Source organism: Camelina sativa, chromosome 14, assembly GCF_030686135.1.
Source record: "Camelina sativa cultivar CO46 ecotype springtype chromosome 14, ASM3068613v1".
Lineage (NCBI taxonomy): Eukaryota > Viridiplantae > Streptophyta > Magnoliopsida > Brassicales > Brassicaceae > Camelina > Camelina sativa.
In genome coordinates, this window is record NC_141893.1 from 19858570 (window position 1) to 19930280 (window position 71711).

Below are 71711 nucleotides of genomic sequence, written 5' to 3' on the forward strand. Positions count from 1 at the left end.
TTACATAGCTGTTTAATGCGTCGAATCAATTTTTTCTCTCGGTTTTAGTCTGTTTTCTCGGTTTAAGCCTATTTTGGGATAAAACGTGTTTAAGTGTTTTCTAAACACTCCAAATTTATCCCGAACTCTTACAATTTGTCAAATGCATTAAATTGTCACACATTCTGACCCTAGAAACAGTAACAAAGCTGTTTACTGCTTCGAATCAATGTTTTCTCGGTTTGAGCCTGTTTCCAGACAAAATGGGTAAAAGTGGTGTCTAAACACTCCAAATTCAACCCGAACTCTTATAATTAGTCAAATGCATTGGATTGTTACATATTTTGACCCGAGAAAGAGTAACAAAGCTGTTTACTGCTTCGAATCAATGTTTTCTCGGTTTTAGCCTGTTTCGAGACAAAATGGGTAAAAGTGGTGTCTAAACACTCCAAATTCAACGCGAACTGTTATAATTAGTCAAACGCATTGGATTGTTACATATTTTGACCCTAGAAAGAGTTACATAGCTGTTTACTGCTTCGAATCAATGTTTTCTCTCGGTTTTAGCCTGTTTTCTCGGTTTAAGCCTGTTTTGGGATAAAACGGGTTTAAGTGTTGTCTAAACACTCCAAATTCATCCCGGACTCTTACAATTAGTCAAATGCATTGGATTGTCACATATTCTGATCCTAAAAACAGTAACAAAGCTGTTTACTGCTTCGAATCGATGTTTCTCGGTTTTAGCCTGTTTCGGGACAAAATGGGTAAAAGTGGTGTCTAAACACTCCAAATTCAACCTAAACTTTTATAGTTAGTCAAATGCATTGGATTGTTACATAATTTGACCCTAGAAAGAGTTACATAGCTGTTTACTGCTTCGAATCAATGTTTTCTCACGGTTTTAGCCTGTTTTCTCGGTTTAAGACTGTTTTGGGATAAAACGGGTTCAAGTGTTGTCTAAACACTCCAAATTCAACCCGAACTCTTATAATTAGTCAAATGCATTGGATTGTTACATATTTTGACCCGAGAAAGAGTTACATAGCTGTTTAATGCATCGAATCAATTTTTTCTCTCGGTTTTAGTCTGTTTTCTCGGTTTAAGCCTATTTTGGGATAAAACGTGTTTAAGTGTTTTCTAAACACTCCAAATTTATCCCGAACTCTTACAATTAGTCAAATGCATTAAATTGTCACACATTCTGACCCTAGAAACAGTAACAAAGCTGTTTACTGCTTCGAATCAATGTTTTCTCGGTTTGAGCCTGTTTCCGGACAAAATGGGTAAAAGTGGTGTCTAAGCACTCCAAATTCAACCCGAACTCTTATAATTAGTCAAATGCATTGGATTGTTACATATTTTGACCCGAGAAAGAGTTACATAGCTGTTTACTGCGTCGAATCAATTTTTTCTCTCGGTTTTAGCCTGTTTTCTCGGTTTAAGCTTGTTTAGGGATAAAACGGGTTTAAGTGTTGTCTAAACACTCCAAATTCATCCCGAACTCTTACAATTAGTCAAATGCATTGGATTGTCACATATTCGGATCCTAAAAACAGTAACAAAGTTGTTTACTGCTTCGAATCGATGTTTCTCGGTTTTAGCCTGTTTCGGGACAAAATGGGTAAAAGTGGTGTCTAAACACTCCAAATTCAACCTAAAATTTTATAGTTAGTCAAATGCATTGGATTGTTACATATTTTGACCCTAGAAAGAGTTACATAGCTGTTTACTGCTTCGAATCAATGTTTTCTCACGGTTTTAGCCTGTTTTCTCGGTTTAAGCCTGTTTTGGGATAAAACGGGTTTAAGTGTTGTCTAAACACTCCAAATTCATCCCGAACTCTTGCAATTAGTTAAATGCATTGGATTGTCACATATTCTGATCCTAAAAACAGTAACAAAGCTGTTTACTGCTTCGAATCGATGTTTTCTCGGTTTTAGCCTGTTTCGGGACAAAATGGGTAAAAGTGGTGGCTAAACACTCCAAATTCAACCCGAACTCTTACAATTAGTCAAACGCATTGGAATGTTACATATTTTGACCCTAGAAAGAGTAACATAGCTGTGTACTGCTTCGAATCAATGTTTTCTCTCGGTTTTAGCCTTTTGTCTTTGTTTAAGCCTGTTTTGGGATAAAACGGGTTCAAGTGTTGTCTAAACACTCCAAATTCATCTCGAACTCTTGCAATTAGTTAAATGCATTGGATTGTCACATATTATGATCCTAAAAACAGTAACAAAGCTGTTTACTGCTTCGAATCGATGTTTTCTCGGTTTTAGCCTGTTTCGGGACAAAATGGGTAAAAGTGGTGTCTAAACACTCCAAATTCAACCTAAACTTTTATAGTTAGTCAAATGCATTGGATTGTTACATATTTTGACACTAGAAAGAGTTACATAGCTGTTTACTGCTTCGAATCAATGTTTTCTCACGGTTTTAGCCTGTTTTCTCGGTTTAAGACTGTTTTGGGATAAAACGGGTTCAAGTGTTGTCTAAACACTCCAAATTCATCCCGAACTCTTGCATTTAGTTAAATGCATTGGATGTCCCACATTCTGACCCTAGAAACAGTAACAAAGCTGTTTACTGCTTCGAATCAATGTTTTCTCGGTTTTAGCCTGTTTCGAGACAAAATGGGTAAAACTGGTGTCTAAACACTCCAAATTCAACGCGAACTGTTATAATTAGTCAAACGCATTGGATTGTTACATATTTTGACCCTAGAAAGAGTTACATAGCTGTTTACTGCTTCGAATCAATGTTTTCTCTCGGTTTTAGCCTGTTTTCTCGGTTTAAGCCTGTTTTGGGATAAAACGGGTTTAAGTGTTGTCTAAACACTCCAAATTCATCCTGGACTCTTACAATTAGTCAAATGCATTGGATTGTCACATATTCTGATCCTAAAAACAGTAACAAAGCTGTTTACTGCTTCGAATCGATGTTTCTCGGTTTTAGCCTGTTTCGGGACAAAATAGGTAAAAGTGGTGTCTAAACACTCCAAATTCAACCTAAACTTTTATAGTTAGTCAAATGCATTAGATTGTTACATAATTTGACCCTAGAAAGAGTTACATAGCTGTTTACTGCTTCGAATCAATGTTTTCTCACGGTTTTAGCCTGTTTTCTCGGTTTAAGACTGTTTTGGGATAAAACGGGTTCAAGTGTTGTCTAAACACTCCAAATTCAACCCGAACTCTTATAATTAGTCAAATGCATTGGATTGTTACATATTTTGACCCGAGAAAGAGTTACATAGCTGTTTAATGCGTCGAATCAATTTTTTCTCTCGGTTTTAGTCTGTTTTCTCGGTTTAAGCCTATTTTGGGATAAAACGTGTTTAAGTGTTTTCTAAACACTCCAAATTTATCCCGAACTCCTACAATTAGTCAAATGCATTAAATTGTCACACATTCTGACCCTAGAAACAGTAACAAAGCTGTTTACTGCTTCGAATCAATGTTTTCTCGGTTTGAGCCTGTTTCCGGACAAAATGGGTAAAAGTGGTGTCTAAACACTCCAAATTCAACCCGAACTCTTATAATTAGTCAAATGCATTGGATTGTTACATATTTTGACCCGAGAAAGAGTAACAAAGCTGTTTACTGCTTCGAATCAATGTTTTCTCGGTTTTAGCCTGTTTCGAGACAAAATGGGTAAAAGTGGTGTCTAAACACTCCAAATTCAACGCGAACTGTTATAATTAGTCAAACGCATTGGATTGTTACATATTTTGACCCTAGAAAGAGTTACATAGCTGTTTACTGCTTCGAATCAATGTTTTCTCTCGGTTTTAGCCTGTTTTCTCGGTTTAAGCCTGTTTTGGGATAAAACGGGTTTAAGTGTTGTCTAAACACTCCAAATTCATCCCGGACTCTTACAATTAGTCAAATGCATTGGATTGTCACATATTCTGCTCCTAAAAACAGTAACAAAGCTGTTTACTGCTTCGAATCGATGTTTCTCGGTTTTAGCCTGTTTCGGGACAAAATGGGTAAAAGTGGTGTCTAAACACTCCAAATTCAACCTAAACTTTTATAGTTAGTCAAATGCATTGGATTGTTACATAATTTGACCCTAGAAAGAGTTACATAGCTGTTTACTGCTTCGAATCAATGTTTTCTCACGGTTTTAGCCTGTTTTCTCGGTTTAAGACTGTTTTGGGATAAAACGGGTTCAAGTGTTGTCTAAACACTCCAAATTCAACCCGAACTCTTATAATTAGTCAAATGCATTGGATTGTTACATATTTTGACCCGAGAAAGAGTTACATAGCTGTTTAATGCGTCGAATCAATTTTTTCTCTCGGTTTTAGTCTGTTTTCTCGGTTTAAGCCTATTTTGGGATAAAACGTGTTTAAGTGTTTTCTAAACACTCCAAATTTATCCCGAACTCTTACAATTAGTCAAATGCATTAAATTGTCACACATTCTGACCCTAGAAACAGTAACAAAGCTGTTTACTGCTTCGAATCAATGTTTTCTCGGTTTGAGCCTGTTTCCGGACAAAATGGGTAAAAGTGGTGTCTAAACACTCCAAATTCAACCCGAACTCTTATAATTAGTCAAATGCATTGGATTGTTACATATTTTGACCCGAGAAAGAGTTACATAGCTGTTTACTGCGTCGAATCAATTTTTTCTCTCGGTTTTAGCCTGTTTTCTCGGTTTAAGCTTGTTTAGGGATAAAACGGGTTTAAGTGTTGTCTAAACACTCCAAATTCATCCCGAACTCTTACAATTAGTCAAATGCATTGGATTGTCACATATTCGGATCCTAAAAACAGTAACAAAGTTCTTTACTGCTTCGAATCGATGTTTCTCGGTTTTAGCCTGTTTCGGGACAAAATGGGTAAAAGTGGTGTCTAAACACTCCAAATTCAACCTAAAATTTTATAGTTAGTCAAATGCATTGGATTGTTACATATTTTGACCCTAGAAAGAGTTACATAGCTGTTTACTGCTTCGAATCAATGTTTTCTCACGGTTTTAGCCTGTTTTCTCGGTTTAAGCCTGTTTTGGGATAAAACGGGTTTAAGTGTTGTCTAAACACTCCAAATTCATCCCGAACTCTTGCAATTAGTTAAATGCATTGGATTGTCACATATTCTGATCCTAAAAACAGTAACAAAGCTGTTTACTGCTTCGAATCGATGTTTTCTCGGTTTTAGCCTGTTTCGGGACAAAATGGGTAAAAGTGGTGGCTAAACACTCCAAATTCAACCCGAACTCTTACAATTAGTCAAACGCATTGGAATGTTACATATTTTGACCCTAGAAAGAGTAACATAGCTGTGTACTGCTTCGAATCAATGTTTTCTCTCGGTTTTAGCCTTTTGTCTTTGTTTAAGCCTGTTTTGGGATAAAACGGGTTCAAGTGTTGTCTAAACACTCCAAATTCATCCCGGACTCTGACAATTAGTCAAATGCATTGGATTGTCACATATTCTGATCCTAAAAACAGTAACAAAGCTGTTTACTGCTTCGAATCGATGTTTCTCGGTTTTAGCCTGTTTCGGGACAAAATGGGTAAAAGTGGTGTCTAAACACTCCAAATTCAACCTAAACTTTTATAGTTAGTCAAATGCATTGGATTGTTACATATTTTGACCCTAGAAAGAGTTACATAGCTGTTTACTGCTTCGAATCAATGTTTTCTCTCGGTTTTAGCCTGTTTTCTCGGTTTAAGCCTGTTTTGGGATAAAACGGGTTCAAGTGTTGTCTAAACACTCCAAATTCATCCCGAACTCTTGGATTTAGTTAAATGCATTGGATGTCCCACATTCTGACCCTAGAAACAGTAACAAAGCTGTTTACTGCTTCGAATCAATGTTTTCTCGGTTTGAGCCTGTTTCGAGACAAAATGGGTAAAAGTGGTGTCTAAACACTCCAAATTCAACGCGAACTGTTATAATTAGTCAAACGCATTGGATTGTTACATATTTTGACCCTAGAAAGAGTTACATAGCTGTTTACTGCTTCGAATCAATGTTTTCTCTCGGTTTTAGCCTGTTTTCTCGGTTTAAGGTTGTTTAGGGATAAAACGGGTTTAAGTGTTGTCTAAACACTCCAAATTCATCCCGAACTCTTACAATTAGTCAAATGCATTGGATTGTCACATATTCTGATCCTAAAAACAGTAACAAAGCTGTTTACTGCTTCGAATCGATGTTTCTCGGTTTTAGCCTGTTTCGGGACAAAATGGGTAAAAGTGGTGTCTAAACACTCCAAATTCAACCTAAAATTTTATAGTTAGTCAAATGCATTGAATTGTTACATATTTTGACCCTAGAAAGAGTTACATAGCTGTTTACTGCTTCGAATCAATGTTTTCTCATGGTTTTAGCCTGTTTTCTCGGTTTAAGCCTGTTTTGGGATAAAACGGGTTTAAGTGTTGTCTAAACACTCCAAATTCATCCCGAACTCTTGCAATTAGTTAAATGCATTGGATTGTCACATATTCTGATCCTAAAAACATTAACAAAGCTGTTTACTGCTTCGAATCGATGTTTTCTCGGTTTTAGCCTGTTTCGGGACAAAATGGGTAAAAGTGGTGGCTAAACACTCCAAATTCAACCCGAACTCTTACAATTAGTCAAACGCATTGGAATGTTACATATTTTGACCCTAGAAAGAGTAACATAGCTGTGTACTGCTTCGAATCAATGTTTTTTCTCGGTTTTAGCCTTTTGTCTTTGTTTAAGCCTGTTTTGGGATAAAACGGGTTCAAGTGTTGTCTAAACACTCCAAATTCATCCCGAACTCTTGCAATTAGTTAAATGCATTGGATTGTCACATATTCTGATCCTAAAAACAGTAACAAAGCTGTTTACTGCTTCGAATCGATGTTTTCTCGGTTTTAGCCTGTTTCGGGACAAAATGGGTAAAAGTGGTGTCTAAACACTCCAAATTCAACCTAAACTTTTATAGTTAGTCAAATGCATTGGATTGTTACATATTTTGACACTAGAAAGAGTTACATAGCTGTTTACTGCTTCGAATCAATGTTTTCTCTCGGTTTTAGCCTGTTTTCTCGGTTTAAGCCTGTTTTGGGATAAAACGGGTTCAAGTGTTGTCTAAACACTCCAAATTCATCCCGAACTCTTGCATTTAGTTAAATGCATTGGATGTCCCACATTCTGACCCTAGAAACAATAACAAAGCTGTTTACTGCTTCGAATCAATGTTTTCTCGGTTTTAGCCTGTTTCGAGACAAAATGGGTAAAAGTGGTGTCTAAACACTCCAAATTCAACGCGAACTGTTATAATTAGTCAAACGCATTGGATTGTTACATATTTTGACCCTAGAAAGAGTTACATAGCTGTTTACTGCTTCGAATCAATGTTTTCTCTCGGTTTTAGCCTGTTTTCTCGGTTTAAGCCTGTTTTGGGATAAAACGGGTTTAAGTGTTGTCTAAACACTCCAAATTCATCCCGGACTCTGACAATTAGTCAAATGCATTGGATTGTCACATATTCTGATCCTAAAAACAGTAACAAAGCTGTTTACTGCTTCGAATCGATGTTTCTCGGTTTTAGCCTGTTTCGGGACAAAATGGGTAAAAGTGGTGTCTAAACACTCCAAATTCAACCTAAACTTTTATAGTTAGTCAAATTCATTGGATTGTTACATAATTTGACCCTAGAAAGAGTTACATAGCTGTTTACTGCTTCGAATCAATGTTTTCTCACGGTTTTAGCCTGTTTTCTCGGTTTAAGCCTGTTTTGGGATAAAACGGGTTTAAGTGTTGTCTAAACACTCCAAATTCATCCCGAACTCTTGCAATTAGTTAAATGCATTGGATTGTCACATATTCTGATCCTAAAAACATTAACAAAGCTGTTTACTGCTTCGAATCGATGTTTTCTCGGTTTTAGCCTGTTTCGGGACAAAATGGGTAAAAGTGGTGGCTAAACACTCCAAATTCAACCCGAACTCTTACAATTAGTCAAACGCATTGGAATGTTACATATTTTGACCCTAGAAAGAGTAACATAGCTGTGTACTGCTTCGAATCAATGTTTTTTCTCGGTTTTAGCCTTTTGTCTTTGTTTAAGCCTGTTTTGGGATAAAACGGGTTCAAGTGTTGTCTAAACACTCCAAATTCATCCCGAACTCTTGCAATTAGTTAAATGCATTGGATTGTCACATATTATGATCCTAAAAACAGTAACAAAGCTGTTTACTGCTTCGAATCGATGTTTTCTCGGTTTTAGCCTGTTTCGGGACAAAATGGGTAAAAGTGGTGTCTAAACACTCCAAATTCAACCTAAACTTTTATAGTTAGTCAAATGCATTGGATTGTTACATATTTTGACACTAGAAAGAGTTACATAGCTGTTTACTGCTTCGAATCAATGTTTTCTCACGGTTTTAGCCTGTTTTCTCGGTTTAAGACTGTTTTGGGATAAAACGGGTTCAAGTGTTGTCTAAACACTCCAAATTCATCCCGAACTCTTGCATTTAGTTAAATGCATTGGATGTCCCACATTCTGACCCTAGAAACAATAACAAAGCTGTTTACTGCTTCGAATCAATGTTTTCTCGGTTTTAGCCTGTTTCGAGACAAAATGGGTAAAAGTGGTGTCTAAACACTCCAAATTCAACGCGAACTGTTATAATTAGTCAAACGCATTGGATTGTTACATATTTTGACCCTAGAAAGAGTTACATAGCTGTTTACTGCTTCGAATCAATGTTTTCTCTCGGTTTTAGCCTGTTTTCTCGGTTTAAGCCTGTTTTGGGATAAAACGGGTTTAAGTGTTGTCTAAACACTCCAAATTCATCCCGGACTCTGACAATTAGTCAAATGCATTGGATTGTCACATATTCTGATCCTAAAAACAGTAACAAAGCTGTTTACTGCTTCGAATCGATGTTTCTCGGTTTTAGCCTATTTCGGGACAAAATGGGTAAAAGTGGTGTCTAAACACTCCAAATTCAACCTAAACTTTTATAGTTAGTCAAATTCATTGGATTGTTACATAATTTGACCCTAGAAAGAGTTACATAGCTGTTTACTGCTTCGAATCAATGTTTTCTCACGGTTTTAGCCTGTTTTCTCGGTTTAAGACTGTTTTGGGATAAAACGGGTTCAAGTGTTGTCTAAACACTCCAAATTCAACCCGAACTCTTATAATTAGTCAAATGCATTGGATTGTTACATATTTTGACCCGAGAAAGAGTTACATAGCTGTTTAATGCGTCGAATCAATTTTTTCTCTCGGTTTTAGTCTGTTTTCTCGGTTTAAGCCTATTTTGGGATAAAACGTGTTTAAGTGTTTTCTAAACACTCCAAATTTATCCCGAACTCTTACAATTAGTCAAATGCATTAAATTGTCACACATTCTGACCCTAGAAACAGTAACAAAGCTGTTTACTGCTTCGAATCAATGTTTTCTCGGTTTGAGCCTGTTTCCGGACAAAATGGGTAAAAGTGGTGTCTAAACACTCCAAATTCATCGCGAACTCTTATAATTAGTCAAATGCATTGGATTGTTACATATTTTGACCCGAGAAAGAGTTACATAGCTGTTTACTGCATCGAATCAATTTTTTCTTTCGGTTTTAGCCTGTTTTCTCGGTTTAAGGTTGTTTAGGGATAAAACGGGTTTAAGTGTTGTCTAAACACTCCAAATTCATCCCGAACTCTTACAATTAGTCAAATGCATTGGATTGTCACATATTCTGATCCTAAAAACAGTAACAAAGCTGTTTACTGCTTCGAATCGATGTTTCTCGGTTTTAGCCTGTTTCGGGACAAAATGGGTAAAAGTCGTGTCTAAACACTCCAAATTCAACCTAAAATTTTATAGTTAGTCAAATGCATTGGATTGTTACATATTTTGACCCTAGAAAGAGTTACATAGCTGTTTACTGCTTCGAATCAATGTTTTCTCACGGTTTTAGCCTGTTTTCTCGGTTTAAGCCTGTTTTGGGATAAAACGGGTTTAAGTGTTGTCTAAACACTCCAAATTCATCCCGAACTCTTGCAATTAGTTAAATGCATTGGATTGTCACATATTATGATCCTAAAAACAGCAACAAAGCTGTTTACTGCTTCGAATCAATGTTTTATCGGTTTTAGCCTGTTTCGGGACAAAATGGGTAAAAGCGGTGTCTAAACACTCCAAATTTAACCCGAACTCGTATAATTAGTCAAATGCATTGGATTGTTACATATTTTGACCCTAGAAAGAGTAACATAGCTGTGTACTGCTTCGAATCAATGTTTTCTCGCGGTTTTAGCCTTTTTTCTTTGTTTAAGCCTGTTTTGGGATAAAACGGGTTCAAGTGTTGTCTAAACACTCCAAATTCATCCCGAACTCTTGCAATTAGTTAAATGCATTCGATTGTCACATATTATGATCCTAAAAACAGTAACAAATCTGTTTACTGCTTCGAATCGATGTTTTCTCGGTTTTAGCCTGTTTCGGGACAAAATGGGTAAAAGTGGTGTCTAAACACTCCAAATTCAACCTAAACTTTTATAGTTAGTCAAATGCATTGGATTGTTACATATTTTGACCCTAGAAAGAGTTACATAGCTGTTTACTGCTTCGAATCAATGTTTTCTCACGGTTTTTGCCTGTTTTCTCGGTTTAAGCCTGTTTTGGGATAAAACGGGTTTAAGTGTTGTCTAAACACTCCAAATTCATCCCGAACTCTTGCAATTAGTTAAATGCATTGGATTGTCACATATTATGATCCTAAAAACAGTAACAAAGCTGTTTACTGCTTCGAATCAATGTTTTATCGGTTTTAGCCTGTTTCGGGACAAAATGGGTAAAAGCGGTGTCTAAACACTCCAAATTCAACCCGAACTCGTATAATTAGTCAAATGCATTGGATTGTTACATATTTTGACCCTAGAAAGAGTAACATAGCTGTGTACTGCTTCGAATCAATGTTTTCTCGCGGTTTTAGCCTTTTTTCTTTGTTTAAGCCTGTTTTGGGATAAAACGGGTTCAAGTGTTGTCTAAACACTCCAAATTCATCCCGAACTCTTGCAATTAGTTAAATGCATTCGATTGTCACATATTATGATCCTAAAAACAGTAACAAATCTGTTTACTGCTTCGAATCGATGTTTTCTCGGTTTTAGCCTGTTTCGGGACAAAATGGGTAAAAGTGGTGTCTAAACACTCCAAATTCAACCTAAACTTTTATAGTTAGTCAAATGCATTGGATTGTTACATATTTTGACCCTAGAAAGAGTTACATAGCTGTTTACTGCTTCGAATCAATGTTTTCTCTCGGTTTTAGCCTGTTTTCTCGGTTTAAGCCTGTTTTGGGATAAAACGGGTTCAAGTGTTGTCTAAACACTCCAAATTCATCCCGAACTCTTGCATTTAGTTAAATGCATTGGATGTCCCACATTCTGACCCTAGAAACAGTAACAAAGCTGTTTACTGCTTCGAATCAATGTTTTCTCGGTTTTAGCCTGTTTCGAGACAAAATGGGTAAAAGTGGTGTCTAAACACTCCAAATTCAACGCGAACTGTTATAATTAGTCAAACGCATTGGATTGTTACATATTTTGACCATAGAAAGAGTTACATAGCTGTTTACTGCTTCGAATCAATGTTTTCTCTCGGTTTTAGCCTGTTTTCTCGGTTTAAGCCTGTTTTGGGATAAAACGGGTTTAAGTGTTGTCTAAACACTCCAAATTCATCCCGAACTCTTACAATTAGTCAAATGCATTGGATTGTCACATATTCTGATCCTAAAAACAGTAACAAAGCTGTTTACTGCTTCGAATCGATGTTTCTCGGTTTTAGCCTGTTTTGGGACAAAATGGGTAAAAGTGGTGTCTAAACATTCCAAATTCAACCTAAACTTTTATAGTTAGTCAAATGCATTGGATTGTTACATAATTTGACCCTAGAAAGAGTTACATAGCTGTTTACTGCTTCAAATCAATGTTTTCTCACGGTTTTAGCCTGTTTTCTCGGTTTAAGCCTGTTTTGGGATAAAACGGGTTTAAGTGTTTTCTAAACACTCCAAATTTATCCCGAACTCTTACAATTAGTCAAATGCATTAAATTGTCACACATTCTGACCCTAGAAACAGTAACAAAGCTGTTTACTGCTTCGAATCAATGTTTTATCGGTTTTAGCCTGTTTCGGGACAAAATGGATAAAAGCGGTGTCTAAACACTCCAAATTCAACCCGAACTCGTATAATTAGTCAAATGCATTGGATTGTTACATATTTTGACCCTAGAAAGAGTAACATAGCTGTGTACTGCTTCGAATCAATGTTTTCTCGCGGTTTTAGCCTTTTTTCTTTGTTTAAGCCTGTTTTGGGATAAAACGGGTTCAAGTGTTGTCTAAACACTCCAAATTCATCCCGAACTCTTGCAATTAGTTAAATGCATTCGATTGTCACATATTATGATCCTAAAAACAGTAACAAATCTGTTTACTGCTTCGAATCGATGTTTTCTCGGTTTTAGCCTGTTTCGGGACAAAATGGGTAAAAGTGGTGTCTAAACACTCCAAATTCAACCTAAACTTTTATAGTTAGTCAAATGCATTGGATTGTTACATATTTTGACCCTAGAAAGAGTTACATAGCTGTTTACTGCTTCGAATCAATGTTTTCTCACGGTTTTTGCCTGTTTTCTCGGTTTAAGCCTGTTTTGGGATAAAACGGGTTTAAGTGTTGTCTAAACACTCCAAATTCATCCCGAACTCTTGCAATTAGTTAAATGCATTGGATTGTCACATATTATGATCCTAAAAACAGTAACAAAGCTGTTTACTGCTTCGAATCAATGTTTTATCGGTTTTAGCCTGTTTCGGGACAAAATGGGTAAAAGCGGTGTCTAAACACTCCAAATTCAACCCGAACTCGTATAATTAGTCAAATGCATTGGATTGTTACATATTTTGACCCTAGAAAGAGTAACATAGCTGTGTACTGCTTCGAATCAATGTTTTCTCGCGGTTTTAGCCTTTTTTCTTTGTTTAAGCCTGTTTTGGGATAAAACGGGTTCAAGTGTTGTCTAAACACTCCAAATTCATCCCGAACTCTTGCAATTAGTTAAATGCATTCGATTGTCACATATTATGATCCTAAAAACAGTAACAAATCTGTTTACTGCTTCGAATCGATGTTTTCTCGGTTTTAGCCTGTTTCGGGACAAAATGGGTAAAAGTGGTGTCTAAACACTCCAAATTCAACCTAAACTTTTATAGTTAGTCAAATGCATTGGATTGTTACATATTTTGACCCTAGAAAGAGTTACATAGCTGTTTACTGCTTCGAATCAATGTTTTCTCTCGGTTTTAGCCTGTTTTCTCGGTTTAAGCCTGTTTTGGGATAAAACGGGTTCAAGTGTTGTCTAAACACTCCAAATTCATCCCGAACTCTTGCATTTAGTTAAATGCATTGGATGTCCCACATTCTGACCCTAGAAACAGTAACAAAGCTGTTTACTGCTTCGAATCAATGTTTTCTCGGTTTTAGCCTGTTTCGAGACAAAATGGGTAAAAGTGGTGTCTAAACACTCCAAATTCAACGCGAACTGTTATAATTAGTCAAACGCATTGGATTGTTACATATTTTGACCATAGAAAGAGTTACATAGCTGTTTACTGCTTCGAATCAATGTTTTCTCTCGGTTTTAGCCTGTTTTCTCGGTTTAAGCCTGTTTTGGGATAAAACGGGTTTAAGTGTTGTCTAAACACTCCAAATTCATCCCGAACTCTTACAATTAGTCAAATGCATTGGATTGTCACATATTCTGATCCTAAAAACAGTAACAAAGCTGTTTACTGCTTCGAATCGATGTTTCTCGGTTTTAGCCTGTTTTGGGACAAAATGGGTAAAAGTGGTGTCTAAACATTCCAAATTCAACCTAAACTTTTATAGTTAGTCAAATGCATTGGATTGTTACATAATTTGACCCTAGAAAGAGTTACATAGCTGTTTACTGCTTCAAATCAATGTTTTCTCACGGTTTTAGCCTGTTTTCTCGGTTTAAGCCTGTTTTGGGATAAAACGGGTTTAAGTGTTTTCTAAACACTCCAAATTTATCCCGAACTCTTACAATTAGTCAAATGCATTAAATTGTCACACATTCTGACCCTAGAAACAGTAACAAAGCTGTTTACTGCTTCGAATCAATGTTTTATCGGTTTTAGCCTGTTTCGGGACAAAATGGATAAAAGCGGTGTCTAAACACTCCAAATTCAACCCGAACTCGTATAATTAGTCAAATGCATTGGATTGTTACATATTTTGACCCTAGAAAGAGTAGCATAGCTGTGTACTGCTTCGAATCAATGTTTTCTCGCGGTTTTAGCCTTTTGTCTTTGTTTAAGCCTGTTTTGGGATAAAACGGGTTCAAGTGTTGTCTAAACACTCCAAATTCATCCCGAACTCTTGCAATTAGTTAAATGCATTGGATTGTCACATATTATGATCCTAAAAACAGTAACAAAGCTGTTTACTGCTTCGAATCGATGTTTTCTCGGTTTTAGCCTGTTTCGGGACAAACTGGGTAAAAGTGGTGTCTAAACACTCCAAATTCAACCTAAACTTTTATAGTTAGTCAAATGCATTGGATTGTTACATATTTTGACCCTAGAAAGAGTTACATAGCTGTTTACTGCTTCGAATCAATGTTTTCTCTCGTTTTTAGCCTGTTTTCTCGGTTTAAGCCTGTTTTGGGATAAAACGGGTTTAAGTGTTGTCTAAACACTCCAAATTCATCCCGAACTCTTGCATTTAGTTAAATTCATTGGATGTCCCACATTCTGACCCTAGAAACAGTAACAAAGCTGTTTACTGCTTTGAATCAATGTTTTCTCGGTTTTAGCCTGTTTCGAGACAAAATGGGTAAAAGTGGTGTCTAAACACTCCAAATTCAACGCGAACTGTTATAATTAGTCAAACGCATTGGATTGTTACATATTTTTACCCTAGAAAGAGTTACATAGCTGTTTACTGCTTCGAATCAATGTTTTCTCTCGGTTTTAGCCTATTTTCTCGGTTTAAGCCTGTTTTGGGATAAAACGGGTTTAAGTGTTGTCTAAACACTCCAAATTCATCCCGAACTCTTACAATTAGTCAAATGCATTTGATTGTCACATATTCTGATCCTAAAAACAGTAACAAAGCTGTTTACTGCTTCGAATCGATGTTTCTCGGTTTTAGCCTGTTTCGGGACAAAATGGGTAAAAGTGGTGTCTAAACACTCCAAATTCAACCTAAACTTTTATAGTTAGTCAAATGCATTGGATTGTTACATATTTTGACCCTAGAAAGAGTTACATAGCTGTTTACTGCTTCAAATCAATGTTTTCTCACGGTTTTAGCCTGTTTTCTCGGTTTAAGCCTGTTTTGGGATAAAACGGGTTTAAGTGTTTTCTAAACACTCCAAATTTATCCCGAACTCTTACAATTAGTCAAATGCATTAAATTGTCACACATTCTGACCCTAGAAACAGTAACAAAGCTGTTTACTGCTTCGAATCAATGTTTTATCGGTTTTAGCCTGTTTCGGGACAAAATGGGTAAAAGCGGTGTCTAAACACTCCAAATTCAACCCGAACTCGTATAATTAGTCAAATGCATTGGATTGTTACATATTTTGACCCTAGAAAGAGTAACATAGCTGTGTACTGCTTCGAATCAATGTTTTCTCGCGGTTTTAGCCTTTTTTCTTTGTTTAAGCCTGTTTTGGGATAAAACGGGTTCAAGTGTTGTCTAAACACTCCAAATTCATCCCGAACTCTTGCAATTAGTTAAATGCATTGGATTGTCACATATTATGATCCTAAAAACAGTAACAAAGCTGTTTACTGCTTCGAATCGATGTTTTCTCGGTTTTAGCCTGTTTCGGGACAAAATGGGTAAAAGTGGTGTCTAAACACTCCAAATTCAACGTAAACTTTTATAGTTAGTCAAATGCATTGGATTGTTACATATTTTGACCCTAAAAAGAGTTACATAGCTGTTTACTGCTTCGAATCAATGTTTTCTCTCGGTTTTAGCCTGTTTTCTCGGTTTAAGCCTGTTTTCTCGGTTTAAGCCTGTTTTGGGATAAAACGGGTTTAAGTGTTGTCTAAACACTCTAAATGGATCGTGAACTCTTACAATTAGTCAAATGTATTAAATTGTCACACATTCTGACCCTAGAAACAGTAACAAAGCTGTTTACTGCTTCGAATCAATGTTTTATCGGTTTTAGCCTGTTTTGGGACAAAATGGGTAAAAGCGGTGTCTAAACACTCCAAATACAACCCGAACTCGTATAATTAGTCAAATGCATTGGATTGTTACATATTTTGACCCTAGAAAGAGTAACATAGCTGTGTACTGCTTCGAATCAATGTTTTCTCGCGGTTTTAGCCTGCTTTCTTGGTTTAATCCTGTTTTGGGATAAAACGGGTTTAAGTGTTGTCTAAACACTCTAAATTGATCGTGAACTCTTACAATTAGTCAAATGTATTAAATTGTCACACATTCTGACGCTAGAAACAGTAACAAAGCTGTTTACTGCTTGGAATCAATGTTTTATCTGTTTTAGCCTGTTTCGGGACAAAATGGGTAAAAGTGGTGGCTAAACACTCCAAATTCAACCCGACCTCTTATAATTAGCAAACGCATTGGATTGTTACATATTTTGACCCTAGAAAGAGTAACATAGCTGTGTACTGCTTCGAATCAATGTTTTCTCTCGGTTTTAGCCTGCTTTCTTGGTTTAATCCTATTTTGGGATAAAACGGGTTTAAGTGTTGTCTAAACACTCTAAATTGATCGTGAACTCTTACAATTAGTCAAATGTATTAAATTGTCACACATTCTGACGCTAGAAACAGTAACAAAGCTGTTTACTGCTTCGAATCAATGTTTTATCGGTTTTAGCCTGTTTCGGGACAAAATGGGTAAAAGCGGTGTCTAAACACTCCAAATACAACCCGAACTCGTATAATTAGTCAAATGCATTGGATTGTTACAAATTTTGACCCTAGAAAAAGTAACATAGCTGTGTACTGCTTCGAATCAATGTTTTCTCGCGGTTTTACCCTTTTTTTTTTGTTTAAGCCTGTTTTGGGATAAAACGGGTTCAAGTGTTGTCTAAACACTCCAAATTCATCCCGAACTCTTGCATTTAGTTAAATGCATTAGATGTCCCACATTCTGACCCTAGAAACAGTAACAAAGCTGTTTACTGCTTCGAATCAATGTTTTCTCGGTTTTAGCCAGTTTCGAGACAAAATGGGTAAAAGTGGTGTCTAAACACTCCAAATTCAACGCGAACTGTTATAATTAGTCAAACGCATTGGATTGTTACATATTTTGACCCTAGAAAGAGTTACATAGCTGTTTACTGCTTCGAATCAATGTTCTCTCTCAGTTTTAGCCTGTTTTCTCGGTTTAAGCCTGTTTTGGGATAAAACGGGTTTAAGTGTTGTCTAAACACTCCAAATTCATCCCGAACTCTTACATTTAGTCAAATGCATTGGATTGTCACATATTCTGATCCTAAAAACAGTAACAAAGCTGTTTACTGCTTCGAATCGATGTTTTCTCGGTTTTAGCCTGTTTCGGGACAAAATGGGTAAAAGTGGTGGCTAAACACTCCAAATTCAACCCGAACTCTTATAATTAGTCAAATGCATTGGATTGTTACATATTTTGACCCTAGAAAGAGTTACATAGCTGTTTACTGCTTCGAATCAATGTTTTCTCACGGTTTTAGCCTGTTTTCTCGGTTTAAGCCTGTTTTGGGATAAAACGGGTTTAAGTGTTGTCTAAACACTCCAAATTCATCCCGAACTCTTACAATTAGTCAAATGCATTGGACTGTCACATATTCTGATCCTAAAACAGTAAAAAAGCTGTTTACTGCTTCGAATCGATGTTTTCTCGGTTTTAGCCTGTTTCAGGACAAAATGGGTAAAAGTGGTGGCTAAACACTCCAAATTCAACCCAAACTCGTATAATTAGTCAAATGCATTGGATTGTTACATATTTTGACCCTAGAAAGAGTAACATAGCTGTGTACTGCTTCGAATCAATGTTTTCTCGCGGTTTTAGCCTTTTTTCTTTGTTTAAGCCTGTTTTGGGATAAAACGGGTTCAAGTGTTGTCTAAACACTCCAAATTATTCCTGAACTCTTGCAATTAGTTAAATGCATTGGATTGTCACATATTCTGATCCTAAAAACAGTAACAAAGCTGTTTACTGCTTCGAATCAATGTTTTATCGGTTTTAGCCTGTTTCGGGACAAAATGGGTAAAAGCGGTGTCTAAACACTCCAAATTCAACCCGAACTCGTATAATTAGTCAAATGCATTGGATTGTTACATATTTTGACCCTAGAAAGAGTAACATATCTGTGTACTGCTTCGAATCAATGTTTTCTCGCGGTTTTAGCCTTTTGTCTTTGTTTAAGCCTGTTTTGGGATAAAACGGGTTCAAGTGTTGTCTAAACACTCCAAATTCATCCCGAACTCTTGCAATTAGTTAAATGCATTGGATTGTCACATATTATGATCCTAAAAACAGTAACAAAGCTGTTTACTGCTTCGAATCGATGTTTTCTTGGTTTTAGCCTGTTTCGGGACAAACTGGGTAAAAGTGGTGTCTAAACACTCCAAATTCAACCTAAACTTTTATAGTTAGTCAAATTCATTGGATTGTTACATATTTTGACCCTAGAAAGAGTTACATAGCTGTTTACAGCTTCGAATCAATGTTTTCTCTCAGTCTTAGCCTGTTTTCTCGGTTTAAGCCTGTTTTGGGATAAAACGGGTTTAAGTGTTGTCTAAACACTCCAAATTCATCCCGAACTCTTACAGTTAGTCAAATGCATTGGATTGTCAAATAATCTGATCCTAAAAACAGTAACAAAGCTGTTTACTGCTTCGAATCAATGTTTTCTCGGTTTTAGCCTGTTTCGGGACAAAATGGGTAAAAGTGGTGTCTAAACACTCCAAATTCAACCCGAACTCTTATAATTAGTCAAATGCATTGGATTGTTACATATTTTGACCTTAGAAATAGTTACATAGCTGTTTACGACATTGAATCATTGTTTTCTCTCGGTTTTAGTCTCTTTTCTCGGTTTAAGCCTGTTTTGGGATAAAACGTGTTTAAGTGTTTTCTAAACACTCCAAATTTATCCCGAACTCTTACAATTAGTCAAATGCATTAAATTGTCACACATTCTGACCCTAGAAACAGTAACAAAGCTGTTTACTGCTTCGAATCAATGTTTTATCGGTTTTAGCCTGTTTCGGGACAAAATGGATAAAAGCGGTGTCTAAACACTCCAAATTCAACCCGAACTCGTATAATTAGTCAAATGCATTGGATTGTTACACATTTTGACCCTAGAAAGAGTAACATAGCTGTGTACTGCTTTGAATCAATGTTTTCTCGCGGTTTTAGCCTTTTGTCTTTGTTTAAGCCTGTTTTGGGATAAAACGGGTTCAAGTGTTGTCTAAACACTCCAAATTCATCCCGAACTCTTGCAATTAGTTAAATGCATTGGATTGTCACATATTATGATCCTAAAAACAGTAACAAAGCTGTTTACTGCTTCGAATCGATGTTTTCTCGGTTTTAGCCTGTTTCGGGACAAACTGGGTAAAAGTGGTGTCTAAACAGTCCAGATTCAACCTAAACTTTTATAGTTAGTCAAATGCATTGGATTGTTACATATTTTGACCCTAGAAAGAGTTACATAGCTGTTTACTGCTTCGAATCAATGTTTTCTCTCGTTTTTAGCCTGTTTTCTCGGTTTAAGCCTGTTTTGGGATAAAACGGGTTTAAGTGTTGTCTAAACACTCCAAATTCATCCCGAACTCTTGCATTTAGTTAAATGCATTGGATTGTCACATATTATGATCCTAAAAACAGTAACAAAGCTGTTTACTGCTTCGAATCAATGTTTTCTCGGTTTTAGCCTGTTTCGAGACAAAATGGGTAAAAGTGGTGTCTAAACACTCCAAATTCAACGCGAACTGTTATAATTAGTCAAACGCATTGGATTGTTACATATTTTGACCCTAGAAAGAGTTACATAGCTGTTTACTGCTTCGAATCATTGTTTTCTCTCGGTTTTAGCCTATTTTCTCGGTTTAAGCCTGTTTTGGGATAAAACGGGTTTAAGTGTTGTCTAAACACTCCAAATTCATCCCGAACTCTTACAATTAGTCAAATGCATTGGATTGTCACATATTCTGATCCTAAAAACAGTAACAAAGCTGTTTACTGCTTCGAATCGATGTTTCTCGGTTTTAGCCTGTTTCGGGACAAAATGGGTAAAAGTGGTGTCTAAACACTCCAAATTCAACCTAAACTTTTATAGTTAGTCAAATGCATTGGATTGTTACATATTTTGACCCTAGAAAGAGTTACATAGCTGTTTACAGCTTCGAATCAATGTTTTCTCTCAGTCTTAGCCTGTTTTCTCGGTTTAAGCCTGTTTTGGGATAAAACGGGTTTAAGTGTTGTCTAAACACTCCAAATTCATCCCGAACTCTTACAGTTAGTCAAATGCATTGGATTGTCAAATAATCTGATCCTAAAAACAGTAACAAAGCTGTTTACTGCTTCGAATCAATTTTTTCTCGGTTTTAGTCTGTTTCGGGACAAAATGGGTAAAAGTGGTGTCTAAACACTCCAAATTCAACCCGAACTCTTATAATTAGTCAAATGCATTGGATTGTTACATATTTTGACCCTAGAAATAGTTACATAGCTGTTTACTGCTTCGAATCAATGTTTTCTCACGGTTTTAGCCTGTTTTCTCGGTTTAAGCCTGTTTTGGGATAAAACGGGTTTAAGTGTTGTCTAAACACTCCAAATTCATCCCGAACTCTTACAATTAGTCAAATGCATTAAATTGTCACACATTCTGACCCTAGAAACAGTAACAAAGTTTTTTACTGCTTCGAATCAATGTTTTATCGGTTTTAGCCTGTTTCGGGACAAAATGGGTAAAAGCGGTGTCTAAACACTCCAAATTCAACCCGAACTCGTATAATTAGTCAAATGCATTGGATTGTTACATATTTTGACCCTAGAAAGAGTAACATAGCTATGTACTGCTTCGAATCAATGTTTTCTCGCGGTTTTAGCCTTTTTTCTTTGTTTAAGCCTGTTTTGGGATAAAACGGGTTCAAGTGTTGTCTAAACACTCCAAATTCATCCTGAACTCTTGCAATTAGTTAAATGCATTGGATTGTCACATATTATGATCCTAAAAACAGTAACAAAGCTGTTTACTGCTTCGAATCGATGTTTTCTCGGTTTTAGCCTGTTTCGGGACAAAATGGGTAAAAGTGGTGTCTAAACACTCCAAATTCAACCTAAACTTTTATAGTTAGTCAAATGCATTGGATTGTTACATATTTTGACCCTAAAAAGAGTTACATAGCTGTTTACTGCTTCGAATCAATGTTTTCTCTAGGTTTTAGCCTGTTTTCTCGGTTTAAGCCTGTTTTCTCGGTTTAAGCCTGTTTTGGGATAAAACGGGTTTAAGTGTTGTCTAAACACTCTAAATTGATCGTGAACTCTTACAATTAGTCAAATGTATTAAATTGTCACACATTCTGACGCTAGAAACAGTAACAAAGCTGTTTACTGCTTCGAATCAATGTTTTATCGGTTTTAGCCTGTTTCGGGACAAAATGGGTAAAAGCGGTGTCTAAACACTCCAAATACAACCCGAACTCGTATAATTAGTCAAATGCATTGGATTGTTACATATTTTGACCCTAGAAAGAGTAACATAGCTGTGTACTGCTTCGAATCAATGTTTTCTCGCGGTTTTAGCCTGCTTTCTTGGTTTAATCCTGTTTTGGGATAAAACGGGTTTAAGTGTTGTCTAAACACTCTAAATTGATCGTGAACTCTTACAATTAGTCAAATGTATTAAATTGTCACACATTCTGACGCTAGAAACAGTAACAAAGCTGTTTACTGCTTCGAATCAATGTTTTATCGGTTTTAGCCTGTTTCGGGACAAAATGGGTAAAAGTGGTGGCTAAACACTCCAAATTCAACCCGACCTCTTATAATTAGCAAACGCATTGGATTGTTACATATTTTGACCCTAGAAAGAGTAACATAGCTGTGTACTGCTTCGAATCAATGTTTTCTCTCGGTTTTAGCCTGCTTTCTTGGTTTAATCCTATTTTGGGATAAAACGGGTTTAAGTGTTGTCTAAACACTCTAAATTGATCGTGAACTCTTACAATTAGTCAAATGTATTAAATTGTCACACATTCTGACGCTAGAAACAGTAACAAAGCTGTTTACTGCTTCGAATCAATGTTTTATCGGTTTTAGCCTGTTTCGGGACAAAATGGGTAAAAGCGGTGTCTAAACACTCCAAATACAACCCGAACTCGTATAATTAGTCAAATGCATTGGATTGTTACATATTTTGACCCTAGAAAGAGTAACATAGCTGTGTACTGCTTCGAATCAATGTTTTCTCGCGGTTTTACCCTTTTTTTTTTGTTTAAGCCTGTTTTGGGATAAAACGGGTTCAAGTGTTGTCTAAACACTCCAAATTCATCCCGAACTCTTGCATTTAGTTAAATGCATTAGATGTCCCACATTCTGACCCTAGAAACAGTAACAAAGCTGTTTACTGCTTCGAATCAATGTTTTCTCGGTTTTAGCCTGTTTCGAGACAAAATGGGTAAAAGTGGTGTCTAAACACTCCAAATTCAACGCGAACTGTTATAATTAGTCAAACGCATTGGATTGTTACATATTTTGACCCTAGAAAGAGTTACATAGCTGTTTACTGCTTCGAATCAATGTTCTCTCTCGGTTTTAGCCTGTTTTCTCGGTTTAAGCCTGTTTTGGGATAAAACGGGTTTAAGTGTTGTCTAAACACTCCAAATTCATCCCGAACTCTTACAATTAGTCAAATGCATTGGATTGTCACATATTCTGATCCTAAAAACAGTAACAAAGCTGTTTACTGCTTCGAATCGATGTTTTCTCGGTTTTAGCCTGTTTCGGGACAAAATGGGTAAAAGTGGTGGCTAAACACTCCAAATTCAACCCGAACTCTTATAATTAGTCAAACGCATTGGATTGTTACATATTTTGACCCTAGAAAGAGTTACATAGCTGTTTACTGCTTCGAATCAATGTTTTCTCACGGTTTTAGCCTGTTTTCTCGGTTTAAGCCTGTTTTGGGATAAAACGGGTTTAAGTGTTGTCTAAACACTCCAAATTCATCCCGAACTCTTACAATTAGTCAAATGCATTGGATTGTCACATATTCTGATCCTAAAACAGTAAAAAAGCTGTTTACTGCTTCGAATCGATGTTTTCTCGGTTTTAGCCTGTTTCGGGACAAAATGGGTAAAAGTGGTGGCTAAACACTCCAAATTCAACCCGAACTCTTATAATTAGTCAAACGCATTGGATTGTTACACATTCTGACCCTAGAAACAGTAACAAAACTGTTTACTGCTTCGAATCAATGTTTTATCGGTTTTAGCCTGTTTCGGGACAAAATGGATAAAAGCAGTGTCTAAACACTCCAAATTCAACCCAAACTCGTATAATTAGTCAAATGCATTGGATTGTTACATATTTTGACCCTAGAAAGAGTAACATAGCTGTATACTGCTTCGAATCAATGATTTCTCGCGGTTTTAGCCTTTTTTCTTTGTTTAAGCCTGTTTTGGGATAAAACGGGTTCAAGTGTTGTCTAAACACTCCAAATTATTCCTGAACTCTTGCAATTAGTTAAATGCATTGGATTGTCACATATTCTAATCCTAAAAACAGTAACAAAGCTGTTTACTGCTTCGAATCAATGTTTTATCGGTTTTAGCCTGTTTCGGGACAAAATGGGTAAAAGCGGTGTCTAAACACTCCAAATTCAACCCGAACTCGTATAATTAGTCAAATGCATTGGATTGTTACATATTTTGACCCTAGAAAGAGTAACATAGCTGTGTACTGCTTCGAATCAATGTTTTCTCGCGGTTTTAGCCTTTTGTCTTTGTTTAAGCCTGTTTTGGGATAAAACGGGTTCAAGTGTTGTCTAAACACTCCAAATTCATCCCGAACTCTTGCAATTAGTTAAATGCATTGGATTGTCAAATATTATGATCCAAAAAACAGTAACAAAGCTGTTTACTGCTTCGAATCGATGTTTTCTTGGTTTTAGCCTGTTTCGGGACAAACTGGGTAAAAGTGGTGTCTAAACACTCCAAATTCAACCTAAACTTTTATAGTTAGTCAAATTCATTGGATTGTTACATATTTTGACCTTAGAAAGAGTTACATAGCTGTTTACAGCTTCGAATCAATGTTTTCTCTCAGTCTTAGCCTGTTTTCTCGGTTTAAGCCTGTTTTGGGATAAAACGGGTTTAAGTGTTGTCTAAACACTCCAAATTCATCCCGAACTCTTACAGTTAGTCAAATGCATTGGATTGTCAAATAATCTGATCCTAAAAACAGTAACAAAGATGTTTACTGCTTCGAATCAATGTTTTCTCGGTTTTAGTCTGTTTCGGGACAAAATGGGTAAAAGTGGTGTCTAAACACTCCAAATTCAACCCGAACTCTTATAATTAGTCAAATGCATTGGATTGTTACATATTTTGACCTTAGAAATAGTTACATAGCTGTTTACGACATTGAATCATTGTTTTCTCTCGGTTTTAGTCTCTTTTCTCGGTTTAAGCCTGTTTTGGGATAAAACGTGTTTAAGTGTTTTCTAAACACTCCAAATTTATCCCGAACTCTTACAATTAGTCAAATGCATTAAATTGTCACACATTCTGACCCTAGAAACAGTAACAAAGCTGTTTACTGCTTCGAATCAATGTTTTATCGGTTTTAGCCTGTTTCGGGAAAAAATGGGTAAAAGCGGTGTCTAAACACTCCAAATTCAACCCGAACTCGTATAATTAGTCAAATGCATTGGATTGTTACATATTTTGACCCTAGAAAGAGTAACATAGCTGTGTACTGCTTCTGACCCTAGAAACAGTAACAAAGCTGTTTACTGCTTCGAATCAATGTTTTATCGGTTTTAGCCTGTTTTGGGACAAAATGGGTAAAAGCGGTGTCTAAACACTCCAAATACAACCCGAACTCGTATAATTAGTCAAATGCATTGGATTGTTACATATTTTGACCCTAGAAAGAGTAACATAGCTGTGTACTGCTTCGAATCAATGTTTTCTCGCGGTTTTAGCCTGCTTTCTTGGTTTAATCCTGTTTTGGGATAAAACGGGTTTAAGTGTTGTCTAAACACTCTAAATTGATCGTGAACTCTTACAATTAGTCAAATGTATTAAATTGTCACACATTCTGACGCTAGAAACAGTAACAAAGCTGTTTACTGCTTCGAATCAATGTTTTATCGGTTTTAGCCTGTTTCGGGACAAAATGGGTAAAAGTGGTGGCTAAACACTCCAAATTCAACCCGACCTCTTATAATTAGCAAACGCATTGGATTGTTACATATTTTGACCCTAGAAAGAGTAACATAGCTGTGTACTGCTTCGAATCAATGTTTTCTCTCGGTTTTAGCCTGCTTTCTTGGTTTAATCCTATTTTGGGATAAAACGGGTTTAAGTGTTGTCTAAACACTCTAAATTGATCGTGAACTCTTACAATTAGTCAAATGTATTAAATTGTCACACATTCTGACGCTAGAAACAGTAACAAAGCTGTTTACTGCTTCGAATCAATGTTTTATCGGTTTTAGCCTGTTTCGGGACAAAATGGGTAAAAGCGGTGTCTAAACACTCCAAATACAACCCGAACTCGTATAATTAGTCAAATGCATTGGATTGTTACATATTTTGACCCTAGAAAGAGTAACATAGCTGTGTACTGCTTCGAATCAATGTTTTCTCGCGGTTTTACCCTTTTTTTTTTGTTTAAGCCTGTTTTGGGATAAAACGGGTTCAAGTGTTGTCTAAACACTCCAAATTCATCCCGAACTCTTGCATTTAGTTAAATGCATTAGATGTCCCACATTCTGACCCTAGAAACAGTAACAAAGCTGTTTACTGCTTCGAATCAATGTTTTCTCGGTTTTAGCCTGTTTCGAGACAAAATGGGTAAAAGTGGTGTCTAAACACTCCAAATTCAACGCGAACTGTTATAATTAGTCAAACGCATTGGATTGTTACATATTTTGACCCTAGAAAGAGTTACATAGCTGTTTACTGCTTCGAATCAATGTTCTCTCTCGGTTTTAGCCTGTTTTCTCGGTTTAAGCCTGTTTTGGGATAAAACGGGTTTAAGTGTTGTCTAAACACTCCAAATTCATCCCGAACTCTTACAATTAGTCAAATGCATTGGATTGTCACATATTCTGATCCTAAAAACAGTAACAAAGCTGTTTACTGCTTCGAATCGATGTTTTCTCGGTTTTAGCCTGTTTCGGGACAAAATGGGTAAAAGTGGTGGCTAAACACTCCAAATTCAACCCGAACTCTTATAATTAGTCAAACGCATTGGATTGTTACATATTTTGACCCTAGAAAGAGTTACATAGCTGTTTACTGCTTCAAATCAATGTTTTCTCACGGTTTTAGCCTTTTGTCTTTGTTTAAGCCTGTTTTGGGATAGAACGGGTTTAAGTGTTGTCTAAACACTCCAAATTCATCCCGAACTCTTACAATTAGTCAAATGCATTGGATTGTCACATATTCTGATCCTAAAACAGTAAAAAAGCTGTTTACTGCTTCGAATCGATGTTTTCTCGGTTTTAGCCTGTTTCGGGACAAAATGGGTAAAAGTGGTGGCTAAACACTCCAAATTCAACCCGAACTCTTATAATTAGTCAAACGCATTGGATTGTTACACATTCTGACCCTAGAAACAGTAACAAAACTGTTTACTGCTTCGAATCAATGTTTTATCGGTTTTAGCCTGTTTCGGGACAAAATGGATAAAAGCAGTGTCTAAACACTCCAAATTCAACCCAAACTCGTATAATTAGTCAAATGCATTGGATTGTTACATATTTTGACCCTAGAAAGAGTAACATAGCTGTATACTGCTTCGAATCAATGTTTTCTCGCGGTTTTAGCCTTTTTTCTTTGTTTAAGCCTGTTTTGGGATAAAACGGGTTCAAGTGTTGTCTAAACACTCCAAATTATTCCTGAACTCTTGCAATTAGTTAAATGCATTGGATTGTCACATATTCTGATCCTAAAAACAGTAACAAAGCTGTTTACTGCTTCGAATCAATGTTTTATCGGTTTTAGCCTGTTTCGGGACAAAATGGGTAAAAGCGGTGTCTAAACACTCCAAATTCAACCCGAACTCGTATAATTAGTCAAATGCATTGGATTGTTACATATTTTGACCCTAGAAAGAGTAACATAGCTGTGTACTGCTTCGAATCAATGTTTTCTCGCGGTTTTAGCCTTTTGTCTTTGTTTAAGCCTGTTTTGGGATAAAACGGGTTCAAGTGTTGTCTAAACACTCCAAATTCATCCCGAACTCTTGCAATTAGTTAAATGCATTGGATTGTCAAATATTATGATCCTAAAAACAGTAACAAAGCTGTTTACTGCTTCGAATCAATGTTTTATCGGTTTTAGCCTGTTTCGGGACAAAATGGGTAAAAGCGGTGTCTAAACACTCCAAATTCAACCCGAACTCGTATAATTAGTCAAATGCATTGGATTGTTACATATTTTGACCCTAGAAAGAGTTACATAGCTGTTTACAGCTTCGAATCAATGTTTTCTCTCAGTCTTAGCCTGTTTTCTCGGTTTAAGCCTGTTTTGGGATAAAACGGGTTTAAGTGTTGTCTAAACACTCCAAATTCATCCCGAACTCTTACAGTTAGTCAAATGCATTGGATTGTCAAATAATCTGATCCTAAAAACAGTAACAAAGCTGTTTACTGCTTCGAATCAATGTTTTCTCGGTTTTAGTCTGTTTCGGGACAAAATGGGTAAAAGTGGTGTCTAAACACTCCAAATTCAACCCGAACTCTTATAATTAGTCAAATGCATTGGATTGTTACATATTTTTACCTTAGAAATAGTTACATAGCTGTTTACGACATTGAATCATTGTTTTCTCTCGGTTTTAGTCTCTTTTCTCGGTTTAAGCCTGTTTTGGGATAAAACGTGTTTAAGTGTTTTCTAAACACTCCAAATTTATCCCGAACTCTTACAATTAGTCAAATGCATTAAATTGTCACACATTCTGACCCTAGAAACAGTAACAAAGCTGTTTACTGCTTCGAATCAATGTTTTATCGGTTTTAGCCTGTTTCGGGAAAAAATGGGTAAAAGCGGTGTCTAAACACTCCAAATTCAACCCGAACTCGTATAATTAGTCAAATGCATTGGATTGTTACATATTTTGACCCTAGAAAGAGTAACATAGCTGTGTACTGCTTCTGACCCTAGAAACAGTAGCAAAGCTGTTTACTGCTTCGAATCAATGTTTTCTCGGTTTTAGCCTGTTTCGAGACAAAATGGGTAAAAGTGGTGTCCAAACACTCCAAATTCAACCTGAACTTTTATAGTTAGTCAAATGCATTGGATTGTTACACATTTTGACTCCAGAAAGAGTAACATAGCTGTTTACAGCTTCGAATCAATGTTTTCTCTCAGTTTTAGCCTGTTTTCTCGGTTTAAGCCTGTTTTGGGATCAAACATGTTTAAGTGTTGTATAAACACTCCAAATTCATCCCGAACTCTTACAATTAATCAAATGCATTTAATTCTCACACATTCTGACCCAAGAAACAGTAACAAAGCTGTTTACTGCTTCGAATCAATGTTTTATCTGTTTTAGCCTGTTTCGGGAGAAAATGGGTAAAAGTGGTATCTAAACACTCCAAATTCAACCCGAACTCTTATAATTAGTCAAATGCATTGGATTGTTACATATTTTGAACCTAGAAAGAGTTACATAGCTGTTTACTGCTTGGAATCAATTTTTTCTCTCGGTTTTAGTCTGTTTTCTCGGTTTAAGCCTGTTTTGGGATAAAACGTGTTTAAGTGTTTTCTAAACACTCCAAATTTATCCCGAACTCTTACAATTAGTCAAATGCATTAAATTGTCACACATTCTGACCCTAGAAACAGTAACAAAGCTGTTTACTGCTTCGAATCAATGTTTTATCGGTTTTAGCCTGTTTCGGGACAAAATGGATAAAAGCGGTGTCTAAACACTCCAAATTCAACCCGAACTCGTATAATTAGTCAAATGCATTGGATTGTTACATATTTTGACCCTAGAAAGAGTAACATCGCTGTGTACTGCTTCGAATCAATGTTTTCTTGCGGTTTTAGCCTTTTGTCTTTGTTTAAGCCTGTTTTGGGATAAAACGGGTTCAAGTGTTGTCTAAACACTCCAAATTCATCCCGAACTCTTGCAATTAGTTAAATGCATTGGATTGTCACATATTATGATCCTAAAAACAGTAACAAAGCTGTTTACTGCTTCGAATCGATGTTTTCTCGGTTTTAGCCTGTTTCGGGACAAACTGGGTAAAAGTGGTGTCTAAACACTCCAAATTCAACCTAAACTTTTATAGTTAGTCAAATGCATTGTATTGTTACATATTTTGACCCTAGAAAGAGTTACATAGCTGTTTACTGCTTCGAATCAATGTTTTCTCTCGTTTTTAGCCTGTTTTCTCGGTTTAAGCCTGTTTTGGGATAAAACGGGTTTAAGTGTTGTCTAAACACTCCAAATTCATCCCGAACTCTTGCATTTAGTTAAATGCATTGGATGTCCCACATTCTGACCCTAGAAACAGTAACAAAGCTGTTTACTGCTTCGAATCAATGTTTTCTCGGTTTTAGCCTGTTTCGAGACAAAATGGGTAAAAGTGGTGTCTAAACACTCCAAATTCAACCCGAACTCTTACAATTAATCAAATGCATTTAATTCTCACACATTCTGACCCAAGAAACAGTAACAAAGCTGTTTACTGCTTCGAATCAATGTTTTATCTGTTTTAGCCTGTTTCGGGAGAAAATGGGTAAAAGTGGTATCTAAACACTCCAAATTCAACCCGAACTCTTATAATTAGTCAAATGCATTGGATTGTTACATATTTTGACCCTAGAAAGAGTTACATAGCTGTTTACTGCTTGGAATCAATTTTTTCTCTCGGTTTTAGTCTGTTTTCTCGGTTTAAGCCTGTTTTGGGATAAAACGTGTTTAAGTGTTTTCTAAACACTCCAAATTTATCCCGAACTCTTACAATTAGTCAAATGCATTAAATTGTCACACATTCTGACCCTAGAAACAGTAACAAAGCTGTTTACTGCTTCGAATCAATGTTTTATCGGTTTTAGCCTGTTTCGGGACAAAATGGATAAAAGCGGTGTCTAAACACTCCAAATTCAACCCGAACTCGTATAATTAGTCAAATGCATTGGATTGTTACATATTTTGACCCTAGAAAGAGTAACATCGCTGTGTACTGCTTCGAATCAATGTTTTCTCGCGGTTTTAGCCTTTTGTCTTTGTTTAAGCCTGTTTTGGGATAAAACGGGTTCAAGTGTTGTCTAAACACTCCAAATTCATCCCGAGCTCTTGCAATTAGTTAAATGCATTGGATTGTCACATATTATGATCCTAAAAACAGTAACAAAGCTGTTTACTGCTTCGAATCGATGTTTTCTCGGTTTTAGCCTGGTTCGGGACATACTGGGTAAAAGTGGTGTCTAAACACTCCAAATTCAACCTAAACTTTTATAGTTAGTCAAATGCATTGGATTGTTACATATTTTGACCCTAGAAAGAGTTACATAGCTGTTTACTGCTTCGAATCAATGTTTTCTCTCGTTTTTAGCCTGTTTTCTCGGTTTAAGCCTGTTTTGGGATAAAACGGGTTTAAGTGTTGTCTAAACACTCCAAATTCATCCCGAACTCTTGCATTTAGTTAAATGCATTGGATGTCCCACATTCTGACCCTAGAAACAGTAACAAAGCTGTTTACTGCTTCGAATCAATGTTTTCTCGGTTTTAGCCTGTTTCGAGACAAAATGGGTAAAAGTGGTGTCTAAACACTCCAAATTCAACGCGAACTGTTATAATTAGTCAAACGCATTGGATTGTTACATATTTTGACCCTAGAAAGAGTTACATAGCTGTTTACTGCTTCGAATCAATGTTTTCTCTCGGTTTTAGCCTATTTTCTCGGTTTAAGCCTGTTTTGGGATAAAATGGGTTTAAGTGTTGTCTAAACACTCCAAATTCATCCCGAACTCTTACAATTAGTCAAATGCATTGGATTGTCACATATTCTGATCCTAAAAACAGTAACAAAGCTGTTTACTGCTTCGAATCGATGTTTCTCGGTTTTAGCCTGTTTCGGGACAAAATGGGTAAAAGTGGTGTCTAAACACTCCAAATTCAACCTAAACTTTTATAGTTAGTCAAATGCATTGGATTGTTACATATTTTGACCCTAGAAAGAGTTACATAGCTGTTTACTGCTTCAAATCAATGTTTTCTCACGGTTTTAGCCTGTTTTCTCGGTTTAAGCCTGTTTTGGGATAAAACGGGTTTAAGTGTTTTCTAAACACTCCAAATTTATCCCGAACTCTTACAATTAGTCAAATGCATTAAATTGTCACACATTCTGACCCTAGAAACAGTAATAAAGCTGTTTACTGCTTCGAATCAATGTTTTATCAGTTTTAGCCTGTTTCGGGACAAAATGGGTAAAAGCGGTGTCTAAACACTCCAAATTCAACCCGAACTCGTATAATTAGTCAAATGCATTGGATTGTTACATATTTTGACCCTAGAAAGAGTAACATAGCTGTGTACTGCTTCGAATCAATGTTTTCTCGCGGTTTTAGCCTTTTTTCTTTGTTTAAGCCTGTTTTGGGATAAAACGGGTTCAAGTGTTGTCTAAACACTCCAAATTCATCCCGAACTCTTGCAATTAGTTAAATGCATTGGATTGTCCCATATTATGATCCTAAAAACAGTAACAAAGCTGTTTACTGCTTCGAATCGATGTTTTCTCGGTTTTAGCCTGTTTCGGGACAAAATGGGTAAAAGTGGTGTCTAAACACTCCAAATTCAACCTAAACTTTTATAGTTAGTCAAATGCATTGGATTGTTACATATTTTGACCCTAAAAAGAGTTACATAGCTGTTTACTGCTTCGAATCAATGTTTTCTCTCGGTTTTAGCCTGTTTTCTCGGTTTAAGCCTGTTTTCTCGGTTTAAGCCTGTTTTGGGATAAAACGGGTTTAAGTGTTGTCTAAACACTCTAAATTGATCGTGAACTCTTACAATTAGTCAAATGTATTAAATTGTCACACATTCTGACGCTAGAAACAGTAACAAAGCTGTTTACTGCTTCGAATCAATGTTTTATCGGTTTTAGCCTGTTTCGGGACAAAATGGGTAAAAGCGGTGTCTAAACACTCCAAATACAACCCGAACTCGTATAATTAGTCAAATGCATTGGATTGTTACATATTTTGACCCTAGAAAGAGTAACATAGCTGTGTACTGCTTCGAATCAATGTTTTCTCGCGGTTTTAGCCTGCTTTCTTGGTTTAATCCTGTTTTGGGATAAAACGGGTTTAAGTGTTGTCTAAACACTCTAAATTGATCGTGAACTCTTACAATTAGTCAAATGTATTAAATTGTCACACATTCTGACGCTAGAAACAGTAACAAAGCTGTTTACTTCTTCGAATCAATGTTTTATCGGTTTTAGCCTGTTTCGGGACAAAATGGGTAAAAGTGGTGGCTAAACACTCCAAATTCAACCCGACCTCTTATAATTAGCAAACGCATTGGATTGTTACATATTTTGACCCTAGAAAGAGTAACATAGCTGTGTACTGCTTCGAATCAATGTTTTCTCTCGGTTTTAGCCTGCTTTCTTGGTTTAATCCTATTTTGGGATAAAACGGGTTTAAGTGTTGTCTAAACACTCTAAATTGATCGTGAACTCTTACAATTAGTCAAATGTATTAAATTGTCACACATTCTGACGCTAGAAACAGTAACAAAGCTGTTTACTGCTTCGAATCAATGTTTTATCGGTTTTAGCCTGTTTCGGGACAAAATGGGTAAAAGCGGTGTCTAAACACTCCAAATACAACCCGAACTCGTATAATTAGTCAAATGCATTGGATTGTTACATATTTTGACCCTAGAAAGAGTAACATAGCTGTGTACTGCTTCGAATCAATGTTTTCTCGCGGTTTTACCCTTTTTTTTTTGTTTAAGCCTGTTTTGGGATAAAACGGGTTCAAGTGTAGTCTAAACACTCCAAATTCATCCCGAACTCTTGCATTTAGTTAAATGCATTAGATGTCCCACATTCTGACCCTAGAAACAGTAACAAAGCTGTTTACTGCTTCGAATCAATGTTTTCTCGGTTTTAGCCTGTTTCGAGACAAAATGGGTAAAAGTGGTGTCTAAACACTCCTAATTCAACGCGAACTGTTATAATTAGTCAAACGCATTGGATTGTTACATATTTTGACCCTAGAAAGAGTTACATAGCTGTTTACTGCTTCGAATCAATGTTCTCTCTCGGTTTTAGCCTGTTTTCTCGGTTTAAGCCTGTTTTGGGATAAAACGGGTTTAAGTGTTGTCTAAACACTCCAAATTCATCCCGAACTCTTACAATTAGTCAAATGCATTGGATTGTCACATATTCTGATCCTAAAAACTGTAACAAAGCTGTTTACTGCTTCCAATCGATGTTTTATCGGTTTTAGCCTGTTTCGGGACAAAATGGGTAAAAGTGGTGGCTAAACACTCCAAATTCAACCCGAACTCTTATAATTAGTCAAACGCATTGGATTGTTACATATTTTGACCCTAGAAAGAGTTACATAGCTGTTTACTGCTTCGAATCAATGTTTTCTCACGGTTTTAGCCTGTTTTCTCGGTTTAAGCCTGTTTTGGGATAAAACGGGTTTAAGTGTTGTCTAAACACTCCAAATTCATCCCGAACTCTTACAATTAGTCAAATGCATTGGATTGTCACATATTCTGATCCTAAAACAGTAAAAAAGCTGTTTACTGCTTCGAATCGATGTTTTCTCGGTTTTAGACTGTTTCGGGACAAAATGGGTAAAAGTGGTGGCTAAACACTCCAAATTCAACCCGAACTCTTATAATTAGTCAAACGCATTGGATTGTTACACATTCTGACCCTAGAAACAGTAACAAAACTGTTTACTGCTTCGAATCAATGTTTTATCGGTTTTAGCCTGTTTCGGGACAAAAAGGATAAAAGCAGTGTCTAAACACTCCAAATTCAACCCAAACTCGTATAATTAGTCAAATGCATTGGATTGTTACATATTTTGACCCTAGAAAGAGTAACATAGCTGTGTACTGCTTCGAATCAATGTTTTCTCGCGGTTTTAGCCTTTTTTCTTTGTTTAAGCCTGTTTTGGGATAAAACGGGTTCAAGTGTTGTCTAAACACTCCAAATTATTCCTGAACTCTTGCAATTAGTTAAATGCATTGGATTGTCACATATTCTGATCCTAAAAACAGTAACAAAGCTGTTTACTGCTTCGAATCAATGTTTTATCGGTTTTAGCCTGTTTCGGTACAAAATGGGTAAAAGCGGTGTCTAAACACTCCAAATTCAACCCGAACTCGTATAATTAGTCAAATGCATTGGATTGTTACATATTTTGACCCTAGAAAGAGTAACATAGCTGTGTACTGCTTCGAATCAATGTTTTCTCGCGGTTTTAGCCTTTTGTCTTTGTTTAAGCCTGTTTTGGGATAAAACGGGTTCAAGTGTTGTCTAAACACTTCAAATTCATCCCGAACTCTTGCATTTAGTTAAATGCATTGGATGTCCCACATTCTGACCCTAGAAACAGTAACAAAGCTGTTTACTGCTTCGAATCAATGTTTTCTCGGTTTTAGCCTGTTTCGAGACAAAATGGGTAAAAGTGGTGTCTAAACACTCCAAATTCAACGCGAACTGTTATAATTAGTCAAACGCATTGGATTGTTACATATTTTGACCATAGAAAGAGTTACATAGCTGTTTACTGCTTCGAATCAATGTTTTCTCTCGGTTTTAGCCTGTTTTCTCGGTTTAAGCCTGTTTTGGGATAAAACGGGTTTAAGTGTTGTCTAAACACTCCAAATTCATCCCGAACTCTTACAATTAGTCAAATGCATTGGATTGTCACATATTCTGATCCTAAAAACAGTAACAAAGCTGTTTACTGCTTCGAATCGATGTTTCTCGGTTTTAGCCTGTTTTGGGACAAAATGGGTAAAAGTGGTGTCTAAACATTCCAAATTCAACCTAAACTTTTATAGTTAGTCAAATGCATTGGATTGTTACATAATTTGACCCTAGAAAGAGTTACATAGCTGTTTACTGCTTCAAATCAATGTTTTCTCACGGTTTTAGCCTGTTTTCTCGGTTTAAGCCTGTTTTGGGATAAAACGGGTTTAAGTGTTTTCTAAACACTCCAAATTTATCCCGAACTCTTACAATTAGTCAAATGCATTAAATTGTCACACATTCTGACCCTAGAAACAGGAACAAAGCTGTTTACTGCTTCGAATCAATGTTTTATCGGTTTTAGCCTGTTTCGGGAAAAAATGGGTAAAAGCGGTGTCTAAACACTCCAAATTCAACCCGAACTCGTATAATTAGTCAAATGCATTGGATTGTTATATATTTTGACCCTAGAAAGAGTAACATAGCTGTGTACTGCTTCTGACCCTAGAAACAGTAACAAAGCTGTTTACTGCTTCGAATCAATGTTTTCTCGGTTTTAGCCTGTTTCGAGACAAAATGGGTAAAAGTGGTGTCCAAACACTCCAAATTCAACCTGAACTTTTATAGTTAGTCAAATGCATTGGATTGTTACATATTTTGACTCCAGAAAGAGTAACATAGCTGTTTACAGCTTCGAATCAATGTTTTCTCTCAGTTTTAGCCTGTTTTCTCGGTTTAAGCCTGTTTTGGGATCAAACATGTTTAAGTGTTGTATAAACACTCCAAATTCATCCCGAACTCTTACAATTAATCAAATGCATTTAATTCTCATACATTCTGACCCAAGAAACAGTAACAAAGCTGTTTACTGCTTCGAATCAATGTTTTATCTGTTTTAGCCTGTTTCGGGAGAAAATGGGTAAAAGTGGTATCTAAACACTCCAAATTTAACCCGAACTCTTATAATTAGTCAAATGCATTGGATTGTTACATATTTTGACCCTAGAAAGAGTTACATAGCTGTTTACTGCTTGGAATCAATTTTTTCTCTCGGTTTTAGTCTGTTTTCTCGGTTTAAGCCTGTTTTGGGATAAAACGTGTTTAAGTGTTTTCTAAACACTCCAAATTTATCCCGAACTCTTACAATTAGTCAAATGCATTAAATTGTCACACATTCTGACCCTAGAAACAGTAACAAAGCTGTTTACTGCTTCGAATCGATGTTTTCTCGGTTTTAACCTGTTTCGGGACAAAATGGGTAAAAGCGGTGTCTAAACACTCCAAATTCAACCCGAACTCGTATAATTAGTCAAATGCATTGGATTGTTATATATTTTGACCCTAGAAAGAGTTACATAGCTGTTTACTGCTTCGAATCAATGTTTTCCCTCGGTTTTAGCCTGTTTTCTCGGTTTAAGCCTGTTTTGGGATAAAACGGGTTTAAGTGTTGTCTAAACACTCCAAATTCATCCCGAACTCTTACAATTAGTCAAATGCATTGGATTGTCACATATTCTGATCCTAAAAACAGTAACAAAGCTGTTTACTGCTTCGAATCGATGTTTTCTCGGTTTAGCCTGTTTCGGGACAAAATGGGTAAAAGTGATGTCTAAACACTCCAAATTCAACCTAAACTTTTATAGTTAGTCAAATGCATTGGATTGTTACATATTTTGACCCTAGAAAGAGTTACATAGCTGTTTACTATTGATCGAGGACTTGATAATAAGGTCGTCCGTACGAACATCCGTACAAGCGTCCGTACAGGCCAGGTCGTTAGGCCATTAGGCCATAAGGGAAATAAGAATGAGATGAGCTGCAATGGCCTTATAAGAAAGAAGCCCATGAGGGAGAAGGATCTAGAAGGAATGAAATATCTCCCATGGATAGAGAGTCACGTGTGCCTTCAGTTGGTGAAGCTTGGCGAGTCAAACAAGGGAATGGCATGTCGCTTTCACCATTAAGAATGATCACGACATGCCCAAGCAAGTGGCTAATCTTCTTCCTTTTGTATCCAACGGCTATGTTCTCTTCGCCTATATATTAGGCCATGTAACAACATAAGAACTATTCTGATTTAAGCATTCTATCCTTCATTCTCTCTTTTCTTATTCTACCTTAGTAGTTCTGCAATTCTAACATGGTATCAGAACTAGGTTTCTGTCCTTGACAAAACCAACTCCATTCTCTAAATCTCTAAGTCTTGATTCTCCATTCTTGTTGTTCGCTTTCTATTCTCTTTCATATTACCCACCGGTCAAAAACTTTACCCGGCGGTCAATAGCATACTACCATGGAGAACACCAAACCGCTTGTTCTTCCTACTGTCCTGAAGGGAGGCAACTACCTCCTGTGGTCAAGAACCACGAAAACCGCGTTGTGTGGCCGCGGACTTTGGAGCCACATCGAAGGTGGAAAAGCTCCAAAGAAAGTCACTCAAGAAGATGGAAATGAAACCATCAAAGAAGATGAAGAAGAGGCCAAGCTTCAAGAAGAGGCTAAGTGGTTCCAAGAAGACCAAACTGTCCTCTCCATACTTCAAAACTCTCTTGAGGCTCCCATATTAGAAGCCTATTCGTACTGTGAGACAGCTAGCGAATTATGGGAGACACTTAAGAATGTTTTCGGCAATATCTCCAACCTCACCCGAGTCTTTGAAGTAAAGAAGTCTATCAATGACCTGAGTCAAGAGGATATGGAGTTTAACAAACACTTTGGGAAGTTTAGGTCACTTTGGGCTGAATTTGAGATGCTCCTGCCAAACACCATGGACCCGGCCATACTCAACGAGAGAAGGGAACAAGACAAGGTCTTCGCCCTGCTCCTCACCCTCAACACTACCTTCAACGACCTCATAAAGCACATCCTAAGGTCAGACAAGCTCCCAAGCCTTGATGATGTGTGTGCACAGATACAAAAAGAACAAGGCTCTCTCGGCTTGTTTAGCGGTAAGGGGGAGCTAGTCACGGCCAACAAAGGAGTCTTCAAGCAAAAGGATTGGAAGCCAAAGGGAGGATTTGAGCATTGTAAGAGGAAAACCACACTAAGGAGAAATGTTGGTTTCTACACCCTCACTTGCGCCCAAGTCACCATCACAAAGATCCGAGAGCCAACATGACTCACACCAAGGACGAACAAGTCCAGACCGGCAGTTCCTCGAAGAACGGTGAAGAGGTGGCTTCCGGAGACTATGTGAGGAAATCTGACTTGGAGGCCTTCTTTAAGTCCTTGGCTCTCAAGGAGTCAAGTGGTAAAACTTTTTCTACCCTAAAGCTTAATAACTCCCTAGTAGTATTGATCAAGGTGACCGTACGGACAAGGTGACCGTACGGACATAGGACCGTACCGTACGGACACCGTACCACACTCAATGTCACATGGGCCAAAATAACGAGACAAGAGGAGTGTGTGTGTGCTCGGCCCATACAAGAGGTCTAGAATCATCTATTCTAGCCGTTGGAGTGAGAAGAGGAAGAAGTCGCATGTTCTCTTAAGCCAACGGATGGGTCACTATCACCTTGGTCGCATACACCTCTCTCCTAATGTCACTATCACTTGTTTCTATTCTTGTCTTAGGAAGGTTGCCCTACTTCTAGTGTCTATTTAAAGGTTGTAAGACAACAATTGTACTATTCTATTCTAGTGGAACCGATTCTTATTCTTCTTATTCTATTTGTTCACCGAATCTCTCTATCTCAACTCTTCTAAACTCTCAAGTCTTTCGCTAATTCTAACATGGTATCAGAGCAAGGTTGTTGTTCTTGACAATCTAGTTCCACTATTCTCTTATTCTCTAACTCGCCTTACTCTACCTCTCATCCTTACCGTTCTTATTCTCCGGGTAAACGCTTTATCCAACGGTCCATAGCATCCAAGCCATGGAAAACGCTAAACCTCTTGTTACACCGGTTGTTCTTAAGGGAACAAACTACTTTCTGTGGACAAGAACCACAAGAACCGCCCTTGGAGGTCGTGGCCTTTGGAGTCATGTCACAACCGACTATGTTTCAAAGCAAAACCTCAAAGGAGAAGATGAAGGCGCTTCTGAAGGGGAAGTAGAGGAAGAAAACGAGAGAAAGGCCAAGTGGTTTCAAGAAGACCAAGTGGTCCTGTCTGTTCTCCAGAACTCCCTAGATACGCCAATCCTTGAAGCCTACTCCTACTGCGAGACGGCCAAGGAGCTTTGGGAAACGCTTAAAAGCGTGTATGGTAATGTCTCGAACTTGACTCGAGTCTTTGAAGTTAAGAGAGCCATCAACAGTCTGAGCCAAGATGACTTGGAGTTTACTAAGCACCTTGGTAAGTTCAGGGCCCTTTGGTCGGAGCTTGAGGCCTTACGGCCAAGTTCCCTAGATCCGACGGTTCTTAATGAGAGGAAAGAGCAAGACAAGATCTTTGGTGTCCTACTCACACTCAACCCAGCCTTTAACGACCTCATGAAGCACATTCTAAGAGGAGACAAGCTTCCTAGCTTTGAAGAAGTGTGTTCCCAAGTTCAAAAGGAACAAGGCTCACTCGATCTATTTAGTGGTAAGGGGGAGCTAATCACGACAAATAAGGGCGTGTACAAGCAGGAAGAAAGGAAGGTGTGGGTGTGTGACCACTGCAAGAAGAAGGGTCACATGAAGGACAAATGCTGGATACTTCACCCCCATCTTAAACCAGCAAAGTTCAAAGCAAATCTCTCCAAGGAAGCGGTAGGTGAAAAAGGGGCCGGGCCATCAAGGCAAGGAGAAGAAACGGCCATGACTGCGTCCTATGGAGAGGTGGTGAGGAAGTCTGATATAGAGGCCCTTATTCGTTCCATTGCCTCACTCAAAGAATCCGGTAACTCGTTTCTTGCTTCTAAACCAAGTAGGTCTCTTGTTGTTGACTCGGGTGCTTCTCACCACATGATCAGTAACCCTAGTCTAATTAACAACATAAAACCGGCTTTAGGGAGTGTTATTATTGCTAATGGAGAACACATACCTGTGAAAGGAGTAGGGGACTTGAAATTGTTTGATAAATACTCAAAAGCTTTCTTTATGCCTACCTTCACTTCTAATCTTTTATCGGTTAAGAGGGCCACTAATGATTTGAATTGCTATGCTATCTTCGGTCCTAATAGTGTTCATTTTCAGGATATTGAGACTGGGAAAGTTCTTGGAGAAGAACAAGGGAGTGGAGATCTCTATGTCCTAGAGAAAACTTCACCAAACTTAGATACATCTATTAAATCTTGTTTTGTTGTTAATTCGAATATGGTGTGGCATGCTAGGCTAGGTCATCCACATTCTCGTGCACTTGGTTTAATGTTTCCTAGTGTTTCTTTTGATAACTCAAGTTGTGAGTCTTGTATCCTTGGAAAACATTGCAAGTCTATTTTTCCAAAGTCAACTACTATTTATGAACATTGCTTTGATTTAGTTCATTCGGATGTATGGACATCACCATGCCTATCTAGGGATAATAACAAGTATTTTGTGACATTTATTGATGAAAAATCGAAATATACTTGGGTCACACTATTACCATCTAAAGATAGGGTGTTTGATGCCTTTGTTAATTTTCAAAATTATGTTACTAATCACTTCAATGCTAAAATTAAGGTGCTAAGGTCGGATAATGGTGGGGAATACACAAGTCACAAGTTCAAAGAACATCTCTCTAGGCATGGTATTCTCCAACAAACTAGTTGTCCCTATACACCCCAACAAAATGGTGTGGCCGAAAGGAAGAACCGACACCTCATGGAAGTTGCGCGATCAATGATGTTCCACTCACATGTTACAAAGAGATATTGGGGGGATGCTGTGATGACCGCATGTTACTTGATCAACCGGATACCAACCAAAGTTCTAAATGATCTGTCACCATTTGAGGTATTAAACAAATTTAAACCATCTCTTGATCACTTACGCGTCTTTGGTTGTGTTTGCTTTGTGTTAGTGCTTGGAGAGCAGCGAAGCAAACTGGATGCGAAAAGCACAAAGTGTATGTTCATCGGTTATTCAACGACTCAAAAGGGGTACAAGGGCTATGACCCAACCACAAGCCGGTTATATGTCTCTAGAGATGTTCGGTTCATGGAGAATATTGGCTACTTTGATAATAAGGATTGGGACAGCCTTAAGGACCTCTCACACTCACCAAATGACCGGGCCTCCAGCTTAAAGTTTCTTCTCGATCATCTTGGTCAACCGTCTCCGCCAACAGGTCCTATCCGGTCCGCGCCTCGTCCGCCATCCACAGTAGGAAGGCAGGATCATGATACTGTCCCTGAAGGTGACTTCCCCTCAGATCACACTATTCCTGAGCCAAGCCCACCCGTAGCTGGCGGCCATGGTGACCCTGCCCCCATGCCACCTACCGCAGCACCCTTGGCCGGTACCGGAGGTCACTCGGATGGGGCCACTACGGACGAAGGCAGTATTGAATCCTCTGGTGTCGTTCTGCCTATGCAACCGGTCCTACGAAGGAGTGACCGTGTTAAATCTCATCCATCCACTTGGAGAGATAAGCGCGTCTATTACAACGGCCAAGCCGTTGCCCATCCTATCCAGGCGGTCTGTTCACTTGAGCTGCTCCCAAGAGATCACCAAGCATTCTTTGGCCAAGTTGATGCTCACTGGGTCCCTCAAACCTATGACGAGGCTAAGAACCACAAGGAATGGTTAGAGGCTGTCCATGACGAAACTGGTGCCATGATCCGGAACCACACGTGGGACGAAGCCGACCTTCCCAAAGGCAAAACGGCCGTGAGCTCCAAATGGGTTTTCACCATCAAGTTCCTAAGCACCGACACCATTGAACGTCACAAAGCCCGGTTGGTTGCACGCGGCTTCACCCAAACGTATGGTGCTGACTACACGGAGACGTTTGCACCGGTAGCCAAACTCCACACGGTTCGGGTCGTCCTTTCCATTGCCGTCAACCTCTCATGGGATTTATGGCAGATGGATGTCAAGAACGCGTTTCTTCAAGGATAATTAGACGAAGAAGTTTATATGACGCCTCCTCCGGGCCTTGAAGACCTGGTCGCTCCCGGGAAAGTCTTGAGGCTCCGTAAGGCCATCTATGGCCTCCAACAGTCCCCGCGTGCATGGTATCACAAACTGAGCTCTACCCTCAAGACTCAAGGTTTTCGCCGATCGGAGGCCGATCACACTCTGTTTACACTTCAAACATCTCTTGGCCTTGTGGTGGTGCTTATCTATGTCGACGACATCATTGTGACTGGCGACAATAAGGCTGGCATTGAGGACACCAAACAGCACCTCAAATCTGCCTTTGATATTAAGGACCTAGGGGAACTCAAATACTTCCTTGGCATTGAAATCTGTCGATCTCCGGAGGGGCTCTTCCTCTCTCAACGCAAATATACCCTTGATTTGTTGGCTGAAACGGGCAAGCTTGGCGCGTCTCCGGCTCCTACACCACTTGATGAGGACTACCAGCTCAAGCGAAAGGGGGAGAGCATTCGGGCACAAGAAGGCCAACCACGGGCACCCATGGATGAGCCGTTCCCGGATGTCACACGCTACCGCCGGCTTGTAGGTAAGTTGATATATCTTACCATTACGCGCCCTGACATATGTTATGCTGTGAACCAGGTCAGTCAACACATGCAAGCTCCAACCAAGTATCAATGGAGCATGGTCGAGCGGATTCTCAGCTATCTCAAGGGGAGTCCGGGTCAAGGCATCTGGATGGGCAAGAACGATAACACTGAGATAGTGGGCTACTGTGATGCGGACTACAATGGAGATACCTTGGATAGGAGGTCAACCACTGGATATTGTACCTTCATTGGTGGAAATCTAGTCACATGGAAGTCTAAGAAGCAAAAGGTGGTATCTTGTTCAAGCGCGGAGGCCGAGTATCGAGCAATGCGGAAGCTAACAAATGAGTTGACTTGGTTAAAGGGGCTGCTCAAGGATCTTGGTATTGACACAAAGCAACCGATCACTATGCATTGTGATAATGAGGCTGCAATCCACATAGCCACCAATTCTGTTTTCCATGAGAGAACTAAACACATTGAAAGCGATTGCCACAAGGTTCGGGAGAAGATTGAGGAAGGTGTGGTATTACCGTGTCATACTCGGAATCAAGATCAATTGGCTGATATATTCACCAAGTCTGCGAGTCCTAAGGTTTGTGACTATATTCATAACAAACTAGGACTTGTAGACATCACAAGACCTTAATCATCTTCTCTAATCCGTGGACAGAACACTCTTTTTCCCTTGACTTAGTTTTGTCCCATGAGGTTTTCTAAGTCAAGGTTTTTAATGAGGTGCTGCTTCACGGGTTCCAAGCTTAGCCAATGCATTTGGCTAAGCTTGAGGGGGAGTATTGATCAAGGTGACCGTACGGACAAGGTGACCGTACGGACATAGGACCGTACCGTACGGACACCGTACCACACTCAATGTCATATGGGCCAAAATAACGAGACAAGAGGAGTGTGTGTGTGCTCGGCCCATACAAGAGGTCTAGAATCATCTATTCTAGCCGTTGGAGTGAGAAGAGGAAGAAGTCACATGTTCTCTTAAGCCAACGGATGGGTCACTATCACCTTGGTCGCATACACCTCTCTCCTAATGTCACTATCACTTGTTTCTATTCTTGTCTTAGGAAGGTTGCGCTACTTCTAGTGTCTATTTAAAGGTTGTAAGACAACAATTGTATAAGTCTATTCTAGTGGAACCGATTCTTCTTCTTCTTATTCTATTTGTTCACCTAATCTCTCTATCTCAACTCTTCTAAACTCTCAAGTCTTTCGCTAATTCTAACAAGTAGTAGATTCGGGTGCCTCCCACCATATGATTAGTAACTCGAATTTGCTAAATAATATAGAACCAACTAAGGGAAATGTTGTTATTGCTAATGGTGATAAAATACCAATTCAAGGCATAGGAAACTTAAAATTGTTTAACAAAGAATCTAAGGCGTTTCATCCCGAACGCTTACAATTAGTCAAATGCATTGGATTGTCAAATACTCTGATCCTAAAAACAGTAACAAAGCTGTTTACTGCTTCGAATCGATGTTTTCTCGGTTTTAGCCTGTTTCGGGACAAAATGGGTAAAAGTGGTGGCTAAACACTCCAAATTCAACCCGAACTCTTATAATTAGTCAAACGCATTGGATTGTTACATATTTTGACCCTAAAAAGAGTAACATAGCTGTGTACTGCTTCGAATCAATGTTTTCTCTCGGTTTTAGCCTGTTTTCTTGGTTTAATCCTGTATTGGGATAAAACTGGTTTAAGTGTTGTCTAAACTCTCTAAATTGATCGTGAACTCTTACAATTAGTCAAATGTATTAAATTGTCACACATTTCTGACGCTAGAAACAGTAACAAAGCTGTTTACTGCTTCGAATCAATGTTTTCTCGGTTTGAGCCTGTTTCGGGACAAAATGGGTAAAAGTGGTGTCTAAACACTCCAAATTCAACCCGAACTCTTATAATTAGTCAAATGCATTGGATTGTTACATATTTTGACCCGAGAAAGAGTTACATAGCTGTTTACTGCGTCGAATCAATTTTTTCTCTCGGTTTTAGTCTGTTTTCTCGGTTTAAGCCTGTTTTGGGATAAAACGGGTTTAAGTGTTGTCTAAACACTCCAAATTCATCCCGAACTCTTACAATTAGTCAAATACATTGGATTGTCACATATTCTGATCGTAAAAACAGTAACAAAGCTGTTTACTGCTTCGAATCGATGTTTTCTCGGTTTTAGCCTGTTTCGGGACAAAATGGGTAAAAGTGGTGGCTAAAAACTCCAAATTCAACCCGAACTCTTATAATTAGTCAAAAGCATTGGATTGTTACATATTTTGACCCTAGAAAGAGTAACATAGCTGTGTACTGCTTCAAATCAATGTTTTCTCTCGGTTTTTAGCCTGTTTTCTTTTTTTAATCCTGTTTTGGGATAAAACGGGTTTAAGTGTTGTCTAAACACTCTAAATTGATCGTGAACTCTTACAGTTAGTCAAATGCATTAAATTGTCACACATTCTGACGCTAGAAACAGTAACAAAGCTGTTTACTGCTTCGAATCAATGTTTTCTCGGTTTTAGCCTGTTTCGGGAGAAAATGGGTAAAAGTGGTGGCTAAACACTCCAAATTCAACCCGAACTCTTATAATTAGTCAAATGCATTGGATTGTTACATATTTTGACCCGAGAAAGAGTTACATAGCTGTTTACTGCGTCGAATCAATTTTTTCTCTCGGTTTTAGTCTGTTTTCTCGGTTTAAGCCTGTTTTGGGATAAAACGGGTTTAAGTGTTGTCTAAACACTCCAAATTCATCCCGAACTCTTACAATTAGTCAAATACATTGGATTGTCACATATTCTGATCGTAAAAACAGTAACAAAGCTGTTTACTGCTTCGAATCGATGTTTTCTCGGTTTTAGCCTGTTTCGGGACAAAATGGGTAAAAGTGGTGGCTAAAAACTCCAAATTCAACCCGAACTCTTATAATTAGTCAAAAGCATTGGATTGTTACATATTTTGACCCTAGAAAGAGTAACATAGCTGTGTACTGCTTCAAATCAATGTTTTCTCTCGGTTTTTAGCCTGTTTTCTTTTTTTAATCCTGTTTTGGGATAAAACGGGTTTAAGTGTTGTCTAAACACTCTAAATTGATCGTGAACTCTTACAGTTAGTCAAATGCATTAAATTGTCACACATTCTGACGCTAGAAACAGTAACAAAGCTGTTTACTGCTTCGAATCAATGTTTTCTCGGTTTTAGCCTGTTTCGGGAGAAAATGGGTAAAAGTGGTGGCTAAACACTCCAAATTCAACCCGAACTCTTATAATTAGTCAAATGCATTGGATTGTTACATATTATGACCCGAGAAAGAGTTACATAGCTGTTTACTGCGTCGAATCAATTTTTTTTCTCGGTTTTAGTCTGTTTTCTCGGTTTAGGCCTGTTTTGAGATCAAACATGTTTAAGTGTTGTCTAAACACTCCAAATTCATCCCGAACTCTTACAATTAGTCAAATGCATTTAATTATCACACATTCTGACCCTAGAAACAGTAAAAAAGCTGTTTACTGCTTTGAATCAATGTTTTATCGGTTTAATCCTGTTTCGGGACAAAATGGGTAAAAGCGGTGTCTAAACACTCCAAATTCAACCCTAACTCGTATAATTAGTCAAATGCATTGGATTGTTACATATGTTGACCCTAGAAAGAGTAACATAGTTGTGTACTGCTTCGAATCAATGTTTGCTCTCGGTTTTAGCCTGTTTTCTCGGTTTAAGCATGTTTTGGGATAAAACAGGTTCAAGTGTTGTCTAAACACTCCAAATTCATCCTGAAATCTTGCAATTAGTTAAATGCATTGGATCGTCCCACATTCTGACCCTAGAAACAGTAACAAAGCTGTTTACTGCTTCAAATCAATGTTTTCTTGGTTTTAGCCTGTTTCGGGACAAAATGGGTAGAAGTGGTGTCTAAACACTCCAAATTCAACCCGAACTCTTATAATTAGTCAAATGCATTGGATTGTTACATATTTTGACCTTAGAAAGAGTTACATAGCTGTTTACGGCTTCGAATCATTGTTTTCTCTCGGTTTTAGTCTGTTTTCTTGGTTTAAGCCTGTTTTGGGATAAAACGTGTTTAAGTGTTTTTTAAACACTACAAATTTATCCCGAACTCTTACAATTAGTCAAATGCATTAAATTGTCACACAATCTGACCCTAGAAACAGTAACAAAGCTGTTTACTGCTTCGAATCAATGTTTTATCGGTTTTAGCCTGTTTCGGGACAAAATGTAAGATTTAGAAGTGTGGTAGTGTAGAAATCGAGTGTATGGAACGAGAGAGAGAGTTGAAGTGTAAGGGAGTGTAGAAGAAGAATTCTTACTTCTTACCTAAAATGGTTCCTAGTTACAATCTAATTATAGGCTATACAAAGTGGAATATTCTCTACAGATCCTATGCACAAGTTACATGACTGAAAGTGACATGTTCTCTTTAACACACACATGTGACTCTTGTTTGACTTCTCTTTGCTTCCCACTTGTGTGATATTGACAACGGCTAGAGGGAAGAAGATTCTAGAGCCTAAGTGACCGTTGGAGACCTTGTCTTGTGGGCTGGTCTCGCTGGACCTCGAATGTGTACGGACAGCCTCTAATGTGTACGGATGGCCCATCTCGGAGTGGTTGTACGGACGAGGTGCATTGTACGGACATGGTGTGAGTTCTCATACTCCCCCTCAAGCTTGATCGAGTATGAAACATCAAGCTTGGACTCATGAGCACCTACCTCATTAAAAACCTTAGTATAGAAAACCACTTGGGAGAAACTATACATAAGGGAAAAAGAGTGTAGGTGCCATGGTAGGGAATCCTCATGGCCTAGTGAGATCTCTAAGGCCTAGCTTAGAGTGGATATACTCACAAACTTGTAGACTGGCTGCCTTGGTGAGAATATCGGCTAGTTGTTCTTTGGTGTTGGTGTGGCATGGGAGAGTAACACCAAGTTGAATCTGCTCTCGCACCTTGTGACAGTCGACTTCAATGTGTTTTGTCCTCTCATGAAACACTGTATTTGTGGCTATGTGAATAGCTGCTTCGTTGTCGCAGTGCATAGTGATAGGCTTTGTAGACTCGACTCCAAGATCCTTGAGTAGAGCTTTAAGCCACATTAATTCGGTTGTAAGTTTCCTCATGGCCCTATACTCGGCTTCGGCGCTTGATAGAGATACGACTTTTTGCTTCTTGCTCTTCCATGTCACGAGATTGCCCCCTAAGAATGTGCAATATCCAGTGGTTGATCGGCGATCCTCTCGATCTCCGGCGTAGTCAGCATCGCAATAGCCCACCAGTTCCGTGTTTTCATTCCTTCCCATCCAAATGCCTTCTCCTGGTGCACCTTTGATGTACTTGAGGATCCGGTTTACCATGTTCCAGTGGTGTCTAGGTTGGTTTTGCATGTGTTGACTTACCTGGTTCACAGCAAAACAAATGTCAGGCCGAGTAATGGTAAGGTATATAAGCTTACCCACTAAACGTCGATATCGTGTGACATCTTCAATTGGAGCTGCATCAAGCTCCCCCTTTCCTCCTGTCTTATAGTTTTCCTCAAGTGGAGTTGTCACTGCCTTTGATCCAAGCTTTCCTGCTTCACTTAAGAGGTCAAGTGCATATTTCCTTTGTGATAGGAATAATCCTTCATCAGACCTATATACTTCTATACCAAGGAAATATTTAAGCTCTCCAAGATCTTTAATATCAAATACTGATTTAAGAAACTCTTTAGTATCTTGAATGCCTACCTTGTCACTTCCAGATATGATGATATCATCAACATATACTAGTATGACCACTATACCTTTGTCACTTGGTAGTGTGAAGAGTGTATGATCTGATTCTGACTTGCGAAAGCCTCTCCCAAGCAAGGTTGTACTCAGTTTGTGGTATCATGCTCTAGGTGATTGCTTGAGACCATATATAGCCTTGTTGAGTTTAAACACTTTTCCCGGGCCGATGGTGTCTTCTAGACCGGGCGGTGGCCTCATGTAGACCTCGTCTTCAAGTTCTCCTTGTAAGAACGCGTTCTTCACGTCCATTTGCCATAGATTCCAATCCAAGTTTGTGGCCAAGGAGAGGATAACTCGAACTGTGTGTAGTTTGGCCACCGGAGCAAACGTATCCTTATAGTCCTCCCCATACGTTTGAGTAAACCCTCGAGCCACGAGTCTGGCCTTGTAACGTTCAATCTCACCATCACTTTTGTACTTAATCGTGAAGATCCATCGTGATGTGACGGCCTTCTTGCCTTTCGGTAGGTCAGCCTCATCCCAAGTGCGATTTTTCTCCATGGCCGTTTTCTCCGCATGAACCGCATCGCGCCAAACCTTGTGGTCCTTGGCCTCATCATATGTCTCTCGAACCCAATGTTTGTCAATTTGGCCAAGGAAGACTTGATGTTCCATAGGAAAATGGGCAAGCTTACATACGGCTTGAATAGGGTGTGCAACGGCCATGTTGTTGTAGTACACGCGAGTGTTCTTCCAGTTGGATGGGGGGAACTTGAGACGCTGGCTTCGCCGGAGGGGAATAATGTCTTCATTATCATGATTAGTTGTGGGTCGTGTGACCAGTTCCTCGGGTGAGACCTCTTCTTCTAGCATAGACTCGTAGTTGGTGTTCATCGGAGAATCCGGAGTGGACTGAGGCTGCTGAGTAGGCGGCACATCGGACTGTTCTGAATCATTATGAGCAAGTTCAATGGGTGGAACAGGTTCTCCTGGTGAATCTGTCCCGGGTGGATTGTCTTTGGCCCGAGCATTTTCGACGCCTAGCCGCTCGAGTATAATACGGAGGTTCCTTGTGCGATCGGATGTGGACGAGGGTAAGTCACGAAGATCTTCCCAATTCTTTTTGTTGTAGTACCCTTGAGACTCGACAAACTTCACATCACGAGAGACCATTACTCGTTTAGTTTCTGGATCATAGCACTTGTAGCCTTTTTGTGTGGTGGAGTACCCAAGGAACACCGCTTTGGTGCTTTTAGCCTCTAGTTTGTCTCGGAGCTCACCTGGTCTTAAGACAAAACAAGTACACCCAAACACACGTAAGTGATCAAATGTGGGTTGTTCTTTGTTTAATACCTCAAATGGGGAAATGTCAAGTAGGATCTTGGTGGGAGTGCGGTTAATGAGGTAACATGCGGTAAGGACCGCGTCGCCCCAAAACCGTTTTGGAACATTGGTGTGAAACATCATGGACCTTGCTACCTCCATGAGGTGTCTATTATTTCTCTCAGCCACACCATTTTTTTGTGGGGTGTATGGACAACTTGTTTGGTGAATTATGCCAAATTTTGTAAGGTGTTGCTTGAAGGCATGACTTGTGTATTCCCCACCATTATCTGATCTCAAAATCTTAATTTTTGCATTGTAATGGTTAGTCACATAATTCTGAAAACTAACAAATGCCTCAAGCACCCTATCTTTGGTGGGAAGAAGTGTTAGCCAAGTATACTTAGATTTTTCATCAATAAAGGTGACAAAGTATTTTTGGTTATCTCTAGATAGACAAGGAGATGTCCAGACATCTGAATGGATTAAATCAAAACAATTTTCATAAATAGTAATAGACTTAGGAAAAACAGATTTGCAATGTTTACCAAGAATACAAGCCTCACACTCATCATTTTTAAAAGAAATATTAGGAAACATCAAATTTAAGGCTCTAGTGTGAGGATGTCCTAGCCTAGCATGTAAAATAGAATCACTAGGTCTAACAATAACAGAATTAAAACAAGATGCAGAAGAAGATAGATTCAAGTCCTCAAGCACATAGAGATCATCCTTGGAACCTCCTTGGCCAAGAACTTTACTTGTCTCAATATCCTGAAAATGAACCTTGTTAGGACCAAATATTGCATAGCAATTTAAATCAGTGGTGGTTCTCTTAACTGATAGTAAGTTAGATGTGAAATTTGGCATATACAAGGCTTTAGTTTCCTTATCAAACACTTTCAAATTCCCTATGCCTTTAACCGGCACCTTCTCACCATTAGCTATCACAACATTACCATTAGCAGGTTTAATATCACTAATCAACCTAGGATCACTAATCATATGATGTGATGCACCAGAATCAACTATAAGCGGTTTAGTTTGATTTAGAGCAAGATGGGAGTTACCGGAGTTTTCTTTGAGGGCCTTAATGAGAGCGTCGAGGTCAGACTTCCTCACAAGGTCAGTGTTGGCTGCCAGGGCGGTTCCGTTCAGGTCAGAGACTCGTTGGTTTGACTCGGCGCTTGGCGGCTCCATAGTCGCTTGATGAGCTCTTGGTGCCCCACGGTTGTTCATAGACCGGTTGGCTCGGAGATGTGGGTGGAGGATCCAACACTGATTCTTGAAGTGGCCCGGCTTCTTACAATGGTTGCATACTGGAGGGTTCTTGTCGTCACCTCGGTAGTAGCCCTTGTTTGCGGTTGCTCCATCAGCCTTGTTAGCGGTTATAAGCTCCCCCTTGCTTCCAAACAGCCCCATGGAACCATGTTCCTTTTGAATCTGGTTGCACACGTCCTCTAGGCTAGGGAGCTTGTCTGACCTCAATATGTGTTTGATGAGGTCGTTGTAGGATGGGTTTAGCGTGAGGAGGAGGCCGAACACCTTGTCCTGCTCGCGCCTCTCGTTCAAGATGGCCGAATCAAGTGTAGCCGGCCTAAGCATCTCAAGCTCTGCCCAAAGAGACCGAAACTTCCCAAAGTGTTTGGTGAACTCCATGTCTTCTTGGCTTAGATTGTTTATGGCTCTCTTGATCTCAAAGACTCGGTTTAAATTGGTAGTGTTACCAAACACATTTTGTAGTGTGTCCCATAGGTCCTTAGCCGTTTCACAGTAAGAGTAGGCTTCGAGTATTGGAGCATCAAGAGAGTTCTGGATGATGGCGAGCACACTTTGGTCCTCTTGGAACCACTTGGCTTCGCCGCTAGTGACCGCTTCTTTGCCGTCTTGGGTAGGCTCTTCCTTGGGAGCCTCCTTTGTGGTAATATGGGTCCAAAGCCCTCGGCCACATAGGGCCGTCTTTGTGGTTCTTGCCCACAACAAATAGTTCTCTCCTTTGAGAGTAACTGGAACAATCAATGTCTTGGTGCCTTCCATGGAGTTTTGTCCGCTGGTCAATGTTATTATCCAACAGTTAAAGAGAGATGTCCCTTAAGTCGAAACAGAGAATGAAAGAGAGATGAAGCGGAAGTATAAGGTGGGTGAGAGATTCAGAGTTAGGAACTAAATGGCTCTGATACCATGTAAGATTTAGAAGTGTGGTAGTGTAGAAATCGAGTGTATGGAACGAGAGAGAGAGTTGAAGTGTAAGGGAGTGTAGAAGAAGAAACTTCTTACCTAAAATGGTTCCTAGTTACAATCTAATTATAGGCTATACAAAGTGGAATATTCTTTACAGATCCTATGCACAAGTTACATGACTGAAAGTGACATGTTCTCTTTAACACACACATGTGACTCTTGTTTGACTTCTCTTTGCTTCCCACTTGTGTGATATCGACAACGGCTAGAGGGAAGAAGATTCTAGAGCCTAAGTGACCGTTGGAGACCTTGTCTTGTGGGCTGGTCTCGCTGGACCTCGAATGTGTACGGACAGCCTCTAATGTGTACGGATGGCCCATCTCGGAGTGGTTGTACGGACGAGGTGCATTGTACGGACATGGTGTGAGTTCTCATACAAAATGGGTAAAAGCGGTGTCTAAACACTCCAAATTCAACCCAAACTCATATAATTAGTCAAATGCATTGGATTGTTACATATTTTGACCCTAGAAAGAGTAACATAGCTGTGTACTGCTTCGAATCAATGTTTTCTCGCGGTTTTAGCCTTTTTTCTTTGTTTAAGCCTGTTTTGGGATAAACGGGTTCAAGTGTTGTCTAAACACACCAAATTCATCCCGAACTCTTGCAATTAGTTAAATGCATTGGATGTCCCACATTCTGACCCTAAAAACAGTAACAAAGCTGTTTACTGCTTCGAATCAATGTTTTCTTGGTTTTAGCCTATTCCAGGACAAAATGGGTAAAAGTGGTGTCCAAACACTCCAAATTCAACCTGAACTTTTATAATTAGTCAAACGCATTGGATTGTTACATATTTTGACCCTAGAAAGAGTTACATAGCTGTTTACTGCTTCGAATCAATGTTTTCTCTCGGTTTTAGCCTGTTTTCTCGGTTTAAGCCTGTTTTGGGATAAAACGGGTTTAAGTGTTGTCTAAACACTCCAAATTCATCCCAAACTCTTACAATTAGTCAAATGCATTGAATTATCACACATTCTGACCTTAGAAACAGTAAAAAAGCTGTTTACTGCTTTGAATCAATGTTTTATCGGTTTTAGCCTGTTTCGGGACAAAATGGGTAAAAGTGGTGTCTAAACACTCCAAATTCAACCCGAACTCGTATAATTAGTCAAATGTATTGGATTGTTACATATGTTGACCCTAGAAAGAGTAACATAGTTGTGTACTGCTTCGAATCAATGTTTGCTCTCGGTTTTTAGCCTGTTTTCTCGGTTTAAGCATGTTTTGGGATAAAACAGGTTCAAGTGTTGTCTAAACACTCCAAATTCATCCCGAAATCTTGCAATTAGTTAAATGCATTGGATCGTCCCACATTCTGACCCTAGAAACAGTAACAAAGCTGTTTACTACTTCAAATCAATGTTTTCTTGGTTTTAGCCTGTTCGGGACAAAATGGGTAGAAGTGGTGTCTAAACACTCCAAATTCAACCCGAACTCTTATCATTAGTCAAATGCATTGGATTGTTACATATTTTGACCTTAGAAAGAGTTATATAGCTGTTTATGGCTTCGAATCAATTTTTTTTCTCGGTTTTAGTCTGTTTTCTCGGTTTAGGCCTGTTTTGGGATAAAACGTGTTTAAGTGTTTTCTAAACACTCCAAATTTATCCCGAACTCTTACAATTAGTCAAATGCATTAAATTGTCACACATTCTGACCCTAGAAACAGTAAAAAAGCTGTTTACTGCTTTGAATCAATGTTTTATCGGTTTTAGCCTGTTTCGGGACAAAATGGGTAAAAGCGGTGTCTAAACACTCCAAATTCAACCCTAACTCGTAAAATTAGTCAAATGCATTGGATTGTTACATATGTTGACCCTAGAAAGAGTAACATAGTTGTGTACTGCTTCGAATCAATGTTTGCTCTCGGTTTTAGCCTGTTTTCTCGGTTTAAGCATGTTTTGGGATAAAACAGGTTCAAGTGTTGTCTAAACACTCCAAATTCATCCTGAAATCTTGCAATTAGTTAAATGCATTGGATCGTCCCACATTCTGACCCTAGAAACAGTAACAAAGCTGTTTACTGCTTCAAATCAATGTTTTCTTGGTTTTAGCCTGTTTCGGGACAAAATGGGTAGAAGTGGTGTCTAAACACTCCAAATTCAACCCGAACTCTTATAATTAGTCAAATGCATTGGATTGTTACATATTTTGACCTTAGAAAGAGTTACATAGCTGTTTACGGCTTCGAATCATTGTTTTCTCTCGGTTTTAGTCTGTTTTCTTGGTTTAAGCCTGTTTTGGGATAAAACGTGTTTAAGTGTTTTTTAAACACTACAAATTTATCCCGAACTCTTACAATTAGTCAAATGCATTAAATTGTTACACAATCTGACCCTAGAAACAGTAACAAAGCTGTTTACTGCTTCGAATCAATGTTTTATCGGTTTTAGCCTGTTTCGGGACAAAATGTAAGATTTAGAAGTGTGGTAGTGTAGAAATCGAGTGTATGGAACGAGAGAGAGAGTTGAAGTGTAAGGGAGTGTAGAAGAAGAATTCTTACTTCTTACCTAAAATGGTTCCTAGTTACAATCTAATTATAGGCTATACAAAGTGGAATATTCTCTACAGATCCTATGCACAAGTTACATGACTGAAAGTGACATGTTCTCTTTAACACACACATGTGACTCTTGTTTGACTTCTCTTTGCTTCCCACTTGTGTGATATTGACAACGGCTAGAGGGAAGAAGATTCTAGAGCCTAAGTGACCGTTGGAGACCTTGTCTTGTGGGCTGGTCTCGCTGGACCTCGAATGTGTACGGACAGCCTCTAATGTGTACGGATGGCCCATCTCGGAGTGGTTGTACGGACGAGGTGCATTGTACGGACATGGTGTGAGTTCTCATACTCCCCCTCAAGCTTGATCGAGTATGAAACATCAAGCTTGGACTCATGAGCACCTACCTCATTAAAAACCTTAGTATAGAAAACCACTTGGGAGAAACTATACATAAGGGAAAAAGAGTGTAGGTGCCATGGTAGGGAATCCTCATGGCCTAGTGAGATCTCTAAGGCCTAGCTTAGAGTGGATATACTCACAAACTTGTAGACTGGCTGCCTTGGTGAGAATATCGGCTAGTTGTTCTTTGGTGTTGGTGTGGCATGGGAGAGTAACACCAAGTTGAATCTGCTCTCGCACCTTGTGACAGTCGACTTCAATGTGTTTTGTCCTCTCATGAAACACTGAATTTGTGGCTATGTGAATAGCTGCTTCGTTGTCGCAGTGCATAGTGATAGGCTTTGTAGACTCGACTCCAAGATCCTTGAGTAGAGCTTTAAGCCACATTAATTCGGTTGTAAGTTTCCTCATGGCCCTATACTCGGCTTCGGCGCTTGATAGAGATACGACTTTTTGCTTCTTGCTCTTCCATGTCACGAGATTGCCCCCTAAGAATGTGCAATATCCAGTGGTTGATCGGCGATCCTCTCGATCTCCGGCGTAGTCAGCATCGCAATAGCCCACCAGTTCCGTGTTTTCATTCCTTCCCATCCAAATGCCTTGTCCTGGTGCACCTTTGATGTACTTGAGGATCCGGTTTACCATGTTCCAGTGGTGTCTAGGTTGGTTTTGCATGTGTTGACTTACCTGGTTCACAGCAAAACAAATGTCAGGCCGAGTAATGGTAAGGTATATAAGCTTACCCACTATACGTCGATATCGTGTGACATCTTCAATTGGAGCTGCATCAAGCTCCCCCTTTCCTCCTGTCTTATAGTTTTCCTCAAGTGGAGTTGTCACTGCCTTTGATCCAAGCTTTCCTGCTTCACTTAAGAGGTCAAGTGCATATTTCCTTTGTGATAGGAATAATCCTTCATCAGACCTATATACTTCTATACCAAGGAAATATTTAAGCTCTCCAAGATCTTTAATATCAAATACTGATTTAAGAAACTCTTTAGTATCTTGAATGCCTACCTTGTCACTTCCAGATATGATGATATCATCAACATATACTAGTATGACCACTATACCTTTGTCACTTGGTAGTGTGAAGAGTGTATGATCTGATTCTGACTTGCGAAAGCCTCTCCCAAGCAAGGTTGTACTCAGTTTGTGGTACCATGCTCTAGGTGATTGCTTGAGACCATATATAGCCTTGTTGAGTTTAAACACTTTTCCCGGGCCGATGGTGTCTTCTAGACCGGGCGGTGGCCTCATGTAGACCTCGTCTTCAAGTTCTCCTTGTAAGAACGCGTTCTTCACGTCCATTTGCCATAGATCCCAATCCAAGTTTGTGGCCAAGGAGAGGATAACTCGAACTGTTTGTAGTTTGGCCACCGGAGCAAACGTATCCTTATAGTCCTCCCCATACGTTTGAGTAAACCCTCGAGCCACGAGTCTGGCCTTGTAACGTTCAATCTCACCATCACTTTTGTACTTAATCGTGAAGATCCATCGTGATGTGATGGCCTTCTTGCCTTTCGGTAGGTCAGCCTCATCCCAAGTGCGATTTTTCTCCATGGCCGTTTTCTCCGCATGAACCGCATCGCGCCAAACCTTGTGGTCCTTGGCCTCATCATATGTCTCTCGAACCCAATGTTTGTCAATTTGGCCAAGGAAGACTTGATGTTCCATAGGAAAATGGGCAAGCGTACATACGACTTGAATAGGGTGTGCAACGGCCATGTTGTTGTAGTACACGCGAGTGTTCTTCCAGTTGGATGGGGGGAACTTGAGACGCTGGCTTCGCCGGAGGGGAATAATGTCTTCATTATCATGATTAGTTGTGGGTCGTGTGACCAGTTCCTCGGGTGAGACCTCTTCTTCTAGCATAGACTCGTCGTTGGTGTTCATCGGAGAATCCGGAGTGGACTGAGGCTGCTGAGTAGGCGGCACATCGGACTGTTCTGAATCATTATGAGCAAGTTCAATGGGTGGAACAGGTTCTCCTGGTGAATCTGTCCCGGGTGGATTGTCTTTGGCCCGAGCATTTTCGACGCCTAGCCGCTCGAGTATAATACGGAGGTTCCTTGTGCGATCGGATGTGGACGAGGGTAAGTCACGAAGATCTTCCCAATTCTTTTTGTTGTAGTACCCTTGAGACTCGACAAACTTCACATCACGAGAGACCATTACTCGTTTAGTTTCTGGATCATAGCACTTGTAGCCTTTTTGTGTGGTGGAGTACCCAAGGAACACCGCTTTGGTGCTTTTAGCCTCTAGTTTGTCTCGGAGCTCACCTGGTCTTAAGACAAAACAAGTACACCCAAACACACGTAAGTGATCAAATGTGGGTTGTTCTTTGTTTAATACCTCAAATGGGGAAATGTCAAGTAGGATCTTGGTGGGAGTGCGGTTAATGAGGTAACATGCGGTAAGGACCGCGTCGCCCCAAAACCGTTTTGGAACATTGGTGTGAAACATCATGGACCTTGCTACCTCCATGAGGTGTCTATTATTTCTCTCAGCCACACCATTTTTTTGTGGGGTGTATGGACAACTTGTTTGGTGAATTATGCCAAATTTTGTAAGGTGTTGCTTGAAGGCATGACTTGTGTATTCCCCACCATTATCTGATCTCAAAATCTTAATTTTTGCATTGTAATGGTTAGTCACATAATTCTGAAAACTAACAAATGCCTCAAGCACCCTATCTTTAGTGGGAAGAAGTGTTAGCCAAGTATACTTAGATTTTTCATCAATGAAGGTGACAAAGTATTTTTGGTTATCTCTAGATAGACAAGGAGATGTCCAGACATCTGAATGGATTAAATCAAAACAATTTTCATAAATAGTAATAGACTTAGGAAAAACAGATTTGCAATGTTTACCAAGAATACAAGCCTCACACTCATCATTTTTAAAAGAAATATTAGGAAACATCAAATTTAAGGCTCTAGTGTGAGGATGTCCTAGCCTAGCATGTAAAATAGAATCACTAGGTCTAACAATAACAGAATTAAAACAAGATGCAGAAGAAGATAGATTCAAGTCCTCAAGCACATAGAGATCATCCTTGGAACCTCCTTGGCCAAGAACTTTACTTGTCTCAATATCCTGAAAATGAACCTTGTTAGGACCAAATATTGCATAGCAATTTAAATCAGTGGTGGTTCTCTTAACTGATTGTAAGTTAGATGTGAAATTTGGCATATACAAGGCTTTAGTTTCCTTATCAAACACTTTCAAATTCCCTATGCCTTTAACCGGCACCTTCTCACCATTAGCTATCACAACATTACCATTAGCAGGTTTAATATCACTAATCAACCTAGGATCACTAATCATATGATGTGATGCACCAGAATCAACTATAAGCGGTTTAGTTTGATTTAGAGCAAGATGGGAGTAACCGGATTTTTCTTTGAGGGCCTTAATGAGAGCGTCGAGGTCAGACTTCCTCACAAGGTCAGTGTTGGCTGCCAGGGCGGTTCCGTTCAGGTCAGAGACTCGTTGGTTTGACTCGGCGCTTGGCGGCTCCATAGTCGCTTGATGAGCTCTTGGTGCCCCACGGTTGTTCATAGACCGGTTGGCTCGGAGATGTGGGTGGAGGATCCAACACTGATTCTTGAAGTGGCCCGGCTTCTTACAATGGTTGCATACTGGAGGGTTCTTGTCGTCACCTCGGTAGTAGCCCTTGTTTGCGGTTGCTCCATCAGCCTTGTTAGCGGTTATAAGCTCCCCCTTGCTTCCAAACAGCCCCATGGAACCATGTTCCTTTTGAATCTGGTTGCACACGTCCTCTAGGCTAGGGAGCTTGGCTGACCTCAATATGTGTTTGATGAGGTCGTTGTAGGATGGGTTTAGCGTGAGGAGGAGGCCGAACACCTTGTCCTGCTCGCGCCTCTCGTTCAAGATGGCCGGATCAAGTGTAGCCGGCCTAAGCATCTCAAGCTCTGCCCAAAGAGACCGAAACTTCCCAAAGTGTTTGGTGAACTCCATGTCTTCTTGGCTTAGATTGTTTATGGCTCTCTTGATCTCAAAGACTCGGTTTAAATTGGTAGTGTTACCAAACACATTTTGTAGTGTGTCCCATAGGTCCTTAGCCGTTTCACAGTAAGAGTAGGCTTCGAGTATTGGAGCATCAAGAGAGTTCTGGATGATGGCGAGCACACTTTGGTCCTCTTGGAACCACTTGGCTTCGCCGCTAGTGACCGCTTCTTTGCCGTCTTGGGTAGGCTCTTCCTTGGGAGCCTCCTTTGTGGTAATATGGGTCCAAAGCCCTCGGCCACATAGGGCCGTCTTTGTGGTTCTTGCCCACAACAAATAGTTCTCTCCTTTGAGAGTAACTGGAACAATCAATGTCTTGGTGCCTTCCATGGAGTTTTGTCCGCTGGTCAATGTTATTATCCAACAGTTAAAGAGAGATGTCCCTTAAGTCGAAACAGAGAATGAAAGAGAGATGAAGCGGAAGTATAAGGTGGGTGAGAGATTCAGAGTTAGGAACTAAATGGCTCTGATACCATGTAAGATTTAGAAGTGTGGTAGTGTAGAAATCGAGTGTATGGAACGAGAGAGAGAGTTGAAGTGTAAGGGAGTGTAGAAGAAGAAACTTCTTACCTAAAATGGTTCCTAGTTACAATCTAATTATAGGCTATACAAAGTGGAATATTCTTTACAGATCCTATGCACAAGTTACATGACTGAAAGTGACATGTTCTCTTTAACACACACATGTGACTCTTGTTTGACTTCTCTTTGCTTCCCACTTGTGTGATATCGACAACGGCTAGAGGGAAGAAGATTCTAGAGCCTAAGTGACCGTTGGAGACCTTGTCTTGTGGGCTGGTCTCGCTGGACCTCGAATGTGTACGGACAGCCTCTAATGTGTACGGATGGCCCATCTCGGAGTGGTTGTACGGACGAGGTGCATTGTACGGACATGGTGTGAGTTCTCATACAAAATGGGTAAAAGCGGTGTCTAAACACTCCAAATTCAACCCAAACTCATATAATTAGTCAAATGCATTGGATTGTTACATATTTTGACCCTAGAAAGAGTAACATAGCTGTGTACTGCTTCGAATCAATGTTTTCTCGCGGTTTTAGCCTTTTTTCTTTGTTTAAGCCTGTTTTGGGATAAACGGGTTCAAGTGTTGTCTAAACACACCAAATTCATCCCGAACTCTTGCAATTAGTTAAATGCATTGGATGTCCCACATTCTGACCCTAAAAACAGTAACAAAGCTGTTTACTGCTTCGAATCAATGTTTTCTTGGTTTTAGCCTATTCCGGGACAAAATGGGTAAAAGTGGTGTCCAAACACTCCAAATTCAACCTGAACTTTTATAATTAGTCAAACGCATTGGATTGTTACATATTTTGACCCTAGAAAGAGTTACATAGCTGTTTACTGCTTCGAATCAATGTTTTCTCTCGGTTTTAGCCTGTTTTCTCGGTTTAAGCCTGTTTTGGGATAAAACGGGTTTAAGTGTTGTCTAAACACTCCAAATTCATCCCAAACTCTTACAATTAGTCAAATGCATTGAATTATCACACATTCTGACCTTAGAAACAGTAAAAAAGCTGTTTAGTGCTTTGAATCAATGTTTTATCGGTTTTAGCCTGTTTCGGGACAAAATGGGTAAAAGTGGTGTCTAAACACTCCAAATTCAACCCGAACTCGTATAATTAGTCAAATGTATTGGATTGTTACATATGTTGACCCTAGAAAGAGTAACATAGTTGTGTACTGCTTCGAATCAATGTTTGCTCTCGGTTTTTAGCCTGTTTTCTCGGTTTAAGCATGTTTTGGGATAAAACAGGTTCAAGTGTTGTCTAAACACTCCAAATTCATCCCGAAATCTTGCAATTAGTTAAATGCATTGGATCGTCCCACATTCTGACCCTAGAAACAGTAACAAAGCTGTTTACTACTTCAAATCAATGTTTTCTTGGTTTTAGCCTGTTCGGGACAAAATGGGTAGAAGTGGTGTCTAAACACTCCAAATTCAACCCGAACTCTTATAATTAGTCAAATGCATTGGATTGTTACATATTTTGACCTTAGAAAGAGTTATATAGCTGTTTATGGCTTCGAATCATTGTTTTCTCTCGGTTTTAGTCTGTTTTCTCGGTTTAAGCCTGTTTTGGGATAAAACGTGTTTAAGTGTTTTCTAAACACTCCAAATTTATCCCGAACTCTTACAATTAGTCAAATGCATTAAATTGTCACACATTCTGACCCTAGAAACAGTAACAAAGCTGTTTACTGCTTCGAATCAATGTTTTATCTGTTTTAGCCTGTTTCGGGACAAAATGGGTAAAAGCAGTGTCTAAACACTCCAAATCCAACCCGAACTCGTATAATTAGTCAAATACATTGGATTGTTACATATGTTGACCCTAGAAAGAGTAACATAGTTGTGTACTGCTTCGAATCAATGTTTGCTCTCGGTTTTTAGCCTGTTTTCTCGGTTTAAGCATGTTTTGGGATAAAACAGGTTCAAGTGTTGTCTAAACACTCCAAATTCATCCCGAAATCTTGCAATTAGTTAAATGCATTGGATCGTCCCACATTCTGACCCTAGAAACAGTAACAAAGCTGTTTACTGCTTCAAATCAATGTTTTCTTGGTTTTAACCTGTTTCGGGACAAAATGGGTAGAAGTGGTGTCTAAACACTCCAACTTCAACCCGAACTCTTATAATTAGTCAAATGCATTGGATTGTTACATATTTTAACCTTAGAAAGAGTTACATAGCTGTTTACGGCTTCGAATCATTGTTTTCTCTCGGTTTTAGTCTGTTTTCTCGGTTTAAGCCTGTTTTGGGATAAAACGTGTTTAAGTGTTTTCTAAACACTACAAATTTATCCCGAACTCTTACAATTAGTAAAATGCATTAAATTGTCACACAATATGACCCTAGAAACAGTAACAAAGCTGTTTACTGCTTCGAATCAATGTTTTATCGGTTTTAGCCTGTTTCGGGACAAAATGGGTAAAAGCGGTGTTTAAACACTCCAAATTCAACCCGAACTCGTATAATTAGTCAAATGCATTGGATTGTTACATATTTTGACCCTAGAAAGAGTAACATAGCTGTGTACTGCTTCGAATCAATGTTTTCTCGCAGTTTTAGCCTTTTTTCTTTGTTTAAGCCTGTTTTGGGATAAAACGGGTTCAAGTGTTGTCTAAACACTCCAAATTCATCCCGAACTCTTGAAATTAGTTAAATGCATTAAATTGTCACACATTCTGACCCTAGAAACAGTAACAAAGCTGTTTACTGCTTCGAATCAATGTTTTCTCGGTTTTAGCCAGTTTCGGGACAAAATGGGTAAAAGCGGTGTCTAAACACTCCAAATTCAACCTGAACTTTTATAATTAGTCAAACGCATTGGATTGTTACATATTTTGACCCTAGAAAGAGTTACATAGCTGTTTACAGCTTCGAATCAATGTTTTCTCTCATTTTTAGCCTGTTTTCTCGGTTTAAGCCTGTTTTGGGATAAAACGGGTTTAAGTGTTGTCTAAACACTCCAAATTCATCCCGAACTCTTACAATTATTCAAATGCATTGGATTGTCACATATTCTGATCCTATAAACAGTAACAAAGCTGTTTACTGCTTCGAATCGATGTTTTCTCGGTTTTAGCCTGTTTCGAGACAAAATGGGTAAAAGTGGTGTCTAAACACTCCAAATTCAACCCGAACTCTTATAATTAGTCAAATGCATTGGATTGTTACATATTTTGACCTTAGAAAGAGTTACATAGCTGTTTACGGCTTCGAATCATTGTTTTCTCTCGGTTTTAGTCTGTTTTCTCGGTTTAAGCCTGTTTTGGGATAAAACGTGTTGAAGTGTTTTCTAAACACTCCAAATTTATCCTGAACTCTTACAATTAGTCAAATGCATTAAATTGTCACACATTCTGACCCTAGAAACAGTAACAAAGCTGTTTACTGCTTCGAATCAATGTTTTATCGGTTTTAGCCTGTTTCGGGACAAAATGGGTAAAAGCGGTGTTTAAACACTCCAAATTCAACCCGAACTCGTATATTTAGTCAAATGCATTGGATTGTTACATATTTTGACCCTAGAAAGAGTAACATAGCTGTGTACTGCTTCGAATCAATGTTTTCTCGCAGTTTTAGCCTTTTTTCTTTGTTTAAGCCTGTTTTGGGATAAAACGGGTTCAAGTGTTGTCTAAACACTCCAAATTCATCCCGAACTCTTGCAATTAGTTAAATGCATTGGATGTCCCACATTCTGACCCTAGAAACAGTAACAAAGCTGTTTACTGCTTCGAATCAATGTTTTCTCGGTTTTAGCCAGTTTCGGGACAAAATGGGTAAAAGTGGTTGCCAAACACTCCAAATTCAACCTGAACTTTTATAATTAGTCAAACGCATTGGATTGTTACATATTTTGACCCTAGAAAGAGTTACATAGCTGTTAACTGCTTCGAATCAATGTTCTCTCTCGGTTTTAGCCTGTTTTCTCGGTTTAAGCCTGTTTTGGGATAAAACGGGTTTAAGTGTTGTCTAAACACTCCAAATTCATCCCGAACTCTTACAATTAGTCAAATGCATTGGATTGTCACATATTCTGATCCTAAAAACAGTAACAAAGCTGTTTACTGCTTCGAATCGATGTTTTCTCGGTTTTAGCCTGTTTCGGGACAAAATGGGTAAAAGTGGTGGCTAAACACTCCAAATTCAACCCGAACTCTTATAATTAGTCAAACGCATTGGATTGTTACATATTTTGACCCTAGAAAGAGTAACATAGCTGTGTACTGCTTCAAATCAATGTTTTCTCTCGGTTTTTAGCTTGTTTTCTTTTTTTAATCCTGTTTTGGGATAAAACGGGTTTAAGTGTTGTCTAAACACTCTAAATTGATTGTGAACTCTTACAGTTAGTCAAATGCATTAAATTGTCACACATTCTGACGCTAGAAACAGTAACAAAGCTGTTTACTGCTTCGAATCAATGTTTTCTTGGGTTTAGCCTGTTTCGGGAAAAAATGGGTAAAAGTGGTGGCTAAACACTCCAAATTCAACCCGAACTCGTATAATTAGTCAAATGCATTGGATTGTTACATATTTTGACCCTAGAAAGAGTAACGTAGCTGTGTACTGCTTCGAATCAATGTTTTCTCGCGGTTTTAGCCTTTTTTCTTTGTTTAAGCCTGTTTTGGGATAAAACGGGTTCAAGTGTTGTCTAAACACTCCAAATTCATCCCAAACTCTTACAATTAGTCAAATGCATTGAATTATCACACATTCTGACCTTAGAAACAGTAAAAAAGCTGTTTACTGCTTTGAATCAATGTTTTATCGGTTTTAGCCTGTTTCGGGACAAAATGGGTAAAAGTGGTGTCTAAACACTCCAAATTCAACCCGAACTCGTATAATTAGTCAAATGCATTGGATTGTTACATATGTTGACCCTAGAAAGAGTAACATAGTTGTGTACTGCTTCGAATCAATGTTTTCTCTCGGTTTTAGCCTTTTTTCTTTGTTTAAGCCTGTTTTGGGATAAAACAGGTTCAAGTGTTGTCTAAACACTCCAAATTCATCCCGAACTCTTGCAATAGTTAAATGCATTGGATGTCCCACATTCTGACCCTAGAAACAGTAACAAAGCTGTTTACTGCTTCAAATCAATGTTTTCTTGGTTTTAGCCTGTTTCGGGACAAAATGGGTAGAAGTGGTGTCTAAACACTCCAAATTCAACCCGAACTCTTATAATTAGTCAAATGCATTGGATTGTTGCATATTTTGACCTTAGAAAGAGTTACATAGCTGTTTACGGCTTCGAATCATTGTTTTCTCTCGGTTTTAGTCTGTTTTCTCGGTTTAAGCCTGTTTTGAGATAAAACGTGTTTAAGTGTTTTCTAAACACTCCAAATTTATCCCGAACTCTTACAATTAGTCAAATGCATTAAATTGTCACACATTCTGACCCTAGAAACAGTAACAAAGCTGTTTACTGCTTCGAATCAATGTTTTATCGGTTTTAGCCTGTTTCAGGACAAAATGGGTAAAAGCGGTGTCTAAACACTCCAAATTCAACCCGAACTCGTATAATTAGTCAAATGCATTGGATTGTTACATATTTTGACCCTAGAAAGAGTAACATAGCTGTGTACTGCTTCGAATCAATGTTTTCTCGCGGTTTTAGCCTTTTTTCTTTGTTTAAGCCTGTTTTGGGATAAAACGGGTTCAAGTGTTGTCTAAACACTCCAAATTCATCCCAAACTCTTGCAATTATTTAAATGCATTGGATGTCCCACATTCTGACCCTAGAAACAGTAACAAAGCTGTTTACTGCTTCGAATCAATGTTTTCTCGGTTTTAGCCTTTTTCGAGACAAAATGGGTAAAAGTGGTGTCCAAACACTCCAAATTCAACCTGAACTTTTATAATTAGTCAAACGCATTGGATTGTTACATATTTTGACCCTAGAAAGAGTTACATAGCTGTTTACTGCTTCGAATCAATGTTTTCTCTCGGTTTTAGCCTGTTTTCTCGGTTTAAGCCTGTTTTGGGATAAAACGGGTTTAAGTGTTGTCTAAACACTCCAAATTCATCCCGAACTCTTACAATTAGTCAAATGCATTGGATTGTCACATATTTTGATCCTAAAAACAGTAACAAAGCTGTTTACTGCTTCGAATCGATGTTTTCTCGGTTTTAGCCTGCTTCGGGACAAAATGAGTAATAGTGGTTTCTAAACACTCCAAATTCAACCTAAACTTTTATAGTTAGTCAAATGCATTGGATTGTTACATATTTTGAACCTAGAAAGATTTACATAGCTGTTTACAGCTTCGAATCAATGTTTTCTCTCAGTCTTAGCCTGTTTTCTCGGTTTAAGCTTGTTTTGGGATAAAACGGGTTTAAGTGTTGTCTAAACACTCCAAATTCATCCCGAACTCTTACAGTTAGTAAAATGCATTATATTGTCAAATACTCTGATCCTAAAAACAGTAACAAAGCTGTTTACTGCTTCGAATCAATGTTTTCTCGGTTTTAGCCTGTTTAGGGACAAAATGGGTAAAAGTGGTGTCTAAACACTCCAAATTCAACCCGAACTCTTATAATTAGTCAAATGCATTGGATTGTTACATATTTTGACCTTAGAAATAGTTACAGCTGTTTACAACATTGAATCATTGTTTTCTCTCGGTTTTAGTCTCTTTTCTCGGTTTAAGCCTGTTTTGGGATAAAACATGTTTAGTGTTTTCTAAACACTCCAAATTTATCCCGAACTCTTACAATTAGTAAAATGCATTAAATCGTCACACATTCTAACCCTAGAAACAGTAACAAAGCTGTTTACTGCTTCGAAACAATGTTTTATCGGTTTTAGCCTGTTTCGGGACAAAATGGGTAAAAGCGGTGTCTAAACACTCCAAATTCAACCCGAACTCGTATAATTAGTCAAATGCATTGGATTGTTACATATTTTGACCCTAGAAAGAGTAACGTAGCTGTGTACTGCTTCGAATCAATGTTTTCTCGCGGTTTTAGCCTTTTTTCTTTGTTTAAGCCTGTTTTGGGATAAAACGGGTTCAAGTGTTGTCTAAACACTCCAAATTCATCCCGAACTCTTGCAATTAGTTAAATGCATTGGATGTCCCACATTCTGACCCTAGAAACAGAAACAAAGCTGTTTACTGCTTCGAATCAATATTTTCTCGGTTTTAGCCTGTTTCGGGACAAAATGGATAAAAGTGGTGTCTAAACACTCCAAATTCAACCCGAACTCGTATAATTAGTCAAATGCATTGGATTGTTGCATATTTTGACCCTAGAAAGAGTACCATAGCTGTGTGCTGCTTCGAATCAATGTTTTCTCGCGGTTTTAGCCTTTTTTCTTTGTTTAAGCCTGTTTTGGGATAAAACGGGTTCAAGTGTTGTCTAAACACTCCAAATTCATCCCGAACTATTGCAATTAGTCAAATGCATTGGATGTCCCACATTTTGATCCTAAAAACAGTAACAAAGCTGTTTACTGCTTCGAATCAATGTTTTCTCGGTTTTAGCCTGTTTCAAGACAAAATGGGTAAAAGTGGTGTCCAAACACTCCAAATTCAACCTGAACTTTTATAATTAGTCAAACGCATTGGATTGTTACATATTTTGACCCTAGAAAGAGTTACATAGCTGTTTACTGCTTCGAATCAATGTTTTCTCTCGGTTTTAGCCTGTTTTCTCGGTTTTAGCCTGTTTTGGGATAAAACGGGTTTAAGTGTTGTCTAAACACTCCAAATTCATCCCGAACTCTTACAATTAGTCAAATGCATTGGATTGTCACATATTCTGATCCTAAAAACAGTAACAAAGCTGTTTACTGCTTCGAATCGATGTTTTCTCGGTTTTAGCCTGCTTCGGGACAAAATGGGTAAAAGTGGTGTCTAAACACTCCAAATTCAACCTAAACTTTTATAGTTAGTCAAATGCATTGGATTGTTACATATTTTGACCCTAGAAAGAGTTACATAGCTGTTTACAGCTTCGAATCAATGTTTTCTCTCAGTCTTAGCCTGTTTTCTCGGTTTAAGCCTGTTTTGGGATAAAACGGGTTCAAGTGTTGTCTAAACACTCCAAATTCATCCCGAACTCTTGCAATTAGTTAAATGCATTGGATGTCCCACATTCTGACCCTAGAAAAAGTAACAAAGCTGTTTACTGCTTCGAATCAATGTTTTCTCGGTTTTACCCTGTTTCGAGACAAAATGGGTAAAAGTGGTGTCTAAACACTCCAAATTCAACCCGAACTCGTATAATTAGTCAAATGCATTGGATTTTTGCATATTTTGACCCTATAAAGCGTAACATAGCTGTGTACTGCTTCGAATCAATGTTTTCTCGCGGTTTTAGCCTTTTTTCTTTTTTTAAGCCTGTTTTGGGATAAAACGCGTTCAAGTGTTGTCTAAACACTCCAAATTCATCCCGAACTCTTACAGTTAGTCAAATGCATTGGATGTCCCACATTCTGACCCTAGAAACAGTAACAAAGCTGGTTACTGCTTCGAATCAATGTTTTCTCGGTTTTAGCCTGTTTCAAGACAAAATGGGTAAAAGTGGTGTCCAAACACTCCAAATTCAACCTGAACTTTTATAATTAGTCAAACGCATTGGATTGTTACATATTTTGACCCTAGAAAGAGTTACATAGCTGTTTATTGCTTCGAATCAATGTTTTCTCTCGGTTTTAGCCTGTTTTCTCGGTTTAAGCCTGTTTTGGGATAAAACGGGTTTAAGTGTTGTCTAATTACTCCAAATTCATCCCGAACTCTTACAGTTAGACAAATGCATTGGATTGTCACATATTCTGATCCTAAAAACAGTAACAAAGCTATTTACTGCTCCGAATCGATGTTTTCTTGGTTTTAGCCTGTTTCGGGACAAAATGGGTAAAAGTGGTGTCTAAAAACTCCAAATTCAACCTAAACTTTTATAGTTAGTCAAATGCATTGGATTGTTACATATTTTGACCCTAGAAAGAGTTACATAGCTGTTTACAGCTTCGAATCAATGTTTTCTCTCAGTCTTAGCCTGATTTCTCGGTTTAAGCTTGTTTTGGGATAAAACGGGTTTAAGTGTTGTCTAAACACTCCAAATTCATCCCGAACTCTTACAGTTAGTCAAATGCATTGGATTGTCAAATACTCTGATCCTAAAAACAGTAACAAAGCTGTTTACTGCTTCGAATCAATGTTTTCTCGGTTTTAGCCTGTTTAGGGACAAAATGGGTAAAAGTGGTGTCTAAACACTCCAAATTCAACCCGAACTCTTATAATTAGTCAAATGCATTGGATTGTTACATATTTTGACCTTAGAAATAGTTACATAGCTGTTTACGACATTGAATCATTGTTTTCTCTCGGTTTTAGTCTCTTTTCTCGGTTTAAGCCTGTTTTGGGATAAAACGTGTTTAGTGTTTTCTAAACACTCCAAATTTATCCCGAACTCTTACAATTAGTAAAATGCATTAAATTGTCACACATTCTGACCCTAGAAACAGTAACAAAGCTGTTTACTGCTTCGAATCAATGTTTTATCGGTTTTAGCCTGTTTCGGGACAAAATGGGTAAAAGCGGTGTCTAAACACTCCAAATTCAACCCGAACTCGTATAATTAGTCAAATGCATTGGATTGTTACATATTTTGACCCTAGGAAGAGTAACATAGCTGTGTACAGCTTCGAATCAATGTTTTCTCGCGGGTTTAGCCTTTTTTCTTTGTATAAGCCTGTTTTGGGATAAAACGGGTTCAAGTGTAGTCTAAACACTCCAAATTCATCCCGAACTCTTGCAATTAGTTAAATGCATTGGATGTCCCACATTCTGACTCTAGAAACAGTAACAAAGCTGTTTACTCCTTCGAATGATTGTTTTCTCGGTTTTAGCCTGTTTCGAGACCAAATGGGTAAAAGTGGTGTCCAAGCACTCCAAATTCAACCTGAACTTTTATAATTAGTCAAATGCATTGGATTGTTACATATTTTGACCCTAGAAAGAGTTACATAGCTGTTTACAGCTTCGAATCAATTTTTTCTCTCAGTTTTAGCCTGTTTTCTCGGTTTAAGCCTGTTTTGGGATAAAACGGATTTAAGTGTTGTCTAAACACTCCATATTCATCCCGAACTCTTACAGTTAGTCAAATGCATTGGATTTTCAAATACTCTGATCCTAAAAACAGTAACAAAGCTATTTACTGCTTCGAATCAATGTTTTCTCAGTTTTAGCCTGTTTCGAGGACAAAATGGGTAAAAGTGGTGTCTAAACACTCCAAATTCAACCCGAACTCTTATAATTAGTCAAATGCATTGGATTGTTACATATTTTGACCTTAGAAATAGTTACATAGCTGTTTACGACATTGAATCATTCTTTTCTCTCGGTTTTAGTCTCTTTTCTCGGTTTAAGCCTGTTTTGGGATAAAACGTGTTTAAGTGTTTCTAAACACTCCAAATTTATCCCGAACTCTTACAATTAGTCAAATGCATTAAATTGTCACACATTCTGACCCTAGAAACAGTAAAAAAGCTGTTTACTGCTTCGAATCAATGTTTTATCGGTTTTAGCCTGTTTCGGGACAAAATGGGTAAAAGCGGTGTCTAAACACTCCAAATTCAACCCGAACTCGTATAATTAGTCAAATGCATTGGAATGTTACATATTTTGACCCTAGAAAGAGTAACGTAGCTGTGTACTGCTTCGAATCAATGTTTTCTCGCGGTTTTAGCCTTTTTTCTTTATTTAAGCCTGTTTTGGGATAAAACGGGTTCAAGTGTTGTCTAAACACTCCAAATTCATCCCGAACTCTTGCAATTAGTTAAATGCATTGGATGTCCCACATTCTGACCCTAGAAAAAGTAACAAAGCTGTTTACTGCTTCGAATCAATGTTTTCTCGGTTTTAGCCTGTTTCGAGACAAAATGGGTAAAAGTGGTGTCTAAACACTCCAAATTCAACCCGAACTCGTATAATTAGTCAAATGCATTGGATTGTTGCATATTTTGACCCTAGAAAGGGTAACATAGCTGTGTACTGCTTCGAATCAATGTTTTCTCGCGGTTTTAGCCTTTTTTCTTTTTTTAAGCCTGTTTTGGGATAAAACGCGTTCAAGTGTTGTCTAAACACTCCAAATTCATCCCGAACTCTTACAGTTAGTCAAATGCATTGAATTGTCAAATACTCTGATCCTAAAAACAGTAACAAAGCTGTTTACTGCTTCGAATCAATGTTTTCTCAGTTTTAGCCTGTTTCGGGACAAAATGGGTAAAAGTGGTGTCTAAACACTCCAAATTCAACCCGAACTCTTATAATTCGTCAAATGCATTGGATTGCTACATATTTTGACCTTAGAAATAGTTACATAGCTGTTTACGACATTGAATCATTCTTTTCTCTCGGTTTTAGTCTCTTTTCTTGGTTTAAGCCTGTTTTGGGATAAACCGTGTTTAAGTGTTTCTAAACACTCCAAATTTATCCCGAACTCTTACAATTAGTCAAATGCATTAAATTGTCACACATTCTGACCCTAGAAACAGTAACAAAGCTGTTTACTGCTTCGAATCAATGTTTTATCGGTTTTAGCCTGTTTCGGGACAAAATGGGTAAAAGCGGTGTCTAAACACTCCAAATTCAACCCGAACTCGTATAATTAGTCAAATGCATTGGATTGTTACATATTTTGACCCTAGAAAGAGTAACGTAGCTGTGTACTGCTTCGAATCAATGTTTTCTCGCGGTTTTAGCCTTTTTTCTTTATTTAAGCCTGTTTTGGGATAAAACGGGTTCAAGTGTTGTCTAAACACTCCAAATTCATCCCGAACTCTTGCAATTAGTTAAATGCATTGGATGTCCCACATTCTGACCCTAGAAAAAGTAACAAAGCTGTTTACTGCTTCGAATCAATGTTTTCTCGGTTTTAGCCTGTTTCGAGACAAAATGGGTAAAAGTGGTGTCTAAACACTCCAAATTCAACCCGAACTCGTATAATTAGTCAAATGCATTGGATTGTTGCATATTTTGACCCTAGAAAGAGTAACATAGCTGTGTACTGCTTCGAATCAATGTTTTCTCGCGGTTTTAGCCTTTTTTCTTTTTTTAAGCCTGTTTTGGGATAAAACGTGTTCAAGTGTTGTCTAAACACTCCAAATTCATCCCGAACTCTTATAGTTAGTCAAATGCATTGGATTGTCAAATACTCTGATCCTAAAAACAGTAACAAAGCTGTTTACTGCTTCGAATCAATGTTTTCTCAGTTTTAGCCTGTTTCGGGACAAA

General features: G+C 38.5%; 3 protein-coding genes across 3 annotated transcripts; 1 reads left to right on the top strand and 2 right to left on the bottom strand.

Annotated features, from left to right (window-relative positions):
* Positions 1-37462: 37462 nt before the first annotated feature.
* LOC147928444 (uncharacterized) lies at positions 37463-42140 on the top strand. The gene is made up of 4 exons (XM_087486142.1): positions 37463-37869; positions 38256-38419; positions 39412-39996; positions 41101-42140. The coding sequence occupies exons 1-4, from the start codon at positions 37463-37465 to the stop codon at positions 42138-42140; spliced, it is 2196 nt and encodes a 731-aa protein (XP_087342268.1).
* Positions 42141-47535: 5395 nt separating this feature from the next.
* LOC147928445 (uncharacterized) lies at positions 47536-51807 on the bottom strand. The gene is made up of 4 exons (XM_087486143.1): positions 50841-51807; positions 48860-49655; positions 48214-48469; positions 47536-48132 (listed from the first exon to the last, which is right to left on the bottom strand). The coding sequence occupies exons 1-4, from the start codon at positions 51805-51807 to the stop codon at positions 47536-47538; spliced, it is 2616 nt and encodes an 871-aa protein (XP_087342269.1).
* Positions 51808-57689: 5882 nt separating this feature from the next.
* Positions 57690-59278, bottom strand: LOC147928446 (uncharacterized). The gene is made up of 3 exons (XM_087486145.1): positions 58261-59278; positions 58116-58158; positions 57690-57717 (listed from the first exon to the last, which is right to left on the bottom strand). The coding sequence occupies exons 1-3, from the start codon at positions 59276-59278 to the stop codon at positions 57690-57692; spliced, it is 1089 nt and encodes a 362-aa protein (XP_087342271.1).
* Positions 59279-71711: the final 12433 nt, after the last annotated feature.

What these genes read in the sequence shown, in the direction of transcription:
- LOC147928444 (XM_087486142.1), top strand. Translation starts at nt 37,463, where the DNA reads ATGGAGAACACCAAACCGCTTGTTCTTCCTACTGTCCTGAAGGGAGGC. An exon ending in CTGAGTCAAGAGGATATGGA is followed by an intron (nt 37,870 to 38,255) that starts GTTTAACAAACA and finishes CTTGCGCCCAAG; the next exon opens with TCACCATCACAAAGATCCGA. An exon ending in TGCCTCACTCAAAGAATCCG is followed by an intron (nt 39,997 to 41,100) that starts GTAACTCGTTTC and finishes GCTTTGTGTTAG; the next exon opens with TGCTTGGAGAGCAGCGAAGC.
- LOC147928445 (XM_087486143.1), bottom strand. Translation starts at nt 51,807, where the DNA reads ATGGAAGGCACCAAGACATTGATTGTTCCAGTTACTCTCAAAGGAGAG. An exon ending in GGCCCTCAAAGAAAACTCCG is followed by an intron (nt 49,656 to 50,840) that starts GTAACTCCCATC and finishes CCACACAAAAAG; the next exon opens with GCTACAAGTGCTATGATCCA. An exon ending in GCTCGAGGGTTTACTCAAAC is followed by an intron (nt 48,470 to 48,859) that starts GTATGGGGAGGA and finishes CATATCTGGAAG; the next exon opens with TGACAAGGTAGGCATTCAAG.
- LOC147928446 (XM_087486145.1), bottom strand. Translation starts at nt 59,278, where the DNA reads ATGGAAGGCACCAAGACATTGATTGTTCCAGTTACTCTCAAAGGAGAG. An exon ending in ACCGCTTATAGTTGATTCTG is followed by an intron (nt 58,159 to 58,260) that starts GTGCATCACATC and finishes TGCCGGTTAAAG; the next exon opens with GCATAGGGAATTTGAAAGTG. An exon ending in GATAAGGAAACTAAAGCCTT is followed by an intron (nt 57,718 to 58,115) that starts GTATATGCCAAA and finishes TAATCCATTCAG; the next exon opens with ATGTCTGGACATCTCCTTGT.